Source organism: Anolis sagrei, chromosome 4 (assembly GCF_037176765.1).
Source record: "Anolis sagrei isolate rAnoSag1 chromosome 4, rAnoSag1.mat, whole genome shotgun sequence".
NCBI classification, from domain to species: domain Eukaryota; kingdom Metazoa; phylum Chordata; class Lepidosauria; order Squamata; family Dactyloidae; genus Anolis; species Anolis sagrei.
In genome coordinates, this window is record NC_090024.1 from 226,206,373 (window position 1) to 226,278,461 (window position 72,089).

The 72,089-nt window shown below is 42.6% G+C and overlaps 3 protein-coding genes across 6 annotated transcripts in view; 2 read left to right on the forward strand and 1 right to left on the reverse strand.

Moving 5' to 3' along the window:
* Positions 1 to 22,362: 22,362 nt before the first annotated feature.
* On the forward strand, positions 22,363 to 39,908 carry FAM210B (family with sequence similarity 210 member B). The gene is made up of 3 exons (XM_060772078.2): positions 22,363 to 22,683; positions 35,470 to 35,645; positions 39,507 to 39,908. The coding sequence occupies exons 1-3, from the start codon at positions 22,438 to 22,440 to the stop codon at positions 39,721 to 39,723; spliced, it is 639 nt and encodes a 212-aa protein (XP_060628061.2). The 5' UTR covers positions 22,363 to 22,437; the 3' UTR covers positions 39,724 to 39,908.
* Positions 39,909 to 43,100: 3,192 nt separating this feature from the next.
* On the reverse strand, positions 43,101 to 64,021 carry AURKA (aurora kinase A). 4 transcript variants are annotated; one of them, XM_067468202.1, is made up of 9 exons: positions 63,937 to 64,021; positions 59,846 to 59,904; positions 58,268 to 58,520; positions 57,601 to 57,676; positions 57,259 to 57,450; positions 48,000 to 48,138; positions 46,840 to 46,988; positions 44,988 to 45,162; positions 43,101 to 43,809 (listed from the first exon to the last, which is right to left on the reverse strand). In XM_067468202.1, the coding sequence occupies exons 2-9, from the start codon at positions 59,897 to 59,899 to the stop codon at positions 43,597 to 43,599; spliced, it is 1,251 nt and encodes a 416-aa protein (XP_067324303.1). In that variant the 5' UTR covers positions 59,900 to 59,904; positions 63,937 to 64,021; the 3' UTR covers positions 43,101 to 43,596. The 4 variants fall into 4 exon arrangements, with proteins under 4 accessions (XP_067324303.1, XP_060628057.2, XP_060628058.2 ...); XM_060772074.2 differs by having other exon boundaries at positions 63,932 to 64,021; XM_060772075.2 differs by having other exon boundaries at positions 63,859 to 63,942.
* Positions 64,022 to 70,162: 6,141 nt separating this feature from the next.
* The window catches only part of CSTF1 (cleavage stimulation factor subunit 1), an 8,364-nt gene continuing 6,437 nt past the window's right edge, over positions 70,163 to 72,089 (forward strand). The window contains exon 1 of the mRNA XM_060772073.2: positions 70,163 to 70,377. Within this exon, the coding sequence (XP_060628056.2) occupies positions 70,171 to 70,377 (207 nt within the window). The 5' untranslated portion in view covers positions 70,163 to 70,170. The remainder of the gene's footprint in view (positions 70,378 to 72,089) is intronic.

Consider the following 72,089-nt stretch of genomic DNA (forward strand, 5'->3'; position numbering starts at 1 on the left):
ACTGAACTAAAGGAAGGCACTTTGCAACTTAGTCAAGACTTTGATGGCCATGTTAAGACCATCTTTTCAGCATCAAAACCTTGGGACAATCACAGGAGGAAGGTCCTGAGAATGTTACAAGAATCAACCCTGAGTGATCTCATTTAGTCTAATATCTTAAGCATCGACCACAATTGTATGGAGTATGCTTTTCCTATTAAAAATACATACTCTAACAAATGAGGGAAAATGACATACATACAGTTTTCAAGGCAGCACTTTTGCCCAGAGATTCTTCCCCTTTACCCTTAGGATTGGAAGAGTGGCTTGAAGCCCCTAAGTTTTGGAAACTCATTCAGAACTGTTACAGCAATACTTCATTTCCACAATTCAGAAAGAAAACCAATGTATTGCATTAGGCTTAATAGCAGTGTTCTTCCCCACCCTCTCATCCAGAACCCCCACACATTTATATTTCTTCCTGAATTATATACACTATAGTTCTCAAATATGTGTGTTTCTACAATGCATTTGTGAACTTCAGCAATTTCTCTCCAATCAAATGCTGCCTAGGGGATATTAAACAAAGCTGTTTCCTAAATACGTTTCCTTTGCTTATCTGAAGTATCAGTTCTTTGATTTACAATAGGGGAGGCTTGCCTACTGTGTAGGAGGCAAAGATGTAGATTGTAAATAAAGGGTAAGATCGGTTATTTCAGATGTTTGCTTTTTGTTCTGCATCTGATTTTTAGTATTTGGCAGTTCACAAACAGATACTGACTGATATTTCAGGTTGAGTTATGGCTTATCCAAAGTGATTTTTCCTGGTTTGTGTCACATTATGTGATGTTGCTTCTTGGTCTTTCTTAATACTTTCCCATCAAAAAAACTTTCATGAATATTTTTGCAGGCAATTCATTTTTGACATGGGTTGTGATATCAGCTGTTCAATTCCCTCAAACCTCCAGATGCCCTTGGAGACTTCAACAATTTTCTCCTTCATCTTGCTCTTTTTTCCCATTGCATCCTTAATTTTGTTTTCATTTTTAGGGTATTTAGAGGTATCAGGCAAGCATGATAAACTGGTGGATTATTCATGAGAAGTGTTTGGAATTTTAGGGTTTTTTCCCCTGAATTTTGAAATACCTTATTTGTCTATATGAAGATAATGAGTTATCTTGGAGATGGGACTCAAGTTCTAAACACAAAGTTCATGTATGCATCATATACTCATATAGCCTGAACGTAATTTTAGACACTATTTTATATAATATTGTACATGACAGTATGTTTGTGTACACTGAACCATCAGAAAGCAAATGTGTCACTATGTCAGCCACCAATGAGGAGAATTGTGGATTTTGGAGGATTTTGGATTCTGGAATTCAAGATAAAACCCTTAATCAGGATTTTACTTTCATTTTTAAAAGCCTCTTTTTGGGGGTAGGAACAAAATATGTCAGAATACTATTGAAAAGATGGATATATTGCCAGGAAATGTCATGATTGGCAAATACATTTGAATTTTTTTAGACAGTTAATACTTTCAATTCCCCATATATTTGCTCCAATTGGAAGAGCCCTGGAAGCCACTGGGGTCACAAAATAGATTCATGGGCCAGTGGTTGCCTTCGGGATTTATATGGCTTGTCCTTAGGTTAGTTAGTAATCATCTGCATTGCCTCGTTCACAGCCTTATTACAAAGATCCCACTGTGAGTGTATCTGCTCTAGAGTTGTGCATTTGGGATAAACCTTGACCCATTTCATGTCCCGGCTTTCAGTGGGGGCCTCGATCTGAAATCAGGAGGGCAGATATCTGTTTTCCCTCTGAGGTGCCAAGAGATCGGATTTCTATCTACCCATTGGGGGGGGGGGGGTTCCCACCCAGGCTCCCCTTCTCAGCACATGCTTTAAGGAGGCTTCTTCTTACCTGCTATTTCTACTCTAGAGGAGGCACTGGTAGGCATGTGTGCTTTCTGGGCCTGCACCCCACTCGCACACTCTCTTTCCAAGGCAAGGAGGCAACAAGTTCTGTTTCTTACTCTAGAGGAGGTGCTCAGCAGCAGGCACTGGCAGGCGCACACACTTTCTGGGCTTGTACGCCACATACACACTCTCCTTGGAAAGGGAGTGCATGTGTGGCATGCAGGCTAAGAAAGTGTGCATACCTGCCAGTGTCTGCAGGTGAGTGCATGTGCTTTCTGGTCCTGCACACTGCACACACTCTCTCCTTGGAAAGAGGGTGTGTGTGTGGCGTGCAGGACCACAATGTGCACACACCTGCCAGTGCCTGCATCCAAATACCTCTTACTCTAGAGGAGGCACTCAGCTGCAGGCACTGGCAGGTGCACACTTTCTGGGCCTGCATGCCACACAAGCACTCTCTTTCCAAGGTAAGGAAGCAAGTTCTGGGAGGTGCTTGAAAGAGTGATGACCTCCTGGAAGGGGAGAGTAGTTTTCAGGGAAAGAGGGTTTACTTTTTGTTTACTACCACTTGCTTTCATGATGAGCTGATTTTCTTACCATGAGGGGCCTTCCCATTACATGCTCCCGAAGAACTGAAAGAAATGAAAGAAATAAAGGAAATGGGAGAAACTAATTCGGTACACAACTCTAATCTGCACTGTGGAATTAATACAGTTTGTCACCACTTTATCTGCCAAAGCTCACTAGTATGAAATCCTATGATTTGTAGTTTGGTGATAGACCAGCACTCTTTGGCAAAGGAGGCAAAAGACCTTGAAAAATTGCAATCCCCATGAGCTAATACCATTGAGCCACGGTAAAGTGGTAGTTAACTGTATTAATTCTACAGTGTATATATGCCTTCAGCCTACACTCGTCCTATACTATGCATCAATGAGACCTTGTGGCCTTGCCTGTTCAGCTTCCTGAAATTGGGAGCAGAATGAAAAAGAAATAATGAAGCCATTTATGATAATGTTTTTATAACACATACCTTCTCCTACCATTAGTCTAATGCATGTAAAAAAGTACAATTCAGAAGGAAATCGAGGAGGCCGCACAAAATATATAATGGTTGCTAGGCATTTGGGAAAGTACTAAGAAATGGAAAGAGAAAAATAAAATAATGGTTGCATTAAAAAACTATGCTAAATAAATAAAATAACTACATAAGAAGGGGGTACAAAGGTAACAACTAAAGCACACAAAGGAACAGAAATCTTTTATTATATGGTGAAATTGTATAACAAGCCTCAATAATAATGCCAAGCACTCTGAATACAATGTATTCCAGGCTAACCTCTGTATACTTAAATATGCAATCAAATGAGTTAAAAGTGAACTTAGTGGTCATCAAGTCCAATCCCTTGCGAACAACTTTATTTTGAGCAGACCAGAGCTTAGAATATTAGCCATCTTGCTTGGAGAATTCTACAAGCCACAATTTTCAAAAATACATTTTCCAAGAATTAGACATCTGTATTGTTTATCGCAGGAGCACTGAGAACCAAGAAGTGGTGCTAGTACATAATATATAGGGTGCACTTCTGCTATGGGATGATCTATGGACACCATTGTCCTATAGCAGTTTTGTAATATATGTGGCTGTTGTGGTTGGCTTCTTTTATACTCTCTGTTTCCCGTGCTGGTCTTCCTTGGTGTCTAATACTTCCCAGCCAGAGGGCACACAATGGAAGACCTCTTCCTTTATTGCCCATAACGTTGAAACATATTGGGCCAGGCTGCAGGCAAAATGAGTCACTGGAGTACTCACAATCACAAATCAAAGGCAAGACATGGTTGTCAGTGTGCAAATGATCCATGTCCTTTCCCTCTGGCATGTCTAGAAATTGCACGCTTTAAAGCAGCTGAGTCTCTCAAGTGAAAAACTGAGGAGAGAAAAATAGATCAAGAACAAGAGTACAAAAGAGAATATGATTTTCGGTTTCTACAAAATGTGAGTTAATTAATTAATACAACCCCTCTAACATTTTACAGATGACAAACAGGAAAAGTGACTAGGCAATGCCGAATTGCAGGCATGTAGCCGGGGGAGGGGGGGGCTTGAGGAGCTTCAGCGCCCCCCCCTCCCCGAAATTCTCATGGTGGTTCGTGAAAAGGCCTTACTAGTGCATTATTTAAACTGTTATGTTTATTCATATCATGATCTGATCACCATACTCAATATATCCCATATGCATGGGGGTATTGAGGTAATGATACAAAAGGTTTGCTAGGGTAGACCCTCTTTCACTCAGACTCAGCCCCCCCGAAACTCAGCCCCCCCCCCCGAACCCCCCCTGAAAAAAACTCAGCCCCTCCCCTCCCCCCCCCCCCCCCCGAATCGAAATCCTGGCTACGGGCCTGCCGAACTGAAGTCAAAATGACAAAGGTTCATATTTAGAAAGAATGCAAAATTTAGGTGAGGCCTCAGCAGTTTGATTCTGCACAGAGAGGAAGGACAAGATTTCTTCCTCATTTCTCCTTTCCTCCCTGCTGACTACAAGCTAGTTTTGCATTTTGCAGCAATTGACGTATCATATATACTCATCTATAAGCCCACCTCATGTATTAGTCAAGAGCAGGTTTTAGGAGAAAAATTATACATTTTGATATCACCTATTGATAGTTTGGAGAGGGGAAAGGAATAGTACTGCCTCAGTTGGACAGTTGTCCCAGACCGCTGCCATCATTTTCTCACCCAAGCATTCAAAAAGGCAAGAAGTGGCATGGGAGTGAAAAAAAGTAGAAGGGGCCAATGTCTCTTTTAGGTTCTTCGAGGAGGGACTAAGCCCTTGCCTTTTGTCACTCTACTCAGACAAGAGTATGGTTCTGTGTGTATGTGTAACAGTTGAGATAGGGTGCTTACACTGACCAGTGGATAAGTTCACCCAAGTTTCTAGGCTTATTCATGAGCATATGCAATGTGGACTACTCTTCTGTTTCTGAGGCGGAGGTACAACAGGAGGCTAAAGAGGTAGCACTTGGGGATTTGGGGCCAAGTGTTGAGGAGGAAGGAAAAAACAAGGAAAACATGCTACAAGTCCCTACATTTCAAGAATGGTGAAGGGCAAAAGAAGAAAGAAGAAGGTCAGCTAGAAGAATATGGTTATGGCAAAAACACTGAGCAGTCAGCCCTGGGAGCCCAGGGCTATAAATTAGCAGCGAAGCCAGTAGTCAGCACTGACAGCAACCGATCTACTTGGTGCATTTATGTTTCGGTCTCTGGGCTACAGCTACAGCTACAGCATCACCTTTGCAAAAGACTTCTTGCTAAAGACTCTCGTTCCTGAATACTGTGAGCCTTTCTTCTAACAGGGATTGTGGCGCAGCTGGCTGAGTGTCAGCTGCATTAAGATCACTCTGACCAAAAAGTCATGAGTTCGAAGCCAGCCCAGGTTGGAGTGGGCTTCCAACCAATTGTGTAGCCTGTTGTCGACCTTTGCACCCGAAAGACAGTTGTATCTGTCAAGTAGGAAAATTTGGTACCACCTTGTGTGGGGAGGCTAAATTAACTAATTTATGAGGCCATAAAAAAGACTCCAGCAAAGCACTCCAGCAAAGCATGAGGGGAATGCAGAAGTACTTCATCAGTATCGCAGATGTACGATGAAAGCGATAGCTCCCCGGCGGCCAGAAAAAGTTAAAATAGCCTCTGTGTAGGTCTGTATACGTTGTATGTCAAATTGGCATTGAATGTTTGCCATATATGTGTACACTGTAATCCGCCCTGAGTCTCCTGCGGGGTGAGAAAGGCAGAATATAAATACTGTAAATAAATAAATAAATAAATAAAAACAGCTCCTGACTGCTGTGAAGACTTGTTGCCAAAGACTTTTGTTTCATGTCTGTTGCATGACCTTGCATTGCTTTTGGGCTTTACCTTCTATTTTCTTTACTGCTGTTTTCATTATTATTATCATTATTATCCTCAGCTTTTTAGTTTTACTCGTGTTGTAAGGCTGTTTCTGGAGCAAAACAGGACATGCAGTAAGCTGAGGATAAAGGGGGAAAGTGAGAGGAGACAGAAATGAGGTGCTTTAAAAGCAGCTGGAAAACTGGGACAGAAGAGGATTAATCAGGACTGTCCCTGTTGACCCAGAACAGTTAGATAGTATATTAATAGACAGGCTGGCTGGCTCAATATAATCATTGATAGTAGTAGACTTCCTAACTTGACTACTCAGAATTCTTGGCAGAGAGAGGTTGCTTACTACTTTCCTTCTCTGGGAAGCCTGAACATAAGAGATCTGTTTGCTTTGCAGACTAAAGATATTTTAATTGCTTAGGACTTTATTAAATTATGCCAGTTTTCCATGCCATTTGCATGATCAGGGATAGCAAGAACTTCCCAACGTGGGAACCCTCGCTATTGGAATTCTTCAAGCATCATGCAAATGTGGCACTTTAGCCATCTGAGGTCCTGCAGTCATATTGCACTATTCTGGATTTATTTTTTTACTATTTCTGTTAAAGAAACTTCACAATCCCAAATAATTGTAGTAAAATAAACAAAAACCTTAAAAACTATTTAATGCAAGAGGAGAGAGAGAGAGAACAATCCCAACTCCGATGTCACTTCTGTGTCTGCATGCATGGAGCCTGGGATTTGTGGTGCAATCAGGAGATCATTAATGGGTTTTCCTGTCAATACCAGGGAGTAAGTTTGTTACGAGGAGGTGGCAGATCAACAACAGGTTGTGCTCAGTATCATACAATAGGAATTGTCGCCAAAGCTTATGACACTGCTTCCCCTGTCTGCTGCTTCTCCTGTACTGAAAGGGCATGCCGTTTGCACGTTCCCTTTTATTTTATTAGGTAAGCATAGACCAATCAAACAGACAATGTGTTAATGCCAATCAAAATGTGCTTTTTGGATTTCTGTAAAACAATAAAAGATTGCGACCCCATTTTGGGGGTGTGACAGTCTTTTAATGCCTAGAGCACAACTGCCATCATTGACATGGCGGCAAATAAAGCTACCTTCAGAGAGATTCAACTTGTTGGTATGTCCTTTTGTGCTGTCCTCCTAAATCAGAAGAGGACTCCTGGGAACATGCAAAGTGCATGCCCCTTCAGTACTGTAAAGACCGAAGACTACTCTGGTCCTGGAATACCTTTGTGATGGCATAGTAGGTGTTACCCAGGGCTAAGAGAGGTTGGATCTGTCACCGCTGAACTTTTCCTGCAATCCTCCTCCCTCTTTGGCTTTTCTGTCTGCTGTTGTCAGCCAGTAGAGAAGCTGTGCCAGCTCATTCCTGCAGAAGAGGATTGTGCAGGCATAAAGCCAACTCGGGCAGCAGAAAGCTAGCAGGATGACTCTTTCCAATGTGTGCTGAAGCCTTAAATGCAAAAGCAAGGAGCATAAAATGCATGGTAGATAAAGGAGAACCTGTTCTCCTGTAGCTACTATACATCCCACAGGGAGGACCATGGGTATTATATTCAATTTGGGGTTGGTGCTGATATTAGATTTGGTGAGGCAGTCACCACAGATGGCAGGGCAGTTCCAAACTGACAGATCCCTTGGTGCTTGTCATTCCCATCCACTACAGGTTAATAAAGATGCCATTGCACCCTATAGACCTGAAGAAGAGGAGAATTGCCTATCTAGGGATGCTAGATTGAAAACTGAATCAGTTAATGTGTGTGTGTGAACTGTAAAATAAGATATATGAAGCTGATTGGTCGGGCAATGCCCAGGGAGATGGCTAGGCCTGGGACTTTTGGATACTGTTACATTTCTGTTCAGGCTTGAGCTATTCAGGTGCAGAGAGAGAAGAGAAAAGCAGAGAGAGTCAGAGTTTGGAGTGTGCTCTTGCTTCATGAGCTGCTGAAGGAGTTTATCCACATGGACAAAAGAAAGACCATTTTAAATCTCTCATAAAAGGGCATTATGTGAGCTGATGCAACTGATCACATTGTACATATGTTGTTCTGGACCACGAAGAGTAAACTACTTGTTCTTTATTGTTAATCTGCGTGGCATATTTTCTTTCTCCAGCAAAGCAGTATGTGGGCTGATCAAATGTGAACTACACATGGTTTATTTTACATTACACCACAGATGATTCCTATACTTTTAAGCAATTTCAGCAGGCATTGCTTGGAACATGGTGGTATAAAGAGCAACACCTTCTGAAATTCCCTCTGCTACACAACCACTGAAGGAACAGGAGCTCTTTCCAGTTTTCAGTATTTTTCCTCCTCCTGTAGATAGAATCATAGAATCAAAGAGTTGGAAGAGACCTCATGGGCCATCCAGTCCAACCCCCTGCCAAGAAGCAGGAATATTGCATTCAAATCACCCCTGACAGATGGCCATCCAGCCTCTGTTTAAATGTCAGAAGTAACAATGCCCTTAAGATGGGATAGGTGTGAAGACAGCGTCTCTGTGCCTCCAACATGCCAGTGGCTAGCTCTGCACAGAGGTGGCTGTTTCTTGAAATTACAAGCCATGAGGACAGTCAACCTCAAATAAATGGAGATGCTGCATGCAGCTGCCAGATTGAAAACCTCGGCCACTTTCTGTATCCTTAATGATTGTGTAGGAGAGGAAAAAGAAAATGTTATGTTTGTTTATTATGTAACATATAAAAGAAAGCACTACACACTATAACCAAACACAAATAATGTACAATAAAGAAAAGAAACGCCTACACAAAAGTGCACACCTTGCCTAGTAACAACCCACTACAAACTATCAAACCACATCAAAAAGAATTTCCCACCCTTCAATCTGATGACACATTCGCCTCCTCTATTAACCTTAATAATGTTACATTTCTACCTTTTAATAATAAAAGGAAAAAACTCGTAGTATTCAAAACCCACAAGTGACATTTAATCTTCTCTCCTCTTTATAAATGTCAAAAAAGTTACCGGGCTTTAAAACAAATCCATAGCTTTCTTTCTAATTAAAACATTTCAAATCTCTTCAATATCAATTTTCTCATTACTGCCAAATCCCTATTTTTCATGTAGAAGAGGGAAAATGAGGTGGTGCATGTCACACAACCAAGTACCAAAAACACCTGCTGAAATTCCCCTTTTCCACACCGCCATGAAATGAATTAGCCTTGTCTCCAGTGTTTACTCTGGAATCACTGGGACTGTGGATGCATCTACAACATAGAATTAGAGTAGTTTGGTGCTGCATTAACTACTATGCCTCAATGTTATGAAATCCTAGGAGTTGTAATTTTTCAAGGTTTTTAGCCCTCTCTGCCAGAGTGCAAGTGCTTCAGTAAACTACAACTCCCAGAATTCCATAGCAATGAGCCATGGCAGTTAAAGTGATGTCAAGCTACTGCAACACACTCTTTGTGGGGTTGCTTCTGAAGACTGGAAGCTTCAATTAGTCCATCGGGCGGCAGCTAGATTGCTCACCAAAGTGGGGTACAGGGAACACACACGCCCCTGTTACGCCAGCTCCACTGGCTGCCAGTCTGTTACTGAGCACAATTCAAAGTGCTGGCTTTGGCCTATAAAGCCCTAAAGATTCCGGCCCAGTCTACCTGTCCAAATGTATCTCCCTCTATGAACCATCAAGGAGGTTAAGACCATCCAGGGATGCCCTGCTCTTGGTCCCTCCCTCCTATCCTTTTCGGGAAAAAACTCAAAATGTGTTTGTGGGACCAAGCCTTTGAGCTGCAGATGTCGCAACTAGACTGAGAGTGATTTTATGTGATTAGAAGTGGACTGACTTTGGATGGTGATTTTGAATTGACGGAACTTGTTTACACGTCATAAATGTTTTAATAATTGAATTAACTGTTGGGTTGTTGTAGGTTTTTCGGGCTATATGGCCATGTTCTAGAAGCATTCTCTCCTGCTGTTTCGCCTGCATCTGTGGCAAGCATCCTCAGAGGTGGCGAGGTTTTAACTGTTGTTTTAGCTGTAACTGTTTTATAATTTATGTATTGGCATTGAATTTCTGCCTGTTGTGAAGCTGCCCTGAGTCCCTTTCCAGGGGTGAGAAGGATGGGGTACAAATGTATGAAATAAATAAATTAACTCCATTAATTGTACAGTGTAGATTCAGTCAGTGGTTGTACCTGTCTTCTCCTTGGAGAGAGGAGATCCTTGCCTTATTCATTGTGAAGAAGTGGAAAAAGGCACCACCATTTCATGTTCCTTCTTCTCTTATTTCTGTATCATGGAGGAAGTTTCAGTAATGACAGCATTTACTTTCTTTTTTTGAAGCTTGAGGGGTGCCAAGGCTTCATCCTTGACAAGGCTGTTACAAGGACTGTTCTGCAATGAGTAGGGACGGCTCTTGGCTTCTTTTCTCAAGCAGTGGGAGGGTTTGAGCGGCCCCGCTTCTACAAAACATAGCAGTCTAACCTTCCCGTAGAACACACTGGTCCCCCAGGAACCAGAAGATCATGCTTGACTTCATGAATATTCAGCAGCCGGCTAGTACATTTACCATCACATCTGTACTCATGTTTCCCTCTGGGATCCATAGCATTAAGCCTGGTAATACTTTACAAGCTGAAGGAGAGACTCAGGTTGCAAGGGAGTATTGTGAAAGCTAAACAGAGATTAAATATGAATGGATTTAGCGGCTGCGTTTAGTAGCCGGAGGTCAAACACTGTGCTTGCTGGTGGCCTGGTTTTCCTTCTGGAGTCCTGGAAGAATGTTTCAGCACCAATTCACTTACAGATAGGGCATTAGGAAATGGTACAGCTTGTTGTTCCACTGTTTCAGGCACTCGGGTGGAAGGCACGGAGCTAATATAAGGTTACACTTGGCAGATTTTCAGCTGCAACTCAGTAACTTTAGGGGTACTACATCACACTGAAGTAATGGAGCTTGCTTTTGAATATCCATGTGTAGGATTATACTATAAGAAAGGTTGGAAAAGCTTGTGGTTCCTCTTTGGGTTGCCAGCGCAGGACTGCCCCAGGTCCTGATGTTTCAAGACCAAAATCTGAGAGTTAGGGATGGTCTCTAGTGAATTAATTAAATGCTATGCCTTAGATACCATCCCTAGCTGTTCCTGTCACTCAAAGCCATAGACAGATTTCCCTGTTTGAAAATTAAAACATAAATCTTAGCTGGGTTTTTCGGGCAGTATGGCCATGTTCCAGAAGCATTCTCTCCTGACGTTTTGCCTGTATCCATGGCAGGCATTCTCAGAGGTTGTGCAGTCTGTTAGAAACTAGGCAAGTGGGGTTTATATATCTGTGGAATGCCCAGGGTGGGAGAAAGAACAGAAAGTAGGAAGCCATGAAAATGAACAGAATCTTGCTTCCAGTATTTAAAAAAATTCTAAAATCCAAACTGTTAATAAAAAACAACATTCAAAAACAGGGAAATTCCAGACAAGAAACAGTCAGGGCCAGCTAACACCTCTCGACAAAGAATTCCCCCGGGAAGGAACCAACCAGGCTTTGAAGCTGCAAGGCTATTCAATGCTAATCAAGCTGGTCAATTGTGATATTCACACCTGCCTCAAACAGAGAAGAGTTCTTTCTCCAACCCTGGACATTCCACAGATATATAATCCCCATTTTCCTAGTTTCCAACAGACCTCACAACCTCCATAGACGCAGGAGAAATGTCAGGAGAGAATGCTTCTGGAACATGGCCATACAGCCAAAAAACAACCTCACAGCAGCCCAATGATCCCAGTCATGAAATCCTTCTACAATACAAAAATCTTAGCTATTTTAGGACTTAAGGAAGCAGGATAAGGAACATTTGATCTAGCCTATGTGCTTCTGGCCAGATGATGGATGCAGAGCAGAACAGAGGGTGAGCGCTAGCACCAGAAGGATTGAAAGAGGAAAAGACAGCAATTTATTTATTTATCCTACTTTTCTCCCATGTGTGAGATTCAAAGCAGCGTACAATGGTTCCCCCCTAGAGACACTTTGTAAATTGTGGCAACAGATCAATTAAGTCTTGCAAATTGTAACAAATTGTTCAACATTTACACAGTCCTTTCCTCTTTCCCAGAAATGAGCCCACCAAAATTATAGAAATTACACCTTTGTCTCCTAGCTGGACATAATTCAGAAGATCTGAGATTTGGCAACCCTAAGTCTGATGGGTGGGGAAACATTTCAACCTTGTAAATGGGAAAAATAGTTTTTATATTTCCTATGTTTCTAGTTTAACTATAAATTTCCCATATTCCAAAACAGAGTTTGGAATATACCATATTACTTTTTAAAAATCCACACTTCCCAGAATTTTCCCAACTATGATTGCACTGAAGATTCCAGAAGATCCCTGCTTTTGAAACGGTTCTCCGACACCTTCATTTAAGCTCAGTTTTTAAGAGTTGAAATGTAACAGAAATAGCAATACTGATAAACTAAAGATGATTCAAGGTATTTGGGAGGTGGGGGTGGATAGAAGAGGAAACAATTACTGACCTTTCAAGAAATACTGTTTTTCTTTGTTCGTTTAATGAAAACTAGGTCTATAATCTTGACAGCATTCATTATTGTTCCTTCAGTTTGATTTGCGATGTAAATTGTACTAATTAGGCCAAGTATGACTAACTGTATGGGTGAGAAACCCAAAACCTTAAGACTTTTTAAATTATTACAATTTTGTTTCTTCTGTCATGTTAAGTCTAGATAAGATAGCTGCTGCCAAGGCCATTGCTAACCGTCATCATTAGAGAACAAAGGGTGAAAACAATAGGGCAGGAACAGAGTTATTTTTGTAAGGGTTCAGGCTTAAGGTGGTGGGTTAAATCCCTGTCATTTTCAATACGGATTGAGATCTATTCCTTCCCAAAACTCTGCTCATATCAGTGTACACTAGTGACAGAGAACTTGGTTCCACTGAGGGGCACATTCAGGCCAGAAAAGTATAGCAGAGGGCATATGACAGCAACAGAGAGGCCCATAGTTATGTACTATTTTGCACACACATTCTCTCTTTTTCTCAAACACACCGTCCATGTTTATATATGAATACAGCCCATTCATACAATACATATTCATCAGAGAACAACTGCTAAGTAAACAGGATATGTTTTGGGATCTTTTTGGGACCTTAAAGTGTTTCTCAACCTGGGGGTCGGGACTCCTGGGGGAGTCATGAGGGGGTGTCAGAGGGGTCACCAAAAACCATAAAAAACACACTATTTTCTGTTGGTCGTGGGGGTTCTGTGTGGGAAGTTTGGCCCAATTTTATCATTGGTGGAGTTCAGAATGCTCTTTGATTGTAGGTGAATTATAAATCCCAACAACTACCACTGGTAAATGTCAAGTATATTTTCCTCAATCTCCATCAGTGTTAACATTTGGGCATACTGAGTATTCGTGCCAAGGTTGGTCCAGGTCCATAATTGTTTGAGTGCACAGTGCTCTCTGGATGTAGATGAACTACAAGTCCAAAACTCAAGGTCAATGCCTACCAAACCCTTCCAGTATTGTCTGTTGGTCATGGGAGTTTTTTGTGCCAAGTTTGATTCAGTTCCATTGTTGGTGGAATTCAGAATGCTCTTTGATTGTAGGTGAACTATAAATCCCACCAACTACAACTCCCAAATGACAAAATCAATAAACACCAATATTCAAATTTGGGTGTATCGGGTATTTGAGCCAAATTTTGTCCAGTGAATGAAAATACACCCTGCATATCAGATATTTACATTACAATTCATAACAGTAGCAAAATTAAAGTCATGAAGTAGCAACGAAAATAATTTTATGGTTGGGGGTCACCACAACATGAGAAACTGTATTAAAGGTCATGGCATTATGAAGGTTTGAGGCAAAATTAATTTTTGCAAACTTTTGCAGTTTCATCTGGTTTGGGTTAGGTTCAAGAAATTCCATATTTGGTAGAAATGCCCATAGATATATTTTCGGGCATTTTGGGGAGAAAAATTGAGGGAAACATGGTCATAGAAAGCATGGCCCAAATATTTCCAATAATGCAGAGCCAGATACAATTTAAAATAAATAGAAATAAAATCAGGGCAGTATGAATATAGATATTAACATTCTTCAGCCTCACAAGCTAAGGGAATCAACACCAAGTTCAAAACCATTTTGACTAGTTCAGAAATACAGACGACTGAGCAGTAGAGTGGGTGGTACACCGATGGAAACCCTACTGTGTCCCAACCAACCATCTTCAAATAAACCCGATCAAATCCTGATGACTATGGGATAAAGTACCTGCTTGGGGATGTGTATATGTGGAATCCCATTTAGACCATTGCAATTCCAGCATCCCATCCTCCAGGTCTCACCAAGAGCATACCCCACTCCCTGCCTCACCCAGCCCAGTTCTATGATACATGCCAGATCAGCAGTGCATCTCCATCCAGGATCAAGTCCTGAATAGGAGTCCTTTCGTGACCCTGCATTCACCCGCAGCACTTTCAGCCCAGCTGGGCTGTCAGTAAGGCTTACTGCCAAGTAGATGGCAGAGTACTGCAGCCTCAGTGAAACTACAGCTGTAGAGGAATTTGAACAGGGACCTTTTCTATCCAAGCTGAATCCAAAATTTTAACTGATAGGCAAAATAATAAATGGCAAATTCTGGATGTTCAGATTTGTCTTGGCAACAGGGATGAGTTCATCAGTGTAAACAGATCTGCCTCACATTTGGGACTCAAATTTATGTCTGTTCAGTTTAGGATTCTGTATATAGAGTCCTATTATTGATGTGCATCTATAATTCTGACTAATGGAGACCCTAAGGCAGTAGTTCCCAACCTGTGGTCTGTGGACCACCAGTGGTCCACAAGAACCAAAATATGTTCCACAGCTTCACCATTACTACACTGTTGCAACGAGAGTGACTGGACTCACGAAACATTCTTATAGTACCGAGGCTTATTAAATATGGTTTTCTGTGGGCAAGCAGATGGTGACTACTGGATGGCATATGTTCTATGTCAGAAAATAGAGCTGATGTGATCTATCCAATGCAATTTTCTGAATCAGCACCCCAAATAACCAAACCAAATCTAAAGTTGGCCAAAAATTGATTCGTAACCCTTTTGGTACTAATGTTTGAGAGTGGTCCCTGGTCAAAGTGGTCCTTGGTCAAGCTGTCCCTAGTCAAAAAAAGGTTGGGAACCACTGCCTAAGGTTGGTGACCCCTACCATGGGTTTTTTTTTTTTAGAAGAGGTTTGCCTTTTCCTTCCTCTGAGGTTGAGAGAGTGTAACTTGCCCAAGGTCACTCATCGGGTATCCATGGCCAAGCAGGGGATCCAAATCCCAGTCTCCAGAATCATAGCTCAACATTCAAACTCCTTCACCACGCTTTCTCTCTGCTGTACAATGCAATTTTTTTCCTCCTTCCTTTGTTTACAGAATTTGTTTACACATTTGATCTTTCATTCCGGCTTTACATTTTCAAAGGCATTCTTCCACTCAAAAGTCTTTATAAAAGAACAATGGCAGAATTTGTTCTTATGTTTTGAATAAGGATTGGTGGTGGAAATACATACACACAAAATTTGCTGTGGTTATAAAAGCAGAATATTCTTTTCATTTTAAATGTACAGTCTTTAAATGTACAGTCTCATAAATTTTGGAGGTAACTATGCCGCCTATATCAAAACAAACAGGTTCATCCGTTCCAACGTGAAAGGTTGAGATAGCATTTAGTGAGACACACCCTACTGATGTTGTTGTCAACTGACACAGATGCAACAAAGTGAAGGATACTGTTAAGCAACAACTTCTTTCTCCTCTTTCAAATACTGCCTTAAAGTATGTTACATCAAAATCTAAAATGTACCCAAAACCTACACATGTTTATATCTCCCATTCATGGATTGATCTTGAAAAATCCACATTTGATCTTTCATTCTGGCTTTACATTTTCAAGGGCATTCTTCCACTCAATCGTCTTTATAAAAGAACAATGGCAGAAGTTGTTCTTATGTTTTGAATGAGGATTGGTGGTGGAAATACATACACACAAAACTTGCTGTGGTTATAAAAGCAGAATATTCCTTTCATTTATTTGTAAGAATGGTCAATGATAGGGGGGACTTGAAGGTCTTGCATTCATTTGTTGTTGTGTGCCTTCAAGCCGTTTTCAACTTATAGTCCCATAAGCTGATATTGACTTCACAGCAATTAATAACTACCAATGTGCAAACTAGATATTTATGAGTTGTGTGGTTGCTTTATACTTGCAGAAGTTTGAAATTCTATTATTAAAATTAGTAGTGTTGCTAACATTTATTCATTTATTTATAACATTTGTATCCCACCCTTCTCTACCCTAAAGGGGACTCAGAGCGGCCTCACATATCGGCAACAATTCAATGATATAAAAACATACAATTAAATAAACATTTACATTAAAAACACAGAATTGAAACACTAAACAATTACATCAATTGTTACCATCACATCATCCAAGATTGTAGTCCAAAGCCATTCCTGATTGTCATTGCACCAATTCTACATTCATCTATTGCACTGCAGTTACCCTCCGAAAGCTTGGTCCCATAGCCAAGTTTTAACTTTCTTTCTGAAGCCTAGGAGGTAAGGTGGTGATGAAGTATTACTGGGGAGGGGGTTCCACGGCCAAGGGGCCTCCACTGAGAAGTCCCTGTCTCTCATCCCCACCAATCGTGCCTGTGAAGGAGGTGGGACCTAGAGCAGGGCCTGCCCAAATGATCTTAACCTCTAAGATTGTCCACAAAAGGAGATATGTTCAGACAGGTATTGTTTAGGGCATTGTTTCTCAACCTAGGGGACAGGAACTCTGGGGAAGTTGCGAGGGGGTGTGAGCAAGGCCACCAAAGACCATAAGAAAATACAGTATACAGTGTAGAAAGTTTGGTCCAATTCTATCGTTGGTGAGGTTCAGAATGCTCTTTGATCGTAGGTGAACTATAAATCCCAGCAACTACAACTCCCAAATGTCAAGGTCTATTTTCCCCAAACTCAACCAATGTTCACATTTGGACATACTGCGTATTCATGCCACGTTTGATCCAGATCCATCATTGTTTGAGTCCACAGTGCTCTCTGGATGTAGGTGAACTACAACTCCAAAACTCAAGGTCAATGCCCACCAAACCCTTCCAGTATTTTCTGTTGGTCATGGGAGTTCTGTGTGTCATGGGAGTTCTGTGTGCAATTCTATCGTTGGTGGAGTTCAGAATGCTCTTTGATTGTAGGTTAACTCTAAATCCCAGCATCTGCAACTCCCAAATGACAAAATCAATCTCCCCGCCCCTCCAACCCCACCAGTATTCACATTTGGACATATCGAGTCTTTGTGCCAAATTTTGTCCAGTGAATGAAAATACATCCTGCATATCAGATATTTACATTACGATTCATAACAGTAACAGCATTTTGTTCAGTGAATAAAAATACATCCTGCATATCAGATATTTACATTACAATTCATAACAGTAGCAAAATTAAAGTCATGAAGTAGCAACAAAAAATGTTATGTTTGGGGGTCACCACAATATAAGGAAGTGTATTAAGGGGTAGTGGCATTAGGAAGGTTGAGAACCACTGGTTTAGGGCATTATAGGCTAAAGCCAGTACTTTGAATTGTGTTCAGAAGCAGACTGGCAGCCAGTGAAGCTGACGTAAAAGGGGAGTTGTGTGCTTCCTGTGCGCTGCTCCAGTGAGCAATCTGGCTGTCACCATTGGACCAATTGAAGCTTCCAAACAGTCTTCAAAGGCAGCCCCACGTAGAGCATGTTGCAGTAGTCTATTTGGGATGTAAGAAGAGTGTGGACCACCATGGCCAAGTCTGACTTCCCAAGGTGCACAAGTCCACCACTGTCCACCGCTGAAACTTGAGGTTCCAGGCTCAAAGATGAGTCCAGGATCACTCCCAAGCTGCAAACCTGCGTCTTCAGGGGGAGTGTAACCCAATCCAGCACAGGCTGTGCATATCCAAGAACAAAACCAATACATTTATAATTTCTAGGGAAGATAAGCATATTTCTCTATCATAGATGTCTTAAAAGACCAGTGCATTTCTGGATACTACTATTTTATGAGCAGGAATCAAGCACTGAGTAGAGAGCAGGTATATTCTTATTATGGTGGGGAATTTATTTATATAGAAGGATCTGCACAAATGAACACTGTGTATTATTTCCTAATGAATGGCACACATTAGAGCCTGAACAGTCAAAGAAGGGGACAAGCAGGCAAGGACATTCTTGGACAAATTCCATTTACTGATCCCTTTTAGAAAGTGCCTGGGTGTTGGGTGCCAGGCCTACTGCGCACAATGCATAAAGCCCCGATTCATTGTCACCAGCTTACACAATCTGCAAGAACAGCCCTTCTGTTAACACATGCAAATCTCCCTTGAAGTTACTTCTTCAAGATCCATCTGCTCTGCAGCGCATTCTTACTCTGCATGTGCATACATCCGGCCCCACACTGTTTGGATGTTGTTTCCATCTTGTGTTGAACCCTGCAGTTCTTTTGTGGTTCAAAGCGGGAAAGCTTCCCAGACAGGAAAATTACTGTTTAGGTTTCCACCTCTTCCTATATAAACCTTGCCTGAGCTCTGTGATCTTCAGGGGGATGGTTTTGACTTCCTGACAAGTATGTTTCACTAAGGCCCTTCTACACTGTCATATAATCCAGATTATCAAAGCAAATAATACAAATTATGTGATGTGAACTAGATTATATGAGTCTACACTGCCATATAATCCAGTTTAAAGTAAATAATCTGGATTTTATATGGCAGCGTAGAAGGGACCTTTTTGGTGTATGTTTCACAAGGTCTTTAGCCTTCTGAGCCAAAGAGTGCTGGTGCCTCACCAAAGTATGACTCCCAGGATTCCATTGCATTCAGCCATAGCAGTTTAAAGTGTTGTCAAACTGCATTAATTTTAGAGTGTAGATGCGCTTTTAGGAATTGTGCCCCAAATTAAAACTGGGCAATTTAAATGTACTTAAGTAAAATGGTAACCACTGTGTTTAGGCCTTTGCTCAGTGAACATATGGGGGGAAATGATCATGAAGAAAAAAAACCTTGTGAAGCATATACCATGAAGGCGGATCTGGCCAGGGTGGTCCATGCCTTAGTCACCTCCAGATTGGACTACTGCAATGCACTCTACGTGGGGCTACCCTTGAAAACGGCCCAGAAACGGATTGGGACCCGCCTACCTGCGTGACCGCATCTCTGTGTACGAACCCACTCGATCTTTTTGATCATCTGGAGAGGCCCTGCTCGCGCTCCCACCTCCATCACAAGCGCGATTGGTGGAGACGAGGGAGAGGGCCTTCTCGGTGGTGGCCCCTCAACTCTGGAACTCACTCCCCAAGGACATCAGGCATGCCCCAACTCTGGCAGTCTTTAGGAGGAGCCTGAAAACGTGGTTGTTTCAGTGTGCCTTCCCAGAATAAGGAACTCCCAGCAATATGTCCCTAAACGCACTATTGGTGATCTAGGATTGTCTGCACATTTCATCCCTCTCTAAAATTTCTATCCTAGTTATACATCACCTGGTCATGCCCAGCATTATTTTTAAATTTTTAATTATTACATTTGGCCCAGCCATAGGTTTTAAACGTTGTTGTTTATTGTTAATGTTTATTGCTTATTTTCTGCTTATGAGTTCATTTATTGTTTTGTATTACTGTTGCTATTATTTTTATTGTTGTATTGTGGGCTCAGCCTCATGTAAGCCGCACCGAGTCCCTTGGGGATATGGTAGCGGGGTACTCTTGTCTGCTTGAGGCAAGTGTGAATGTTGCGACTGGCCAGCTTGATTAGCACTGAATGGCAGTTTCAAAGCCCAGCTGCTTCCTGCCTAGGGGAATCTTTTGTTGAATTTTGAAAAGTGCACCCATGCAATTAAATAGGGTAAAGCACAATTAAAAAACGGGTTGTACCTGAAGAGCCACTTAAAACAAAAATCAAAGGGAAAGATGCAGCCTGGCTTCCCTTGGCAAGGCCTTCCACATCCTATGAATCGAGACCAGTGAAAGTTCTCTTGCCGGGCTTTTATGACAAAGAAGCTCGCCCAAATACTAGTATACTAGTAATGTTGCTTTTAATAATAATAAATAAAACTAATAAAACTTTTTTTATATACCGCTCTATCTCCCCGAGGCGGACTCAGGGCGGTTTCCAAGCAACATTACCAAAACATACAGAGTAAACAGCATAACATAAAATTAACAAAACAACATAAACATAAAATTATCACAATAACACATATATATTAAAAAAATAATCCTGCCTGTTCAGAGCAATTAAAAGGCCAGGCTGAGGCTAGTGCAAACTTAAAATATGAGGGGAACAGGAATTAAGTACAGTACTATAACAGGCTAACAGTAATAGTAGGTACGGGTATGTGGCTGCTCATTACCAGGGCCTATTAGAGGGATGACTGGAGTGATAGGTGGGAAGGATAAGGCCCTATTCAACAATGTTTGGGGCTGGGCTAGAACTGGTCATTCTCAAAAGCTTGTTGAAACTACCAGGTCTTGAATGTTGCTGCAAATTGTGCTTTATTGATTTGTTATTATGTTTAGTTATGATAAAGTGTTTGTATTAATTATTTGTATTGCGTCTGTCGGGGGTGCTTGGAATGTGCATTTTCTGCACGGCAAGGGGTTGGACTGGATGGCCCGTGCGGTCTCTTATTATATAGCTATAATAGAGCTAGGCCAGATCAAGGGCAATGAGATAGCAGAAGGCCAGGGCAGTGGGTAGAGTGCAGAGCGGGGACCCAACACATCTGAGTGTCCCCTAGGCAATGTCTTTGTAGACGGCTGATTCTCTCAGACAAGGAGCGACTTGCAACTACTCATTGAGGACTAGAAACTTGATAACACAAATACTTATGGAGTCCAGGGATAAAACCCAGCAAGCGGAAAGTTTGGCTGTCATCTATCTGTAAGAGCTGTTCATCAGTGGAACTCTTTGCACCTTCCTTGGAGGCTTTTATGCAGAGGCTGGATGGCTATATGTCGGGGGTGCTTGGATTGTGCATTTTCTGCATGCCAACGGGTTGGACTAGATGGCCAGTGCAGTCTCTTATTATATAGCTAATAATAGAGCTAGGCCAGGTCAAGGGCAATGAGGTAGCAGAGGGTCAGGGAAGTGGCTGTCGTCTATCTGTAAGAGCTGTTCATCAGTGGGACTCTCTGCCTCAGGGTGTGGTGGAAGGCTTTTATACAGAGGCTGGATAGCTATCTGTCAGGGGTGCTTGAATTGTACGTTTCCTGTATGCCAAGGGGTTGGACTGGATGGCCCGTGCGGTCTCTTATTATATAGTTATAATAGCTCTATAGCTCTATAGCTAGGCCAGAAGCTGTTGATCAGCGGAACTCTCTGCCTCGGGGTGTGGTGGAGGCTTTTATACAGAGGCTGGATGGCTATCTGTCAGAGGTGCCTGGATTGTGCGTTTCCTATATGCCAAAGGGTTGGACTAGATGGCCCGTGCGGTCTCTTATTATATAGCTATAACAGAGCTAGGCCAGGAGCTGTTGATCAGTGGAACTCTCTGCCTCAGGGTGTGGTGGAAGCTCCTTCCTTGGAGGCTTTTATGCAGAGGCTGGATGGCTATCTGTCAGAGGTGCTTGGATTGTGCGTTCTCTGTATGGCAAGGGGTTGGACTGGATGGGCAGTGCGGTCTCTTATTATATAGCTATAATAGAGCTAGGTCAGGAGCTGTTGATCAGTGGAACTCTCTGCCTCAGGATGTGGTGGAAGCCCTTGGATGCTTTTATGCAGAGGCTGGATGGCTATCTGTCGGGGGTGCTTGGATTGTGCGGTCTCTTATTATATAGCTATAATAGAGCTAGGCCAGGAGCTGTTCATCAGTGGAACTCTCTGCCTCGAGGTGTGGTGGAAGCTCCTTCCTTGGAGGCTTTTATGCAGAGTCTGAATAGCCATCGGTCGGGGTACTTGGATAGTGCTCTTCCTGCATGGCAGGGGGTTGGACTGGATGGCCCGTGCGGTCTCTTATTATATAGCTATAATAGAGCTAGTCCGGGAGATATTCATCAGTGGAACTCTCTGCCTCGGGGTGTGGTGGAAGCTCCTTCCTTGGGAGGCTTTTATGCAGAGGCTGGATGGCTATCTTTATTATATCTCACCTCATTTCATCTTTAATTACTTATTAATCGCCCTCCATCCGAGATGCTCTAGGCGATTTACATTGCAGAAATTATATAGCTATAATACAGCCAGGCAAGGAGCTGTTGATCAGTGGAACTCTCTGCCTCATGATGTGGTGGAAGCCCTTGGAGGCTTTTATGCAGAGGCTGGATGGCTATCTGTGGGGAGTGCTTGGATTGTGCATTTCCTGTATGGCAAGGGGTTGGACTGGATGGCCTCTTTGGACTCGAGGATTCCGATTCCCCCGCACAGAGCCGTGGCAGTAGTTCTGCCCCCTGGGGTGAATAATGCGGGCGGCGGGCCCTTTAAGGAGGAGGGCGCGGGTGCCTCTTTCCCGCCTCCCTCTCGGGGCCTGAGCCGCCGCCTCTTTGCACCGGGAGGCAGGCAAGCAGGCAAGCGAGGAGCGGGACCAGCCAGCCATGCTTCGGCTAGGCCGGCCCTGCATTCTGCGGGCGCTGCTCCGGCTCCCGGGCTCCAGCTGCAGCGCCGCCTCGACGGAGGGAAACCTCCAGGTGGAGCCCGGCAACAGAGGCGCCACCTTCGGGGTTCGCCGCCACCACCTTCCGCCAAAGGGCGACAGGCTGCTCCTGCTGCTCCTGCTCCCTAAACAAGCAGAGGCCGAGATCAGCAGAGGGATTCGCTCCTACTCCACCGGGGCCCGGAAGGTGGGTTCAGAAAGGGTGCTGCCCACACTGTGGAATGAGCGCGGTTTGACACCGCTTTAGTCCTGGCCCAGCTGGAGCTAGGGAATCCTGGGAGTTGTCGTTTTAGCCAGGCCTAAGAGTGGACCAACACCCCAGCTTGGACACCCCTTGAGCTGGCCATGTGTTCAGTGCTGTGGAATCCTGGGAGTTGTAGTTTGAGGAGGCACCAGGGAAGACATAGCTTGGCCATTCAAGAGCTGTCAAACTGCATTTTTCTATACTGTTGAAGCAAAATCAGGCATGGGCAAACTTGGGCCCTCCGGGTGTTTTGGACTTCAACTCCCACCATTCCGAACAGCCTACCGGCTGTTCGGAATGGTGGGAGTTGAAGTCCAAAACACCCGGAGGGCCCAAGTTTGCCCATGCCTGATAAAGTGATGTGGTTCAATATTATGGAAAGATAGGAGGTGTAGTTGGTGAGGCGCCAGCCCTCTTTGGCAGGGAAGGCCGAAGACCTTGCGAAACTACAACTCCCACGATTCCATAGCATTCCGCAAGGCATTAATCCTGCAGTGAAGACAGTCCACCTTTGCTCTCTGATGCATCCATATACACAAACTTCGTGGTATGCAGAAATGATCAAAATATATTATATTTCAGCGTGTTTAGTGTTGGGGGATATATGTGTTGTTGAAGGCTTTCGTGGCCAGAATCACTGGGTTGCTGTGAGTTTTCCAGGCTGCATGGCCATGTCCCAGAAGCATTCTCTCCTGACATTTCACCCACGTCTATGGCAGGGATCCTCAGAGGGGAAAGAGGAAGGATGAAGGAACATTGAGATATGTGTTGTTGAAGGCTTTCATGGCCAGAATCACTGGATGGTTGTGAGTTTTCCAGGCTACATGGTCATGTCCCAGAAGCATTCTCTCCTGACATTTCACCCACATCTATGGCAGGCATCCTCAGAGGTTGTGAGGTCTGTTGGAAACTAGGCTAGTGGGGTTTATATACCTGCATTGTCCAGTGTGAGTTCCAGACAGGAAACAATCAGAGCCAGCTAACACTTCCCAACAAAGAACTCCCCCAGGAAGGAAGCAGCCAGGCTTTGAAGTTGCAGGGCTCTTCAATGCAAATAAAGCTGGCCAGTTGTGACATTCACACTTGCCTCCAATAGACATGGCCATGTTCCAGAAGTATTCTCTCCTGACATTTCACCCACATCCATGGCAGGCATCCTCAGAGGTTGTGAGGTCTGTTGGAAACTAGGCAAGTGGGGTTTATATACCTGGATTGTACAGGGCAAATTCCAGACAGGAAACAATCAGGGCCAGCTAACACCTCCCCACAAAGAACTCCGCCAGGCAGGAAGCAGCCAGGCTTTGAAGTTGCAGGGATCTTCAATGCGAATCAAGCTGGCCAGTTGCGACATTCACACTTGGCTGCAATAGACATGGCCATGTTCCAGAAGCATTCTCTCCTGACATTTCACCCACATCCATGGCAGGCATCCTCGGAGGTTGTGAGGTCTGTTGGAAATGAGGCAAGTGGGGTTTATATACCTGGATTGTCCAGACGGGAAACAATCAGGGCCAGGTAACACCTCCGAACAAAGAACTCCCCCAGGCAGGAAGCAGCCAGGCTTTGAAGTTGCAGGGCTCTTAAATGCGAATAAAGCTGGCCAGTTGCGACATTCACACTTGCCTCCAATAGACAAGAGTTCTTTCTCCCATCCTGGACATTATCCCAGAGATATATAAACCCCACTTGCCTAGTTTCCAACAGACTTCATAACCTCTGAGGATGCCTGCCATAGATGTGGGTGAAACATCAGGAGAGAATGCTTTTGGAACATGGCCATACAACCCGGAAAACTCACAGCAACCCACTGTATCATTCTTATTGTTATATTTATTTATATCCTGCTTTATCTGTCCTGCAGGAGACTCAAAGGTGCTTAACATAAAAGCATTAGTATATAATTTGAAATACACCAATATGCAAACATTAAATATAAACAGTATTTTCAAAAAAATACGAGTTAAAAACCATTAAAAGATATTCAGAGGCATATATATATGTCTTCAGGTTGCCTGCCAATTTATAGTGTCCCCATGAATTTCATAGTGTTTTCTTAGATAAGTAATAGTCTGAGATTATTTTGCCTTCCTCTGAAAATAGCCTAAAGTGGCTGGTGTTTGTTGGTGGCATTCCATCCAAGTACTAACCAATGTTGACCCTTCTTAACTTCCAAAATCAAACAGAATCTGGTGCCTTCGGGATATTTAGTAAAGGTAAAGGTTTTCCCTGACATTAAGTCGGACTCTGGGGTGGTGGTGCTCATCTCCATTTCTAAGCCGAAGAGCCGGCGTTATCCGTAGACACCTCCAAGGTTATGTGGCCAGCATGACTGCGTGGAGCATTGTTACCTTCCCACAGAAGCGGTACCTATTGATCTACTCATATTTGCATGGTTCGAACTGTTAGGCTGGTAGAAACTGGGGCTAACAGTGGGAGCTCTCCCCACTCCCCGGATCAGAACCACCAACCTTTTGGTCAGCAAGTTCAGCAGCTCAGCAGTTTAACCTGCTGCGCCACCATATTTGCACCACTCTAAAATACAGCCCAAGGTGCCTGGTATTCCTTGGCAGCTCCCATCCAATTACTAACCAAGCCTGACTTTGCTTAGCTTCCAAGATTAGTTGTGATACGGTAACTTTGGGGTAGTTACGCTCTAATCAGTGACTATATTATTGTTGTTGGGGAGGGTGGCCTATCAAGTACTTTATTCCGGAGAAAAAAGACTGAAGTGGAATACAGGATCACACTGGAAAGAGGCTCTCTGAGCATGCATGGAGTGCTCCCCTCTAACTATAGGCAGTGATCCAATGTTTTGTTGTGTTCCTTCAAGTAATTTCAGATGTACAGTAACCCTAAACCCCTCATAGGGTGTTCTTGGCAAGATTTGTTCAGAGAAGGTTTGTCCTTGCCGTCCTTTGAGGCTGAGAGAATGTGACTTACCCAAAGTCACCCAGTAGCCTCCATTGTTGATTGGGGATTCGAACCCTGGTTTGTTTGGGGGTTTTGTGTGTGTGTGTCAGGAGTGACTTGAGAAACTGCAAGTTGCTTCTGGTGTGAGAGAATTGGCTGTCTGCAAGAACGTAGCGCAGGGGATGCTTGGATTTTTCACCATCCTGTTGGAGGCTTCTCTCATGTCCCCTCATGGGAAGCTGGAGTTGCTCATCCCACTCCCTGGATTCGAACCACCTACCTTTCGGTCAGCAGTCCTGCTGGCACAAGGGTTTAACCCATTTGTGTGTGTGTGTGTGTCAGGAGTGACTTGAGAAACTGCAAGTTGCTTCTGGTGTGAGAGAATTGGCCATCTGCAAGAACATTGCGCAGGGGATGCTTGGATGTTTCACCATCCTGTTGGAGGCTTCTCTCATGTCCCGTCATGGGAAGCTGGAGTTGCTCACCCGCTCTCTGGATTTGAACCATCTACCTTTCAGTCAGCAGTCCTGCTGGCACAAGGGTTTAACCCATTGCACAACCAAACACTAGTCTCCTGGTGTCTTAGGTCAACATTCAGTCTACGGGCTGTGGTGGCACAGTGGGTGCCGCTGAACTGCTAACTTGAAGGTTGGCAGTTCGAGTCCGCGGGACAGGGTGAGCTTCTGCTGTTAGCCCAGCTCCTGCCAACCTACCAGTTCGAAAACATGAAATGTGAGTAGATAAATAGGTACCACTTTGTCGAGAAAGGCATAAGATTCTCCAAGCAGTCATGCCGGTCACACGACCAGGCTCCTCAGCTTGAAAGTGGAGAACAGCATCACTCCCAGATCGGGAGATGAGCACCAGCTCCAAAACCAGAAATGAAAGGAGAAGCCTCTGCCTTTGTTTGTGTGTCTCATTGTATTGATACTACACTTGATCTTAGCCAAAAGGCCGAACAAGACATTGAATGTTTGCTGGTATCTATTTACACTGTGATCTGCTCTGAGTCCCTATGGGGAGAAGGTTGGAATATAAATAAATTGTTATTACAACAACAACAACAACAACAACAACAACAACAACAACAATACATTGACTGCAAGCTATCTTTGAAAGTATTGTCGAAGGCTTTCATGGCCGGAATCACTGGGTTGTTGTAGGTTTTTTCGGGCTATATGGCCATGGTCTAGAGGCATTCTCTCCTGATGTTTTGCCTGCATCTATGGCAAGTATCCTCAGAGGTAGTGAGGTCTGTTGGAGGTCCAACAGACCTCACTACCTCTGAGGATGCTTGCCATAGATGCAGGCGAAACGTCAGGAGAGAATGCCTCTAGACCATGGCCATATAGCCCAAAAAAACTTACAACAACCCACTATCTTTGAAAGTTTGAGATATATGCACAAAGCCCTCAACTACAACTCCCAGCATTCTTCACCATAAGCTATACTAAGGCAGGTGGGAGTTGTAGTTCACCAACACCCAAAAGGCCACATGACTCCCAGGCCTCCTGTCAAGGCTATTTTTGCCTGAATTTGGGAGCATAAGAATAATATCTTTGCTTAGTCCCTTTTTTATTATAGTAACAGAATATTTCGTATTTGCCCAAGTGATGACTATCTTAATTTCTTCCATAGCAGCATAAAGTTTAACACATTCATTACTCCATGAGCATTCGACTTGCCTAGAGATTTGGAGCATAGAAGTTTGTTATGTGTTATTATCTCCATGATCTGTCCAACAATCCTTTGGTCTGTATTAACTCCAGCTTGTTGTAATTCAAGAACAGTGGACTTTTGGACCTTTTGATGTTTTGATCTGCAGTTTTGTTTTCTAGTTCGAAACTTAGTTTATGGAAAGGAAATAAAGTAGCAGAACTACTCTTGGATTATACAATTTAACAGTGCATATGTCTTGGCTTCAAGCAGAAAATGACTATATAGAGCAACACGTCTCAACCTGGGGGTTGGGACCCCGGGGGGGGGGGGTTGAGGGGGCTTCAGAGGGGTCACCAAAGACCATCAAAAAACACATATTTCTGATGGTCTTAGGAACCACTTTGGCAGAGAAGGCTGAAGATCTCTCTGCCTGCCCTTCTCTTCCTATTTGGAAACAGACTGCGAATCCTCCCACAAAAATCCCTCCTCCGCTGTGATTGGCTGGCCTCTCAGCCAAGAGAAGGACTATTTCTGAAACTCCAAGCAAGGGAGGAGAGAGTAGGCATGCTTGGTGCATGGCAGTGTAGTGTGCATGTGTTTGGCAAGGGAGAGCATGTGAGGCTGGAGGGAGGCTCATTCCAGCTAGTCTCTTCAAGGCATGGGGGTTCTGTGTGGGAAGTGTGGCTCAGTTCTATCATTGGTGGGGTTCAGAATGCTCTTTGATTGTAGGTGAACTATATGTTCAGACAGGTATTGTTTAGGGCAGTGTTTCTCAACCTTGGGGATGGGAACCCTGGAGAGGTTGCGAGGGGGTGTCAGAGGGGTCGCCAAAGACCATCAGAAAATACAGTATTTTCTGTTGGGCATGGGGGTTCTGGGTGGGAAGTTTGGCCCAATTCTGTCGTTGGTGGAGTTCAGAATGTTCTTTGATCGTAGGTGAACTATAAATCCCAGCAATGTCAAGGTCTATTTCCCCCAAACTCCACTAATGTTCACATTTGAGCACAATGAGTATTTATGCCAAGTTTGGTCCTGATCCATCATTGGTCCAGATCCATCTGAATGTAGGTGAACTACAACTCCAAAACTCAAGGTCAATGCCCACCAAACCCTTAACTTATTTTCTGTTTGTCGTGGGAGTTCTGTGTGCCAAGTTTGGTTCAATTCCATCATTGGTGGAGTTCAGGATGCTCTTTGATTGTAGGTGAACTACAAATCCCAGCAACTACAACTCCCAAATGACAAAATCAACTCCCAACCCGACCAGTATTCAAATTTGGATGTATCAGGTATTTGTGTCAACTTTGGTCCAGTGAATCCTGCATATCAGATATTTACATTACAATTCATAACAGTAGCCAAATTATAGTTATGAAGTAGCAATGAAAATAATTTTATAGTTGGGGGTCACCACAACATGAGGAATTGTATTAAGGGGTCTCAGCATTAGGAAGGTTGAGAAACACTGATAACAGAGTCATGCTGGAGATCTAGGCCGGATGTACATTGTAGAATTAATGCAGTTTGACAACACTTTTAACTGCCATGGCTGATTGCTATGCAATGAAGGGGGTTGTTTTAACATTTTAAATTGCCTTGAACAGGGAGGATTACTTTTAATATATGTGTGTTATGGCGACAATATTTATGCTTATATTTTGTTTTGTTAATCTTATGGTTATGTTGTTTTTTACTTTGTATGTTTTGTGATGTTACCAGGGAACTGCTCTGAGTCCCCTCGGGGAGATGGAGCGGTATATAAAGTTTTATTATATTACTAGCCGTCCCCTGCCACGCGTTGTTGTGGCCCAGGTTAGTGATCTGGAAAATAAAGTAATGGTTTCTAATATATGTAATTCCTTTATGCTTGTGGGTAAACAGTATTCTCTGTTGTTTCTATGTCAGTGTTGATGTGGAGATTGTCTGGTTTGCCTACTCTGGAACATGCAACATATAATTGTCCTTCTTTAGGGGTCCCTTTCAAATCGATTATACTATATATATCTCTGTGTGTGTGTGACTCATATATATCTATCTATATCTATGGCTGGATGGCTCTTTGTCAGGAGGGCTTTGATTACATTATCTTGCCCTGGTGAAGGGAGTTAGACTGGATGGCCTTAAGTATGGTGGTTCTGTGTGAGAAGTTTGTCCCAATTCTGTTGTTGGTGGGGTTCAGCATGCTCTTTGATTGTAGGTGAACTATACATCCCAGAAACTACAACTCTTCCCCAAACTCCACCAGTATTCATATTTGGGCATATGGAATATTCGTGCCAAGTTTGGTCCAGATCCATCATTGTTTGAGTCCACAATGCTCTCTGAATGTAGGTGAACTACAACTCCCAAACTCAAGGTCAATGCCCACCAAACCCTTGTAGTATTTTCTGTTGGTCATGGGAGTTCTGTGCCCCAAGATTAGTTCAATGCCATAATTGGTGGAGTTCAGAATGCTCTTTGATTGTAGGTGAACTATAAATCCCAGCAACTACAACTCCCAAATGACAAAATCAATTTTTTGAGTGAAGGACATACATTGGGTTGTTAGGTGTATGCTGTCCAAATTTGGTGTCAATTGGTCCACTGGTTTTTGAGTTCTGTTAATCCCACATTACATTTTTATTTATATAGATTATTATAAGGTCTTTGGCCTCCTCTGCTAAAGTGTGCTGATGCCTCACCAAAATATAGGATTCCCTTGCTTGGCAGTTGGAGTGATGTCATACCGCATTAATTCTACAGTGTAGATGCACAGCTACAGACAACATTTCTCTGGGGATCCCTATGTCCTCCAATGCAATTATATGGTATTCACTATTCAAAGCTCTTCTCATATACCGAAACCCCATTCAACAAGGTCACGTAATAAGCAGCCCTATGATACACCGCCTTGATCACCTTGGAGGAAAGCTGGGAGATAAAATAAGTACAAATATCTATTGTGTGCTAGACTTCCTAAATCTCTAAATCTAACTCTTCTTTTTGAAGAACCGCTGTCAACCTTCATCCCGCCTCCCCCGCGTGACTATTTATTTTAGAGAGCTGACATAATTTTGTTTTTCTGACAAAGGTTGCTGATGTCCCAGCCCTGAACTTCCCGCATGTTCACGCTTGACAGAAAGCAATAGAGGTTCTTGGCTCATTGTCCCTGTTACATTGCCATCCTGTGTTTTTCAGCTGGAAGCACTCGATGCTATTTTCAGCAGAAGTGTTGGCGTAGAGCGGCATAATGATGAGCTGCTGAATGGCTGCCAGTTCCCATCACTTAAAGCCTTTTGACATCCGTTCCTTTCTTCCCTTGTTCGCTAGACCACCAATAAACTAGACGGCTTTTATCTGTTTGCCCCTTCCTTGGTCGGGCCAAACCTCTTGCATCTTAGCCCCTGGGATGACCTTTGCCTCTGACATTTTCAAATTTCCTGCTCGGGAAATGTTGATTTAAGGGGCAAAATGAGATAGTTAAAGTTGGCAAACAACAACAACAAAAAAGGCACCCAATAGCAAGCTCTGAAGCAGAATGAATCTCTCTTTGCGAGCCATGGGTTGTTCCTGCTATTAGTATTTTCTAAAAGCTACAACTTGAACCCTTTCCAAAAGACAGAATGCCCAATCCCAACAGCTGTTGGCTTTGCCAGCATTTTTGGTTATCCAAATTTCCTGCCTTTTAATAGAATTTTAACGGGGGAGTGTATATCCAATCAAGTCTCAGAACTGTTTGAGATAAATATGCAGTTAAAACTACTGCTGCTGCTTAGTGCTTACTGTTAAAAGGGAAAGCCATTTTTAATACTGCACTTCCTTTTTCATGTTATGTTATGGTATCACACTCAGATAATCGCCTAAATACCCTAAAGCCATCTGATTTTGGTAACTAAGCAGGGTCAGCCCTGGTTAATACTTGGATAAGCGACCACCAACAAATACCAGGTTCTGGGGACTATATTTCAGAGGAACGAAGTAGGAAATTCACCTCCACATATTCCTTACCTAAGAAAACTATGAAATTGACAGGTTTGCTAACAACAACAACAACAACAACAACAATACTTTATTTGTATTCCGCCCTATCTCCCTGAGGGGTTTCCAACATAACAATGGCAAACATTCAGTGCCTACATAAAACACACAATACTAACATAAAATCCCAGAAAAACCCCACATATAAAACTAACATTAAAGCCTAACATCAAACTAAGACCCAACATTAGTAAATTAAACCTGACAGTGATCTCTTGATCATCTAATTCCCCTCCTCTCCATATGTTAGTGAACAAAAGTAGGTCTTCAGTTGTTTTTTTAAAGGAGAGGAGTGAGGGGGCCAGCTTTATTTATTTAGGGAGGGAATTCCAGAGGAGGGGGCAACCACAGAGAAGGCCCTCTCTCATTCCCACTAGCCGAGCTTGGGATGGGAGTGGGACCTAGAGCAGGGCCTCCTCCGATGACCGCAGTGCCCAGGCTGCTTTGTAAGAGGAGATGTGATCAGTCAGATAGCCTGGACCCAAGCCGTTATGAATTGACAGTATTGGAAATTCCATAACCTATTGGAAATAAGTGCACCATAATCTTATTGAAATGGTAAAAATGATGTCACGTCTGTTTGGCAAATGTGAATCTCTATGACCATGTGAAGGCCACCTTTTGAAAACCACTAGTCAAGAAAAGCATGACCTTGTTAGAAGTCAACCTTTTGAACAAGTGATATTCACAAGCATTAATGTAATGGCACACAGGTAACTCAGCTGTTAAACTGAAGAACAATGTCTTTAAGCTGCCAAGGATAAAGATATGCCACTGCAAAAATATATTTGGTTAGCAGAGGATGGTTGCTTATTTAAAGATGGAATTTGCTGTCGCAGTTGCCCAAAAGATATACACTCCTTTGAAGCCTCTTAGTTCAAATATGCACTCAAGAGACAAAAACAAAGTAGTCTTCTTTAAAAATAACATCTCAGGTTTACTAACAAATTTCTTGTATATATTCAGCATACTAGTCCATAGTCCAATGTCTTTAAGCATATAGACATAATCCAAACTATATAACTGTACTTACTGAAGTCTGAAAGGAGACAAACCGCATCCACCACCATTGAGATCTAAAAACATACTATATAAACAAAAATGGAGTCGTATTCTGAAGCCCCCCCCCCCCAGACACACACACACCAAAGAGGTACAGTCAAATCAAATCAAAATGTACATACAATATAGGTTAACAATTATACACATTTACAACCAGTTACTAGAGGTTTGGAAGGTTGCTATTTCCAACAGACAAGTAACTTGAAGGCATATAAACATCCAATTTCTTGACTTTCTTCCAAGGAATCAACCAAAACTTTAGTTGGTCTGTTAAAATTGTAGCTTTATAAACTATATAAAATATTATAGAACCCCCGTAATTTAACTTGGACAGGCCAGCATATTTTGTACAAAGTATGCCTTCCGGTTCTTGTCAACTTGTATGAACTAGCAGCTGTTTCCAAGTGGCAGCTGTGCCAAGTCTGTTGCAGCAAAACAAAGATTTAATAGCACCTGCAAGCCTAACATACTTAGTATAAGATGAGGGAGTTTTTAAAATCCACTTTGTCACATACAAGCAGAAGAATCTTAGAGTTTGAAGAATATATGTAGTGTACATTGTGCATTAACAAATTACAGCCCTGGGACTCATAAATAGTTCCCAAGTCCTCCAATTTTGTAATCTTTCCAGTCCGGCCTTTCTCTAGCTAAAAAGAAACTGGTGAATTACTTCTCCCAGAAGAGCAGCAGCCCACCTTTTAAATGGTAGTAGGACTCACTAGCACATAAAAAATACTCATACTTCAAAATTGGAAATGTGTTTACAGCTACATATTATTGTTGCTTTTGTTGTTGTTTCTTCAGCCCCCAGAGGCTTCCAAGTGCAGCATATTACATCGAAAGAATAGAATTAAGTTTCTATAGCAGAGAAAAAGAGGACCAGTAAAGTATATTTCAAGGTTTTTTTATTGCAAGGCAACAGTATACATATATGTCAAACAAACAACCAGGTTAGGTAAACTTTGCAAATTAATTTCCAAACTCCAGAAGCAAACGTGCCTCTGTTTTTATGTCTGTAAGGGTTTGTCCCTGATGATGCAGTGGATTTAACTGCTGGGCTGCTGAATTTGTTGACTGAAAGGTTGGCATTTCGAATCTGGGGTGCAAGGTGAGCTCCTGCTGTTACTCCCCACTTCTGCCCACCTAGCAGTTTGAAAACATGCAAATGTGAGTAGATCATTAGGTACTGCTTCTGCGGGAAGGTAACCGCGCGCCATGCAGTCAAGCTGGCCACATGACCTTGGAGGTGTCTACAGACAAAGCTGGCTCTTCAGCTTAGAAATGGAGATGAACACTACCCAGAGTTGGACACAACTGGACTTAATGTCAGGGGAAACTTTTACCTTTTTTATGGACATTATACAATCAATAATACAATAACATTACTAGATTTGAAAACAGGATATAAGAAATGTTTTAAAAATTACAAAGCCAGCATACTTAGGCCAAGAACTTGCTTGCTTCTGTAACTATATTAGTAGAGGAGGTAGGAGCAGTGATAACGGAAAGGGTGCCCATTGGAATTGATATTTTGTTCTCGACTTCTGTTAAATTTATAAAGGCAAAATCTGCTTCTGTATGTGATGTATAGTCAGTGCACAGACTCATTCTCTCCACATTTGCAAGCTAATCATTTATATTCCGAGTGTTACGATTTAATTGAGGAGTATTACTGTCATTAAAAATCAAGAAAACCAAAGTGCTCTTCCAGCAGTCACCAGCCAATCCCTCTCCAATGCCAGAAATACAACTTAATGGTGTAACATTAGAAAATGTTGACCATTTCCGCTACCTTGGCAGCCACCTCTCCACAAAAGTCAACATTGACACTGAAATTTAACACCGCCTAAGCTCTGTGACTGCAGCATTTTTCCGAATGAAGCAGAGAGTTTTGAGGACTGGGACATCTGTAGGGATACCAAGGTGCTTGTTTATAAAGCTATTGTCCTCCCAACCCTGCTATACACCTGTGAGACGTGGAGAGTCTACAGACTTCACATGCAACTCCTAGAATGATTCCATCAACGCTGCCTCCAAAAAATCCTGCAAATCTCTTGGGAAGACAAGCAGACAAATGCTGGAAGAAGCAAAGACCACCAGCATTGAAGCGATGGTCCTCCGCCATCAACTCTGCTGGACCGGCCATGTTGTCCAGATGCCCGACCACGGTCTCCCAAAGTAGTTGCTCTATTCTGAACTCAAGAACAGAAAACAGAATGTTGGAGGACAGGAAAAAAGATTTAAAGATGGGCTCAAAGCCATCCTTAAACAACTCTGGCATAGACACTGAGAACTGGGAAGCCCTGGCCCTTGAGCACTCCTGGCCCTTGAGTGCCTTTCCAGAATAGGAAAACTCCAGCAATATGTCCCAGAAGCACTTTATCAGAGTTTTAAGATTGCCTGCACACTGCACTTACCCTAAAATCCGACATACCACCTGTCACACCCAGCACTTTTAAATCTGTACCCATTACATTTGGCCCGGCCCTAGTTTTATTGTGTTATGGTGTATCGTTTTTGTTGTTTCTGTTATTGCTTTAATGTTTTCATTTGCTTTAAGTTGTGTATTTGTTATGATATGGTACGCGACCTCACCGTTACTACACTGTTGCAACAAGAGGAACTGGTCTCGTGAAACCCTCTTATAGTGCTGAGGCTTATTAAATATGGTTTTCTGTGGGCAAGCACTACTGGATAGCATATGTTCTGTATCGGAAACTAGAGCTGATGTGGTCTATCCAATGCAGTTTTCTGAATCAGCACCTCAAATAACCAAATCGAATCTGAAGTTGACCCAAAACTGATTCATAACCCTTTTGGTACTAATGTTGGAGAGGGGTCCCTGGTCAAAGTAGTCCCTAGTCAAGTGGTCCCTGGTCAAAAAAAGATTAGGAACCACTGTACTAAATCCTTGACATCTTCCATCGCAGACATGTAAGAAAAGGTTGCTCTGTTTCCATAGGTAGCATGAGCTGAGGTCATTTTGGCAAAGGTTTTCCATTGATATGGGTAGCATAGGTTGAAGCAGATGTAATGGCATATACATTTTCATGACAGCATTATTTCTTCCTCCAAATATAGGATACTAGCACATCCCTGGGAAATGACCATGCAGATCCCAGCCAAGAGGATGGGAAGAAACCCAACAAATCCCAGCAATTGAAGAAGGTTTTTAAGGAATACGGAGCTGTAGCAGTGGCATTCCATGTTGGGATTTCATTGATGTCTCTGGGAATGTTTTATTTGGCTGTGTCAAGGTATGCTTTCTGTACTATTTGGCACAGAGGGCATGGAGAGGGGTAGGGGGTTTGGTATAATGTTGCACGTAACATAAGAGAATAGTTGTTGAAAACAAGAACTGACTTAAACTAAATGCAACCTTTCAGATATTATCAAACTGCTGGGAAGCACAGTTCAATGTATGATGCGTATTCCTGAGCTAAAGAGTCAGCTGGAGCATTTTGAGCTGCTGCTTCCTTTCTCCAAGCAGGGAAATGGGAAGTGAGTGAAGCCAGTAGTTCTTAGCTGGTATTTTGGGGACAACAGCTGTGCTCTGCTTTCATTTTTGCCTCCTCTATGCCAAAAAAATGAGAGGTGATCAAAGCCATCTTCCACTTCAAGAGCAAGCTGAATCCTGAGATTAGGGCTCAGCCAACGTTTGAAGTGTCAGGTGGGTGTGATTTGCATTCCCCACAGAGAAAAGGAGAGGAGAGCCAAGCTGGCCGATTCTATCTCCCTTGCCCCACTTGGTATCTTCTCATACAGATCTCTTTCATGCCTCCCTCACCCACATTCATTACTCTGTATGCTTATATAATTGCACTATTTACAATAACAAGGTTTCCACAACACAAATAAAGTCTTTCATACTTCCTTCTTTGCTTCCACACTGGGCTTCCTTCTCATGCAGATAAACAGCTTTGCTCTCACAGCGCCTCCTCTCACAGCAAAATTGTACTGGAGCTTTATACACAGCTGTACACACGAGGCCTTCAACCTGGGGCTTCTATCATCTAAGTTTCTCACACTCGGCCTTCTTATAGACTAAGGCCTACCTCACACAGAGGCTTCTCTTACAAACTGAAACCTTTCTCCCACTAAGGTTTACCTCAGACTAAGCTCCAGGCACACCTTTTGCTGAGTCATAGCATCCATTTAACCCTTTCAGTTCTTGACTCACATTTTTGTAATTAAAAATACCAAGATAATTTTTAATATTTCTGACAAGTTGAGTATAGAGCCATGTTGCAGGCCTAGAGAAAACATTTTCTGTAGAGAAAACACTTCTCTAGATATTGCTAGGTTCTCCTCTGGTTTTATGGTCTTTAAAGCTCTTCACATGGGCCTGATACTATGTTCAACAGGCTTTTGCAACAAGTGGGCCTACTATATACTGTTTGCATCCTGTCCATGACTTACACAGAAGCAAGTCCAACTTAGTTTATTGTACAGACTGCAATGCCCAGCTTCCTTCAATGACAACCCCTTTGTGAAGCTTCCTCGTTCTTGCAGCTTGCCCATGACACAACCATGAAGTGACTGGTAGAAAGCAGGGAAATCTGAGAAACATCTGGCTATCCTGTATAGTTTTCTCTTCTGGTTATATTTCTGCATATAAGAATATAGCCAAATGCTTCTTAGGTGTCCACCGTTCTTCACAGGCCACCACATGGTTGTCCCCTAGGAGTGCAGAATGTATAAAGGATTAAAATTGGTGGAAAAAAAACAGGTATGTAATTGTTCTGCCTACCAAATTTTTACATGATGTTTCCATGCTGCAGAGTCTCAGCCTTTGTTCTTAACTGTCACAATTGAGAGAAAAGAGTAATTGAGGTAAGAGAGAGAGAGAAAAAGTGGCTGTTAGGCCCTAGCATCTAAGTTTTGTGTAAATATCTCTGGTTTTTTCATCTGCTGGGGTTTGGTTCCTGGACCTCCTGTGGATATTCAAGTCCCAGTATATACCATGGCATAATAAAATTTTAATCCTGTATATAAAACTTGGTGGTTCAGTGGGTTAAACCACTGAGCTTCTGAACTTGCTGAAGCTGAACTTGCTGAATCTTTTATCAGCTAAAAGATTAGCAGTTTGAATCCAGGGAGCGGGGTGAGCTTCCACTGTTCGCCCCAGCTTCTGCCAACCTAGCAGTTTGAAAATATGCAAATGTGGGTAGATCAATAGGTACCGCCGGCCACATGACCTTGGAGCTGTCTATGGACAACGTCGGCTCTTCGGCTTAGAAATAGAGATGAGTACCCCCCCCCCCCAAGTTGGACACAACTAGACTATATATTATATAAGCTTTACTTATATAATATATAGAACTACAAAATGAAACCTTGTTCTTTGAGTTTGGAGTGGGGAGGGAGTCATTTTAAGCCATGTATGGTTGAATACATGGATGCAGAATTCCTGATCTGGAGGACCAACTATACCTTGGATGCAGATAGATTTGTGGGAGATGTATGGCATGGAGTAAAACCCAGAACTTGGAGGAGGTTACTTTGAGGACCAAAGCCATGCTGGTGATTAATGACTATGGGCAGCTGCCTTTACAGTGTGATGTAGGATCCTGTATTCTTTAGAATTGCGTAACTTACAGGAAACTTACAAAAGTAATATTATCACTGTGGAAAATAGGCATTCCCACTTATGAAGGACAACAGAAATGGTGATAAGAGATTTGAATAGGGACATCCCAAATAGATTACTGCAACACACTTTATGTGAGGCTGCCTTTGAAGACTGTTCGGAAACTGCAACTAGTCCAACGGGCTGCAGCCAGATTACTAACTGGAGCGACATACAGGGAGCACTCCACCCCCTTGTTGTGTCAGCTCCACTGGCTTCCGATCTACTTCCAAGCTCAATTCAAAGTGCTTGTTTTGACCTATAAAGCTATATATGGTTCTGGTTCAGCTTATTTGTCCAAACGCATCTCCCACTACGCCCTGCCTTACAGTTTAAGATCATCCGGGGAGACCCTGCTCTCACTCCCGCCAGCGTCACAAATACGTCTGGCAGGGACGAGAGACAGGGCTTTCTCGGCTGTTTTAATTAATGTTCTATTTATTGTTTTATTGCTTTGTTATATTTAATGGCATCAAATTGTGCCAAATGTAAGCCGTCCTGAGTCCCCCTTCGGGATTTGAGAACGACAGGGTAGAAATGCTGGAAATAAATAAATAAATAAATAAATAAATAAATGTTTTATGGGTTTCAGCCATGCCCAAGCTCAAACCACCTAATACAGTGGTTCTCAACCTGTGGGTCCCCAGGTGTTTTCGCCTACAACTCCCAGAAATTCCAGCCAATTTACCAGCTGTTAGGATTTCTGGGAGTTGAAGGCTAAAACATCTGGGGACCCACAGGTTGAGAACCACTGACCTAATATTGAGGAACCTTTGGCCTCCAAGATGTTTTGGTCCAACCACTAGAAACCCAGCCAATGGTACTGTGTTTGTTGAACCAAATATTTGGTAGACCAAAACTACAGGCAGTTCTCAAGTTACAAACAAGATAGGTTCTGTAGGTTTGTTCTTAATTTGAACTTGTATGTAAACACACACACACACACATATCAGTTTTGGATAGCATAGGGAAGAGTTAACACCCATGTAAGGTTTCTTTCACTGTCTGCCCTTGGTCCGAAGATTTCACCTCACTTTCTGTCTCTATAATTGTATTCTTAAAAAATTGGCTTGTTATGGAAACAAGGATTGGTGATATAAGACACCTTTCTCCCATGATAACTCTTTCAGGAGTGAATTTTCCTTCTGGAGGGCTACATTTCTTTCACTTCCTGTTGTCTCACCCCTATTCTTCACTATGAGTCATTTGTAAGTCAGATGTTTATAACATGGGGGACTGTCTGTACTCCACTCCTGATCTAAGGCTACGTATAAAACAAATGTGAAGAGGCAGAAGAATTTTACTGTTCTATTTCCAATTGACTTGAATAGCACTAAAATCACAATTCATGTTTCACGTTGGCTGCAAACAGGAGCACTTCCCTTTGTGTGGGTATTTTGTTGCTTTGCTAAAACCAAATTCTAAAATCTTTAAGTATTCTGTTCAATGTTATTGAGTTAAGATGTGGTATGCTTTCTCCCCCTTTTAGTGGAGTGGACATGACTGCCATTCTCTTCAAGCTGGGATTTGATGAAGCTCTGGTGCAATCCAAATTAGCTGCCGGGACAAGCACTTTTTTATTGGCCTATGCCGTTCACAAACTGTTTGCTCCAGTCCGCATCAGCATCACCTTAGTCTCAGTGCCATTCCTTGTCCGCTATTTCCGGAAGATAGGTTTCTTCAAACCACCAGCTGCAAACCCATGATTTTAATTCTTGGGGAGGAAAAAATGGAATGCCTCCTACTTTCTTAATATAGACGTTTTCAAATTGCTGCGCCCTGGTGGTCCCCTTGTATGGATTTCCAATACTTCTGCTTTTTTTTTTTTGGTGTGTTTTAAAAGGTGGGAAAGTGGTTTCTTCATGATCAAAAATATATATTAAAATACTGATGGCTTGTGCTTTTTCTATACATCCATTGCTACATAGTGGCAGATAAGAACTGTTATTTGCATATTCCTGTAAACCCAAGAAACTACCTTATACACGTGTTGGAGGAAACCAAAACTGTAGTAACATCTGCAAAAGGAACTAAAAATACAGCTCAAAAGGATCTTAAATAACCCCTGAAGAAGGCCTTAAAGAGAGCATATGCATTATATCATGGATTTTATTTATTTATTTATCATGTCAGGAGCAACCAGACATTTATATTACATATTTAACAAAACAAACAGACTGACAGACAAAATGCAAGCTTGGCAGTTGATTAAATGTCCTTTGACTAGTGTCCGGCCACTTGGAGTGCCTCTGGTGTTGCCGCAAGGAGGTCCTCCATCCCCCCCGAAATTTTCAGGGTGGTCCGTGAGAAGACCTTACTGGCACATTATTTAAACTGTTACGTTTATTCATATCATGATCTGATCACCATGCTCAATATATCCCATATGCGTGGGGATATTGGGGTAACGATACAAAAGGTTTGCTATGGTAGACCCTTTTTCACTCAGACTCAGCCCCCCCCCCCCCCCGAATCAAACTGAGCCCTCCTCGAATCAAAATCTTGGCTACGGGCCTGACAGGTGGTCAGTGATTTGCTCTTCTCCACACTTGCATGTCATGGATTCCACTTTGTAGCCCCATTTCTTAAGGTTGGCTCTGCATCTCATGGTGCCAGAGTGCAGTCTGTTCAGTGCCTTCCAAGTTGCCCAGTCTTCTGTGTGCCCAGGAGGGAGTCTCTCATTTGGTATCAGCCATTGATTGAGGTTCTGGGTTTGACCCTGCCACTTTTGGACTCTTGCTTGCTGGGGTGTTCCAGCGAGTGTCTCTGTAGATCTTAAAAAACTATTTCTTGATTTAAGTCGTTGACTGATATCCAAACAGGGGATGAATTGGAGATGTCACTGCCTTGGTCCTTTCACTATTGGCTGCTACTTCCTGGCGAATGTCAGGTGATGCAATACTGGCTAAACAGTGTAATTTTGCCAGTGGTGTAGGGCGCAGACACCCCGTGATGATGCGGCATGTCTCATTAAGAGCCACATCCACTGTTTTAGCGTGGTGAGATGTGTTCCACACTGGGCATGCATACTCAGCAGCAGAGTAGCATAGCGCAAGGGCAGATGTCTTCACTGTGTCTGGTTCTGATCCCCAGGTTGTGCCAGTCAGCTTTCGTATATTGTTTCTAGCACCCACTTTTTGCTTGATATTCAGGCAGTGCTTCTTGTAGGTCAGAGAACGGTCCACATTGACTCCCAGGTATTTGAGTGTGCTGCAATGCTCCAGTGGGATTCCTTCCCAGGTAATCCTCAGAGCTCGGGATGCTTGTATCATGGAAATGCATTATATCGTGTTGCCAACAGGTTCCTAATCAGAATTTGGAATTATTATTTTGGATTCCTAGTAGCTCTCAGCCAATGTGACTGTGCTGGCTAGAGGATTTTGGAAATAGTTGTACAAAAAGTAACTTTTCCCAGCTGTGGTTCCTTAATACTGTCTATTTCAACAGGCACTCAAGACACTCATTCATAGGTATCTTTCATCACCTGCATCTGATCTTTTAAACTACAGGTGCTTGAATTCAAACGTGTGTTTTCTGCATATTTTCTAAGTGCCAATACCAATGATTTCTACAGATGTTGAAATGGCAAACCATCTCTAGGTATTCCTCATCCTTATGACATCTATGGAGTTGCCATAAATAGACAAGCAGCTTGGATGCACATACCAAAGTAGTTTGGTATCCGTTCAGATTTAGTTTCAGAATTCCCCATGGATACCAAAATCCATGAATATGGTGGGCTAACTACATACAACTAAAGAGATAATAAGAAAAGGTTAACACATTGAACTTCATTATTAGTTTACACTGAACATATAATGCATCTTCAAACTGCATTATATGGTAATGTAGATAGGGCCTCTGCCACTGTTTTTGCATTTTTACTGTATGGTAAACTATACCAGGACTACTGGTTAGAAATATTCTGCATTGCCCAATAATCAGATAGTTCTGAGACAGAAGTGTGGAGCCCTTTGGGTTGGAAAAAGCAAAAACATTAGAAATTGAGATAGCAAACATTGAGATTTAACAGGACATCATAAATGAGGGAAAGGATCTAAAGCCAATGACATTAACATGTTATTTGTATCCATTGAAGCATTTAAAGTTCTTCAATAAAATTTAATTATGAAATATGGGGCTTTTGTAAATAAATGGGGAGAAAAGTAATTCAGCTTGTTTCTTTATATTTATGTTACACAGAATTGTATTTTAACTAAAGCAGAAGAACAAAGGTAAGCGTGGTTATTAAACATGGCATCAGCTTTAGGAATCTGTAACAGATTGTAGCTCTAAATCTCCACAGTACACTAAAGGTAAAGGTTTCCCCTGACATTAATTCTAGTCGTGTCCGACACTGTGGGCTGGTGCTCATCTCCATTTCTAAGCCAAAGAGCCGGTGTTCTCCATAGACACCTCCAAGGTCATGTGGCTGGCATGACTGCATGGAGCGCCATTACCTTTCCGCAGAAGCAGTACCTATTTGATCTAATCACATTTGCATGTTTTCAAACTGATTGCTTGGCAGAAGCTGGGCCTAACAGCAGGAGCTCTCTGGATTCAAACCGCCAACCTTTCGGGCAGCAAATTCAGCAGCTTAATACCACAGTATTAACAGGAGAGAAGCCTAATCAGTTTACATTTCCAAATAATACTAAGTAATCTGTCTGCCACTTGAGTTCTAAGGTTTAAATAATTGTGCCCTCCATGTCATTTTAGTAGGTAAAGAACAGATATAATTCTGTTTTTATATGAAAGACTAGTTTCAAGTTCTACCTTATTCCATAGTTATTCCATATAAAACAGATAATAAAGGCTAAAAATGTGTTGCTTAGAGGTGAGGCTAAGGAAGTGGTTCAAATACAGTAAGACTAGAAGGAAAACCACAATAGAAGAGGATTTCGTCATCAAATATTTTGCAGCAGGAGAGCCTTGCTAGCATTATATGAGAATTATCCTCAAGGAGGCACTATTTTTATCAAATGAAATTCAAGACAGTCCAAGCAGAAAACATAATTCATTTGGCCAGTAGTCAAGACTTCACAACAGCAGATAGCAAAGAAGATGCCTTTGGACAGTTGGATATTGTTCAAAAATTTTATTTAGAATACTATAATTGAAGACAGACAGTTATAAACATTTAGCACTTATATTTACAGAGGCAGGTTCTGTTTCACATATGCACATGCATTTGACTTCAACCTGCGAGGGCACTGAAGACACTATTGCACTGTTCCAGCAACCTATGACTAATTTTGTATTGCTGTCAAGCAGTAGAGGATGAAACAGGAACAGCAGCAATGCAGAATTGAGACACACCTCAACTATCTGTGCCTCAAAGTGTTTGGGTCATGTGCAAGAGGACTTCAAGTACATACAAATTTTCCATAAACTGTTAAGACCTGAAGCTCCATGGAAATGCATTAAAACCACAGCCTACATTCCACAGTTTTCACAAAACAGTTTATAATACAAGGTATTTGCACCATCTTTTCTGTTCCCAGTTCTATGCTTCGTATATTGACTGCATTACAATGGTTGCATGTCACAAATATTTCATTGCAGTGATGCTCACCATGCTACGACTGCATTTTGGTGCTGCTGCTAGTAGTACTAGTAGTAGCTCCAGTGTCTTCAGCTATCCTATGCCTGGGGGATTTTGAGTTTGTAGTAACCCATGGATGTTTTAACACCTCTTCTAGTGGCAATCTGTGGTTTGGATTATGTTTCAGAAGCTTCGAAATCAGGTCCCTGGCGCCTTCTGTCACAAAAGGAGGAAACTTGTAGTCGACCTTTAAACCAAATAAAAGTACTATTAGATTGAAGTCACTATAGAATGTGTTTCCCTTTTGCATGGAGTATTCAAAAATTCATTCTTTAGCTCTATAGAAAATTATTTTTTCATTGCTTTTTATCTTCTACCTCAGGAGGGTATTGTGGTTGATCCAGGTCCAAACTTTCTGCGACTTTGCAGGGGCCACACACAACACAAAAATCTCCCAAACGGAAAAGTGAAGAGCTTGAAAGCCAATTTATGGGTTTTGAGAGTGGGCATTTTTAAACACTGAATAGGTTGCAAGAGCCCTATACACTATTTGGCCAATTCAAGAAAGTCTAGATAGGCAAAGGCTGCAAAATCATGGGGAAGGCCCCCCTCTCTCATTCCCACCAACTGAGCTTGTGATGGATAGGACCGAAAAGAGGACCTCCTCGGTTGACCGCAATACATGGGATGGTCTGTATAGGAAGATGCGATTAGACAAATAGCCTGGACCCAAACCATTTGGACTTTATAGGTAATGACCAGCACTTTGTATTTTGCCCAGAAGCGGACCGGCAATCAGTGGAGCTTCCGCAATATGGAAATCGTCCTCTCATGATACAGTGCTCCAGTTAGCAATCTGGCCGCCAATCTCTGCACTTACTGCAGCTTCCCAGCTATCCTCAAAGGCAGCCCCACACAGAGAGCATTGCAGTAGCCCAAATGGGATGTGAACATGGCATGGACTACTATGGCCAAAGTCTGGTGTCCCAAGATATGGGTGGGGCTGGCGCAAAAGCTTTGTGCAAAGGCACTCCTGGCCACTGCCGACACTTGGGGTTCCAGGTCAGTGATGAGTCCAGGATCACCCCCAGACTGCGAACCTGTGTCTTCAGGGGTAGTGTGACCCCATCCAACAAAGGTTGAAATCCCACACCCTGATCCACCTTATGACTGACCAGGAGTACCTCTTGTCAATGTAGCACCACATTTTGCTACAGTGAACGAAGAGAAATTGAATTGGGGTTACTATCTTACAAAAAGGTAATAAGACAACACAGTAAGCAAAGAGAAATTCTATTCTGATAGGATAAGGAAACCCTAGCCCTCAAAAAGCCAGATATACGAATTCTGTAACACTCCAGCTTAAAAATTATAAACAAAGCAAACATCAATAAAACAAGTATTAGATCACATAATTTGTCTCACCTTTGAAATAGCTCGGTATGTTTCCTGGTATGTCTTAGCCTCAAAAGGAGGCTTTCCTACCAGAAACTCATAGCACAGGACCCCAAGGCTCCACAGGTCTACCTTTTCATCATGTCTTTTCCCCTCAATCATTTCTGGTGGCAAGTAGTCAAGTGTACCACACAAAGTTGACCTCCTAAAATGTGGAAGAACGTATGTTAACAAACTGACATTTGATAACCCATGGAGAATGTTTAGAATAGATGCAAGTTTACTTATTGATTTCTTTTATATACCGCCTTTATCTATTCCAAGGGAGACTCAAAGCGGTTCACAACAAAGTAAATGGCAAAATTCAGTGCCTCACAAAGTTTAAAACGCAGCGCATAACTAAAATAGCATATGATAATAGATTAAAATCAGTCAACTATAAAACATCAATCATAAACAACATAACATAAAATACTTAAAAGTTCAAGGAGGCATCTGTCCATTTCTTTACAACCTTAAAGCACCCCCCAAAAGTAAGCCTTTAGATATCCGCATCATGAAAGTGACGGCAAAAAAGAATGATTGACCGAAATGGTGCCACACAAACTCCCTTAGGCCTTTTTTTAATTTACCAAAAAAATTACAATTAAATAATTTACAGGTTTCATTCCTGAACCCCCGAAACACATACACACATATATCAAGAAGCAGTAAAGACACACACACACACACACACACACACAAGAATAATGTCAAGAAATAAAATTCCAAAGGACAGCTGCAGCAGAAAAATGCTAGGACAAAGCCAACGGTTGTATGTAGTGTTTTCAGGCCAGGAAACTTTACTGGAGTTTATGAAAGAGAAAATAGAACAAATCTGTGCTCATTTCCACTCTTTTGGTCCAGCTTTAATGGTGAAACATCAGCATACCCTTGTCATCAAAACCTAAGCCATGTATTGCAGCTGAATATATCAGGTAAAGTGATTGTACAAAGTATTTCCCATGAAACTATTTACACCTGTATTCTTCATCCTGACTAACATTTCTAAAGCTTTGTGCCCTAAACAGATTGCAATGGTAATGGAGATTTGGTTTAATAACCACTGTTAAGTGCTCAAAATAGTACCTTCTTATGCTATAAGTAAACTGAGTATCTACACTGGGCCTTTGTTATTGAATTTCACTGATGTTAATCATCTCATCAGCAACAGCTCAAGATTGAATGTAAAACAGGACTACTGAAAAATGAAAAGATAAAACTGGCGCGCTTGGAAGAATCCAGAGGTTTATAGCAGGGGAGTCTCAGAACATTCTAAAAGAGAAAATGAGCTTTTCTCAATTGTAAAACTATTGCCAGTGCAATTTAATGATGGAACTGGACAGATGGAGACGCTGCATAGCAGGGAAAATAACAATGTGCGTTGTAACTCTGCATTTGGTTGTGTTAATGCCGAATTAGAACTGATGCCTCTTTTTTTCTGGCAGGCACCACAGCAGTATGACAAAATAGATGAAAAATGATCCTCTTCATACATGCCCACTTGCGCACACACTCACAATTTTGTGAGCCCAAGAAGGATCAAACCATGAAATATTGAATGTAGAGGGAGAAGATCCCTTGCTCTAGTATTGCTAAATATCCTAGTGAAAAATTTGCCTTGTATTCTGAATAAAAAGGGTCCTAACTGGTGAACCTTTTACTGGTTAGCCTTCTTCCACCCAATTCTTAAGAGACTTAGTAAATACAAAGAAAATGCTTTTTTCAGAGCTGACTACATTCAAAATCATCATCACCCCAATTCTTGAGGTCACCCAAATTTTGATTTTGTTTATTGTCACAATATTAAACTCTCAAACCTGAATATTTAATGTACTCTTACCTAGAATCTGGAGCATGCACAGACCATCCAAAGTCAGCAATTTTTAGCTCTCCATTTGATCCCAGAAGTAGGTTCTCAGGCTTTATGTCCCTATGAATTACGCTTTTTGAGTGACAATATAATAGAGCATCAGCCAGTTCAGTCATATACTGGAGGAAGAAACAAAAATCTGCAATGAAGCCTTATAGGTGGAAATCGTTAGATTTAATAATCTGTGAGTAGTGACTAAGTATTGAACTAGTATGTTACACTGTGCACAAATACTAAAAAGGCATGAGAGAGTAAGTACAAAACACTTAGCAAGCAATATATACTATAAGACAAAAATGTTTACATAATTATAACATTTTTTTATCCTCCCAACAAATAGTCCAAAACAATATAGGCAAGACATCTATGGCTACCAATAAAATTCTAATGATAAAGCACCATGTTAATGACATACAATAAAAAGGGGAAATTACAGGCTACAGACCACATATAACTCTCTGCCGTGGCCCTTTTGTCTGCTTATGCATTTTAGGGGGTGTGGAGGATATGTCCACCATATTTGGCGTCTAAGAAGGCCAAAACTGCGTGGACAAAAATGTATTATTATTTATTTAGGTTATTTCTATCCCGCCCATATCAGCCCAAAGGCTGATATCTTTTTGACCTGAAATACTCCAAAATCTCAATTGGGAGGATTTCTAACGATTTTACGGACCAACAGGAACAATTAGGCTCAGGAGGGGTCTTTTTGAAACCCCAAACATGGTGACCCAATCCACTCCAGAGGCATGGGAGTGGAGTAACGCTTAATTATTGTTCTGTCCCACAACACACTCTAGGAAGCTCATTTCTGTCAAAGAAAAGTTTAAGACCTAGGCAGGCAATTATAGGATAAATTAGGTTACACATGCTAAGAATGATATAGCATTGGATTATGACACTGGAGACAAAGATTCAAATCCTTCTTTGGACTTGAAAATCCACTGGTTGACCAGAGGGAAGTCATGTTCTCTCAGTGTCCAAGAATGGCAAAAGCAATCCCTCTCCGAACAAATGTTGCCATCAAAACTCTGCAATAGGTTTGCCTTAGGATCACCATGAGTCAGAAACAACTTGAAGGCTGACAACAACACTAATAATATTCACCAAATATTCACATAAGAACATACAGTAGCTGTTCGCTGCTCATCAAATTTGGAAAGCTTTTGGAGTTCTTTGTATACTTCTCCTCGAGGTGCATGCTCAAGAATCAGGTAAACTCTTGTTGCATCGTGGAAATAGCCATATAACCTAATGATATTGGGATGCCTATGGAAAAAAATATGTGAAATGTATAAATAAAATAGTTAATAATAATAAATCATCTTTATTTATATCCCGCTGTTCTCACTCCTGGAACCCAAAGTGGCTTACAACGTGGTATCAACATTATATTGCACTTTGTTCCAGTTCATAACATGGTGCTTCTTATCATGCAATGGAACACTGCTGCATATTTTCCCCTTGCTCCTTTATATACACCTTTATTGAGGAGATATAACTAGCAGCTATTCTCCCACAATTACCATCAAGCCTGCTGCATTTTCAGTCCAGTTCCCTTTTGTATAATATCAGTGACTACTATCAAAGGCTATCAACAATTTCAAGGTGAACATTAGTAGTTTAAATTACTGTTTGAGACTGTCTGAATAGCATTCCTCAAATAGTAACTAAGTGACATTTTGGGAACAGGTACTAAGGCAGAAAGGTAAACAGAAAGGTACAGCTGTAGGTATGCAGAAAGGTTTGCATGTAGAAAAGAGAACGGATGGACTTGACCATATATGGGAGACAAAAGACAGGCCCAAGATGAGTTTTTTATAAAAGGGTGAAACATCGGTCATGAGACTTGCCAACTTTGCAAAAAGGAAATGGCCAAGGCCGAAGTTAGAACTCGCCAAAATCAGCAGATGTTTTCAGCTGTATTTTGCATGTCAGCGTTCCAAAAAGGGGCTTGCTCATTGCGAAGCGAAACTTAAAAATATATGAGCTAATTGCTTAATATAATTAATATTGACAGCTTTCTTAACCAATGATTTAATCTTCGGGGCGGCTCTTAAAGCCGAACCCCTTTTGATGTATAAAAGAACACTACCTATGATGCTCAGGGGCTTTTCCCCGAGACGCCATTGTTGTGTCGGAGAAGCCACTAGCAGCTGCTAAAAATAAACTTTGATATTCTTGCTGAACCCAGTTGGCCGTCTTTCCTGACTCATCTGCGTCCGCAATTTGAACTGAGACGGAGCATTTGGCTGAGCCTTTGAGCAATTGCTCAGAGAAAGAAAAAGCCTGCTTCATTTTTGGAGGTTCCACCGAGATTTCATTCAGACGGGCCAGAGTCGGGGGAGACGGATCTTGTTGGCAAGACGATTTTTGATCAGCATCAGGGGCGCGAGAGGCGATTGCCGTGAGCCGAGAACAAAGGGGGCCCCCGACTAATAGCCGGCTGCGACACTCCCCTCTTCTGTCGGTGCTGCTTGATCAAGGTAAATCGCAACTCTTCGGGTTCTCAAGAAATCAACTGGGAGTGGAGGAGTGATAAGAAGGATCCAGAAGGAGGAAAGTCCGGGGGACGAAGGTTGTTCCAACGTCTACAGAGACCCGGCAAGTATAAGTGGTCAAGTAAGACACTAGGTAACACACACACCAGCGCTGGGGGAAAGGGGGACCACTAAGTATCCCGTGGGGTAGTGGGAGGACGGGGCAAACCTTGCAGTTCCTAAAACGTGCCGTCGAGTGTCCGGGCGTCTAGGTCAAGGTTTGCTCCCCACTAGAGGCCATGGGTGGGAGGAACTCAAAGACAGTGTCTCCGCTTCAGTGTATGCTAGACAACTTTGACAAGTTTGTAGCTGCATCGAGTCAGGGAGATCCAGGAGATTTTAAGGACTACAGATTAAGGAATCTGTGCACAGGAGAATGGCCCACCTTTCCTTTTGGGTGGCCTGCAGAGGGGTCGTGGGACCTAAAGAAGATTAGGCAGGTAGAAAAATTTTGCGCTAACCATCATCCGGATCAATATATTTATATTGATGCCTGGGACAACGTGGTGACCCAAAATCCTGATTGGGTCCGAAAGTGTAAAGAAGTACAGTGTATGATGATAAGAAAAAAGGAAAAGAAAGTCAAGGTTAAAGTCCTTGCCCAGGAAGAAGAGCCGACGGAGGGATGTAGTTACCGGGGGCCGAGATATGCAACTCCCAACGGGCCCCCGCTAGCAGCGGCTCAAGGCGCCCAGGGGCCCATGGATCAGGGACGGACATTACCATTACCAGTAATTCCCAATGCGCCCCCACTAGCAGCAGTTCAAGGCGCCCAGAGACCAGTTGACCAGGAACGGGCGATAACACCGCCTCCATCATATGACAGCCCAGTGTCCATAGTTCTACAGCCTCCATACAGTGAAACCAATCCCTTCCGAAACCTCCGGGATGAATTAAGGGTTGCGGACACCACCACACAAACGGTGCGACGTCCCGCCCGAGAACCTAGTGATGCAAGCCCAGCCGTTACTAGAAGCAGGCAAGCTGAGCTCTCCCCTGTGGAAGGTTCGGCAGATAGCACAACGGCGAGGGAATTTCCAATAAGGGAAGTTAGTGTATTGGATCAAAATGACCAGCCTTATCAATTATATCAGGTGGTCCCATTTACCAGCAGTGACTTGCTAAATTGGAAGAGCTCTACACCTCCCTACTCCGAGCAACCCCAAGCAATGGCGACTTTACTAGAAACTATTATAGCTACCCATAATCCAACGTGGCGAGATTGCCAACAGCTCCTCCAGGTCTTGTTTACCACAGAGGAGAGAAGGCAAGTGATCAATCAAGCTACGTTACTGGCCCAAAATCAGCCGCCAGCGGGTCAGGATGCGGTTGCTTGGGGGGCAGAGCGCTTCCCCGTTGGAAAGGATCCGGGTTGGAAGGCCAACGTTGCCAACGATAGGGCGACCCTAACGACCTATCAGGGGATCCTGATAGATGCTGTTAAAAGGGGACCACAAAGGCCAGCTAACATCCAAAAGATCCAAGGGGTGAGACAGGAGAAGAGTGAATCTCCCTCAGCATTTTTGGAGAGACTAGAAGAGGCATATAGGAAATACAGCCCATATAATTTAGAAGATGACAATGGGAGAAGGGCACTGCAGCAGTCTTTCATCAGCCAGGCAGCAGATGACATCCGAAGAAAAATTCAAAAACAACCGGGATTCATAGGAAAAAGTATGAATGAACTCCTAGCCATAGCAGAACAGGTGTATATGGCCAGAGATCAGAAAGAGGAAGAGAAGAAGAAGAGAGATCGTAAAGAAGGATATAAAGTATTGTTGACCATGATGGATGGAGAGACAGGAGAATCGAGAGGAAAAGGAAGGGGAAAAGGAGGAGAGCGAAAGAAGTTAGGATGGAATCAGTGTGCCAGATGCAAGAAGTATGGTCACTGGAAGGGGGAATGTACAGAGAAGGTGTCTGGAGAGGAAGGAGGCGAAGGACGAGGCAGAGGAAGAGGTAGAGGACGTGGAAGAGGCCGTGGAGGTTATACTCCGCACCAGAAGAGGGAAGCAGTAGTGGCCGCAATAGCAGAAGAAGAATGGGAGGATGTAGAGGAAGAGGAATGAACCGACCAGGCTCTCGTTTTGCTGGACCCCGGGGAGCCGATGGTCACTATGGAAGTAGGGGACCAGCAAGTTGACTTTTTAGTAGACACTGGGGCAGAACGATCAGTGGTGAACAAACTTATTGGTCCTACCAGCACAGAAGTCACCAAAGTGGTGGGGCTGTCAGGAAAAATTCAGAAATGCCCTTTTCTACAGGAACGGACATGTAATCTGGCAGGCCATAATGTGAGTCATAAATTACTATATCACCCTGATTGCCCAGTGTCATTATTAGGAAGAGACATTTTGTCAAAATTAAGAGCACAAATCCAATTTTTAGACAATGGCCAAATGGAATTGACAATACCCATGGAAGAGGAATGGAGGATCGGGCTCCCAGACCTGGAGAAACCGTTTGACTTGTTCGTGTCTGAAAAGGAAGGAGTGGCAATAGGGGTGCTTACCCAGACATTAGGATCATGGCAAAGACCAGTGGCTTATCTGTCAAAACAGTTAGACACGGTAGCACAGGGAATGCCGCCCTGTCTTCGTGCAGTGGCAGCAGCAGTAGATTTGATAAAAAAAGCAAGTAAATTGACCATAGGACAGCCACTGGCCGTCAAAGTACCACACCATGTAAAGGCGCTGTTAGACACCAAGGGACCGCGCTGGCTCACAAATGAGAGACTGACAAAATATGAGGGGGTGTTGTGTGATAACCCGATGGTGACCCTAGAAACTTGTGCCACCTTAAATCCGGCCACCTTGTTGCCTGCCCCAGGAGAGGAAACAGTCCACCAGTGCATTCAGGTGATGGAACAGGTATATTCCAGCCGACCTGACTTAAAGGACGTACCAATGTCCAAGGCAGACATGACCCTGTTCACGGATGGCAGTAGCTTCATGGAGAACGGTGAGAGGCGTGCAGGATATGCGGTGGTACAGGGGGGGGGGAGAGATTCTGGAAGCAGAGTCGCTCCCTCCGGGAACCTCCGCTCAACGGGCTGAATTGATAGCCCTCACCAGAGCACTGCAGTTGGCAAAGGGAAAACGGGTCAATGTCTACACGGACTCAAAGTACGCCTTTACTACGCTCCATGCCCATGGAGCTTTGTACAAGGAGCGGGGACTCCTTACGTCGGCTGGAAAGGGCGTTAAAAATGCAGCTGAGATTGTGGCCCTCCTGGAGGCGGTCTGGGACCCGGATAAAGTGGCTGTAATGCATTGCAAAGGACACCAAAGGGGAGAAGACCCAGTGACACAGGGTAATAGACTAGCTGATTTGGCCGCAAGAGAGGCAGCTAAGCACCCCCACAATAAGCAGCACCTGTTGGCTGTGACGGTAGTAAGAGATCCCCCATTAGAAAAGTTTACATACACAAAAGAAGAGGAGAATTGGGCTTTGGGGGAAAAAGGAGAATGGAAGGGAGAGGTCATTGTGATGCCAGATAACCGCGTTTATGTCCCTAAGGATATGGCGTGGCACATAGTCCGACATATGCACTCCAACACACACCTGGGTAAGACAGCCTTAGCTAAGCTGCTAGAACGGCAAATGTACATTGATGGACTCCATAGCCTGACAGCAGCAGCAGCACACAGATGCTGGACATGCGCCAAGAATAATCCTCGAGAAGGACCCTTAAAGCCACCAGGAATTCAACACGTAGGCAACGTCCCATTCGAGGCAATTTTGACTGATTTTACTGAGATGCCCCCGCAAAAGGGCTACAAATATTTGCTTGTTTTTGTGGACACCTACACCGGGTGGGTAGAGGCATACCCAACCCGAACTGAAAAGGCAGTAGAAGTTTCAAGAGCACTTTTAAGGGACATAATCCCCAGATTTGGAATACCATTAGAAATAGGGTCTGACAACGGTCCAGCTTATGTACACAAGGTGATTCAAGGACTGTGTCAAATATTGGGCACAAAATGGAAATTGCATTGCGCTTATAGGCCCCAGTCCTCAGCTAAAGTTGAGAGAATGAATCGGACTTTAAAGACTGCTATGTCAAAAATCTGTCAAGAGACAGGGTTGGGTTGGACTGTAATACTGCCCATGGTACTATTGAGAGTAAGGTGTACCCCTCACAAAAGAACAGGTCTGACCCCCTATGAGAGACTATATGGCAGACCACCATTAAATTTGAGGTCGATACTGGACAAAGGGGGAGACCAACATGTGATTGGAGATAAACAAACCATTCAACAAGTGCAAGCCCTGGCTGGACAGATAAAACAAATTGCACAATATACTTCAGAGTTAAATCCACCTTATCCTACCACACCTTTGCATTGTTTCTCGCCAGGTGACGAGGTGCTTGTGAAAGAGTGGAAGATTGACCCACTAGGACCTAAGTGGAGAGGGCCCTATACTGTGCTGATATCAACCCCTACTGCCATTAAAGTGAAGGAAGTTAAACCTTGGATACATTACACCCGTGCCAAGCTGGCACCCCCCATGTGGGAGATAAAAAAGGCAGATCAGAGTGACCTGAGACTCAGGATCGTCCGGCAACTCCCTGAGGGGTCAACAAGGCCATGAAGCTGACCTCTTCGGGAACAACAGATCGTCGCAGGTCAAGTATGACGCAGTGTGGCCCAACGAAAGCCCTATCTTGGAAGTGGTGGATAGAGATTATAATGGGGAGGAGGGAAAGATGCCCTAGAAAACCAATAGGAGTTCGAACGTTTTTTGGATATGTGTTGCTTATAAACATGATCACTGTGATACAGGGAAATTGGCTAAAAGAGCATGCTAGATTCATGTTTGATCAGCATGGAAAAGATGTGACACTCCTATATGAACATCCAGAGAAAGTAGGTGACTTCTCTTTCCTCCCTTCCCTAATAGCTGACCCCCAGGTGGTGCTCGGGGGGTTACAAGGAACTATTCAAAATCCCACCATATTTTCTCAAGTCCCCGATGGATTAAAACACATTAAATTTAGGCGAATAAGATATACTGCCACCACGAGGGGAATGTGTTTTTGTTGTGCAAACAAGGGTACATGGAATCAAAAATGGAAAGGCTGGGAGCACAGAAAAGCCTTCCTAACAAGGTTGACAAATTACACTCACTGTCAGGACAAGTTTTATTTGTATGGAACCTATAACTCCACATATGTTAACAAACAAAATCTGGCCGACACGGACTGGAAAGAACTGTACCCTGAATACCCACTGTTTGAGTCAAATTACACATCCCTGAGAAATGGAGGCAGTATTTGTTCAGGATGGCATATTAGAGATCCCAATATGTGGTTTTTCTTTGATAAATGGGCAACCAATTTTCATCCAGGAAAAAACCAGTGTGTTGGGGTAGGATACCTGACATTCCCTGTACGAGTCCTTAAACACCCTAGGAGGCTTCAGAGATCTTTAGAAGCCATAACACCCCTAGGACCTGAGTGCTCAGACGAAGTGATTATGGACTCACAACTGTCCGAAACTGAAGGCTCAAGGATAGGAGGAGGATTAATAACAGGGCTCCTAACTCTCGGGTCCTATCCTGGAATAATGGCCCAAGAAAACAGAAAGAGTATTATGGGACTCACATGTAGATTAGAGAAAAGCATAAATGCCACAGGAAAAATAGTTAGACAATTACAATCAGAAATTGAAGAACTAAGCCAAATGGCAATGCAACACAAGCTAGCCCTAGATTATTTGTTGGCAACAAAAGGAGGATTCTGTTCTATAATAAAGGGCCAGTGCGTAGTCCAATTTCATAATCTGAACCAAACAATTGAAGATGATTTGGAAAAATTGCAAGAGTTAATAAATCATAACGTAAAGGAAGATGGATGGCAACCTTTCTCATGGTTGACGTCTCTGCTTCCTTCAGCATCATGGCTTAGAGAAATAATATTTGTGATTATGCTATGCGGTTTTGTCTTTTTGTTGCTAATGTGCTGTTTTCCAATTTTGCTTCAAGTTTGCCAGAGATATATACATCAGGCAGCTTCGGTAGAAAAGATAGCTCTCATTAAAGGGCATAATTGGAGAGATCCGTAATATTTAACCCTTGCTGATTTGCTCTCGCTTTTGTAAATCGCTTCGCAAAACAAAAACATGTGGGAATAAGGCAGAAAGGTAAACAGAAAGGTACAGCTGTAGGTATGCAGAAAGGTTTGCATGTAGAAAAGAGAACGGATGGACTTGACCATATATGGGAGACAAAAGACAGGCCCAAGATGAGTTTTTTATAAAAGGGTGAAACATCGGTCATGAGACTTGCCAACTTTGCAAAAAGGAAATGGCCAAGGCCGAAGTTAGAACTCGCCAAAATCAGCAGATGTTTTCAGCTGTATTTTGCATGTCAGCGTTCCAAAAAGGGGCTTGCTCATTGCGAAGCGAAACTTAAAAATATATGAGCTAATTGCTTAATATAATTAATATTGACAGCTTTCTTAACCAATGATTTAATCTTCGGGGCGGCTCTTAAAGCCGAACCCCTTTTGATGTATAAAAGAACACTACCTATGATGCTCAGGGGCTTTTCCCCGAGACGCCATTGTTGTGTCGGAGAAGCCACTAGCAGCTGCTAAAAATAAACTTTGATATTCTTGCTGAACCCAGTTGGCCGTCTTTCCTGACTCATCTGCGTCCGCAATTTGAACTGAGACGGAGCATTTGGCTGAGCCTTTGAGCAATTGCTCAGAGAAAGAAAAAGCCTGCTTCAGTACAATGATACTCATGATTCCATTGAGTCAAATTACTCATGAGGCAGATCATTATTATTGTTGTTTTACAATGTTCTTGGAACAAGTTCTCCAGGTCTTGGTTCTGTAAGCAACAAATAGTTCTAGCCAACCCCTGTACAGGCAAACCACTGCTAGAAGAGGTGACAAACACCTGCCATAAAATCTTTGTAGAAGACCACTTCTACAAAGAGCTAGATATTTCTTTAGTGTGCAATTCTGAAATATACCTGTAACAAACACATTGGAAAAATATAATTGTCCATGCCACCCCTTCCATAGTGCCTTCACTCAGAGGATCAACTCAGAACCAGGTACTTAGGACATACCCAGTGCTGCAGAGGCACAAAAGGATCCAGTGTAACAGCAGTCACAAAGTGTTTTCCTTCACCAGGTGTGAAAAAAATTGACCCAAATGCTTTCCAGCCTCCCAAGGGTAAAGCCTTTTGTGCTCTTTTCTTACTTTACTGCTCACAAAATACTGTTCTGGACAATTGACTTGCAAGATTTTAGACATTCACTTTTTGAAGGAGTCTCTAGGTTCCTACTAAATATTTCCCTTCTTTAAAAGGGAATAGCTTTTTTGTTGCTAGGGTGGCAAGTGGTAAGCAATCCAACATGTTTTCATGTATTAGAATCAGGCAAACGTCTTGCAGTTAACAATGATGAAACCTTTGCCTTCAGGAGAGAAGAAAATGTTGGTAAAAGATCTTGATGACTTTTTTTTGGGGGGGGGGGGTGGTTGAACAAGATGATATGAGATTGAATATACTTGCAAAGTGCCTCTCATAGTCTTGGGATTTGAGCACTGAAATCTATAGTTAGAAAATTTGGATAGCAGTCCAAAAGCACAATTTGAGATGCACAGCCTAAAAAATAATACTATAAAAAAAGAAGTGTTTCACTCCCTGAAACACTTCACTTTTATAGCAGTCAAACATCATTCTGTGTGCAGCATGGTAGGCATTCCCTTTGAAACAGTTCTCCATACTTGAAAGCTTTCTGTAGTTATATCTCTGCAGTTAGCCTCATCCTAAAATCAGATGAAGACAGTCATCCTATAAAAATATTCAAGATAGCCATTGTCAACCTTACCGAAGATGGGACTGTATTTCCACCTCTCGGCGAATCTGATGCTCAACTCCTGCTTTTTCCAACTGTGATTTAAACAAGACTTTTAGTGCCAGGATGAACTTGCTCTCCTTTTCACGAGCAAGGTACACATTCCCAAATTTCCCTTTTCCCAAGGGACGTCCAATTTCAAAGTCATCCATCGACCACTGTCTCCTAAAAAAACAAAAAACAAACAAATGTGGAATTAATGTTTTTACAATCTAAAATGCATTGCAAATAACTACATTGTACTTGAACATATAACTGTTAGAGAGAAGCCTCTCAGGTTCCCACCAACATAAACAAATTAAATATACAACTCACTTTCTTGCTTCTCCTTTATTCTCATTCTTGTTTTCAGTCTTTGGACCCGACAAAACTTCTGTTTCAGGTTTTTTTCCTAGAGACAGGTGAGTTTAACATTTATTACATTCCAAGACCTCCTTGGATATCTAAAACTGGTTAACAGTGAATCCTATATTTTGGCTATGCTAGAAGCTCCCCATAGAATTGCACTGCAGGACCTAGGGAAACCCACAAAAACATTTTGGGGAGAGACGTACTTTTGGAACTGTAAATGTAGGGGGGCATACTGTACATGAAAAGACATATTCCTTACCAGACTAGTTTTGTGTCTCTGTAGTGGGCTACAACCACCACTCAGCAAGCAATTTTATTGAAGTGTGCTACATTTTTTTCAGACTTGTTTCTTTGTTGTTTGCCTTCAAGTCATCTCCGGCTAATGGCAACCCTAGGTTGCACCTATCAGGGATTTCTCATAGTAGTATTTGTTCAGAGGAAGTTTTCCATTATCACCATATTAGGCTGAAAATATATGACTTGCCCAAGGTCAACCTATGGGTTTCCATGGCTAAGGAGCTACTGAACCCTGGCCTTCAGAATCCTAGTCCAACACTCAAACCACTATATTACAGGGAAGCTATCAAAATAACTGCTATGAAATCAGAGACAATTAAATAACAGTACATACCAGACACTGAAGGTGGTTGAGAAATTTCTGTGGCTTTGTTGGTGTTTAGACTTTTTGAGGTTGGTTGAACATGAGATGTTGGATGATTTAACTGGCTGGAGTGTTTTGAACTTGGGATAGCAGGTTTTTGTGGCTGGATAGGAATTCGCTGAGGAACATTTGTAGGTGTTAGAACACAATGTGCTTGAACCTTATTTCCATGTATCCTGTTCTGGGCCACTGGAACACGCTTTGGACCACCCATAGCAGCTGCCTGTTTTAGAAAAGCATACCTGTAAATATTACGTAAAATTTTACTGCCCCCCTATCTTCCAAAGGAAACGGTCAGTTTGATTTTCTGTGTTCTGCTTATAGATAGGCTACCTGCTGCTGGAGTAGGGAAAATAGGATGGGACATGTCATTCAAACATCTCTTGGCTATTGAAAAGAACAGCATCAGCCATCTCCATAACAGATAAGGTAATCTGTCAAGCCAAGCTTGTTTGACAATTTTAGCAATTTTCTCTTTACAATCATGCAAAACAAAGCTAGAACGAGCTTCAAAACATCATCCAGCACTGGCCCACATCTGCATAGCAATGTGAAGTACAAGAGACCAAGAGGTCTCAGATCATGTTTTGTCCAAACAAGCCAAAGTAAGAATATCCTCACATTAAACTGAAACTAGAAAACTCTAGTCAGTACACAACTTTTTTACAAACTTATAACCATCACCCTGTAATCTACCAATGAACTGGAGCAAAGGGACTTTCAGATATGTGGCCCATTGCTGGAAAGGGAGAAAATCAGGCTTCCCAATCTTTACTGCAATTTGTTGCAATATGGAGAGTGTGAAGATACTTGCTGGGTTGAGCAAGATCTACACTGAAAATTTTTTACAATAGATATTTAAACTAGATATTACAATCACTTTCATTAAGGAAAAAAATAAAATTGCATTGTCTTCCAAATAATTCATTATATTCAGCCCTAAAGGAATTCCAAACTCTTAGAAACCATGATGTTCACACTGATTGTTCATCAGAGGACAACAGAAAGTTAAATGAGGAATAGATTCCATTATAGAATTGTAATAATTATCCTGAAAACTACTAGAGTACATAGAACTCACGATAAGCTGAATGATATTTTTTAATTTCTGAGAGCATCCCTGGGCCACCAACACTTCCTCCACAAATGAAGAAAAAGATTTGAATGGAAATACTGTAATCTCAATTTACGTTGAGTAGAAAAAAAAAATACCAGATATATAGTTTATACATCTGAGGACTTGCAGGAATAGCTACCTTGAAATGGAGATTAGTTTAGCATTTAAAAAACAAACAAACAGCACTCCCTTCCTTCCATCATACATGGAGAAGTGAGAATGCATAAGCCCAAGGCTGTCTCAAACCAGTGTTACAAAGGGCATTGTGTGTTATTCTACAAACTACTGTGAAAACAGCTCTGTGGATACTATATCCTGCAATCATCAATTGAAAGCATATTACGGATGAAATTTCAGTTGAAAATATTTGCTCTTATAAGCTTGCAAAACTAATACTGACACTATCTAACATCTGGAATGAAACATTTTACCTTGCTATGATGACATGGATGTCCATTCAAGTTCTCTTTACCTATTTTTTCCATTATTGCTTGAGGAAAAAGGAAGAAGTTTAGTCATTTAACATGTGTAGGATAAAATTCCCAGGTTTTTTAAATTCCAACATGACTAAAAATCTGAGATTATTTTTTAAATAATGTGAGCAAATGATTCTTAAAAAGCATGCCTTGAAAACTTAGACCATTACATTGATTACTTTCACCAGTTCATTCTGATGCCCAAACCTTCACATCAATGAAATTATTTGGACAATAAATTAGAGGTACTGTGACCTATATTTCTGAGAAGGAAACTGGAAAAAAAACACATATATGTATTCCTTGCCAAAGAAAAAATATATGAAATTCCTAATATCACCCTAAATAATAACTCTCCCCGAAAGGATGCAGGGGGCTTACATGGGGACAAGCCCAGTCAACATAATTAAACTAAAAATAACACACTAAAATACATAAACAGCATAAAACAGCAACATTATAACAAAATTGTATGAGCAAACCATCGAACCAACAACCAATGAACCTAATAATCAGTTTCTGGGCACAGGTGGGCAGAGTGGTGTAAGTCCATTTTTGAGGATAGGGCTAGTGGATAAAGTGCATAAATAGACTGGAAACTTGAAGGCACACACATATCCCACACCAGATCAGAGCAAAAAGGAGACACCAGGACATTCCAGTTCAGGTACTAATTAATAGACTTAACAGATATGTGGCAATGCCCAATAACAGTAATCCAGGAAGGAATTTTATTATGACCTAAGGGGCAGGTAGGATTTGCAGTTTAGGCCCCCATCTACAGTAATCATTTAAGGCAGGTTGAAGCCAGCAATGAAGCCTGGAGGGTAATTACACAAACCAGAGCTCTAGTGTGCATTTAAGTTTTCTTTCGAACATGTTTTTGAGTGATTTGCTGCCTGGCTGCAAAGCTAGTTTTGGATTGCAATAAATGGTCCATGGAGACAGGATCTCAGTTTTAAAGGTTATAGAAAAGCAGCTTTTTTCATGTCTGAAGTGACTTGAGAAACTGCTAGTCGCTTCCAATATGAGAGAATTGGCTGTCTGTAAAGGCGTTGCCCAGAGGATGCCCAGATGTGTTACCATCCTGTGGAAGTGTTCTCTCATTTCCCCACATGGGAAGCTGGAGCTGAAAGACAGGAGCTCATCCCGTCTCATGGATTTGAACCACCAACCTTCCCAAAGCAGCTTATCAATCAAGTATACACATATAGGTGGTTCCCAAGTTACAAACATACAACTTACAAACAACTCATAGTTAAGGACAGGAGAAAGACAACAGGAAGTTGGCCTGCATCAATAGGAACATAGTGTCTAGATCTAGGGAAGTAATGCTACCCCTCTATCCTGCTTTGGTTAGATCACACCTGGAATATTGTATCCAATTCTGGGCACCACAACTGAAGAGATATTGACAAGCTGAAATGTGTCCAGAGGAGGGCGACTAAAATGATCAAGGGTTTGGAGAACAAGCCCTATGAAGAGCAGCTTAAGGAGCTGGGCATGTTTAGCCTGAAGAAGAGAATGCTGAGAGGAGATAGGATAGCCATGTATAAATATGTGAGAGGAAGCCACAGGGAGGAGGGAGCAAGCTTGTTTTCTGCTTCCCTGGAGACTAGGATGTGAAACAATGGCTTCAAACTACAAGAAAGGAGATTCCATCTGAACATGGGGAAGAACTTCCTGACTGTGAGAGCCGTTCAGCAATGGAACTCTCTGCCCTGGAGTGTGGTGGAGGCTCCTTCTTTAGAAGCTTTTAAACAGAGGCTGAATGGCCATCTGTCAGGGGTGGTTTGAATGCAATATTCCTGCGTCTTGGCAGGGGGTTGGACTGGATGGCCCATGAGGTCTCTTCCAACTCTTTGATTCTATAATTCTAAGTGAGTAATGTATCCCTCAGAAGAGAAATTCATCCTGGAAGAGTGATTGTGGGGGAAAGATTTCTCCACTGAAGTTTTCTCACCAAGCCTTGCTTCCAGAACAAGCTTTTTTTTTTTTCAAAATCCACAGGGACAGGAAGTGAGGTGAAATCTTCTGAACAGGAGCACAAACAGCATACCAAACATCACAGGGGTATTAACCCTTCCTTATGCTATCTGAAACATCTATCTATCTAGAATTACACTTTTAAATGTACCTGTTCCAATTTACATACAAATTCAACTTAAGAATGTTGTTTGTAACTTGGTGGCTGCCTGTACCACGCACCTGAAGAATTTGCAGGTTCAGGTGTGGGGAACAATACAATGGTGCCAGATTCTCAAAAACCTAAAAAGGACTGCCTTCGTCATATATGCCTTAAACTGCCTGCTATAGAAGATTCTGCTGACCAGAAGATTCAAACCCGGCATGGGGTGAGCTCCCGGCCATCAGTCCAGCTTCTGATCACCTAGCAGTTTGAAAACAATGTAAGTAGATAAATAGGTGCTGCTTTGGCGGAGAGGTAAAAGGCGACCTGAAAAAACATGCCAGCAAAAAACTGACCAAGAAAGGCATCTATGGAAAATGAAACAACAGCACCTCTCCATGACCGAGTCAAGCACAGAGAGGAAAAGAGAGATGCCTTGCCTCTGTTTATGTATTGTCTGTCTCTGCCAATTTTACAATGGCATTGAATGTTTGCAATAGGAGTCCCCTCAGGAAGATAGAGCAGAATATGGAGTACGAGTATATCTATATATAAATGCTCTGTGCATAATGAGTACCTTAAAAACAAAAGAACCAATGAATGATATAACACCAAATTTGGCAACAAAACGTCTCACAACACAAGGAGTGACCATCACTCAAAAATTTATGATTTTGTCATTTGGGAGTTGCAGTTGCTGGGATTTATAGTTCACCTACAATCAAAGAGCATTCTGAACTCCATCAATGATGGAATTGAACCAAACTTAGTACACAGTTCTTCCATGACCAACAGAAAATACTAGAAGGGTTTGGTGGGCTGTGTCCTTTGGTTTTGGAGTTGTAGTTCACCTACATCCAGAGATCACTGTGGACTCAAACAATGATGGATCTGGACCAAACTTTACACAAATACTCAGTATGTCCAAATGTGAACGCTGGTGGATTTTGGGGAAAATAGAATCTTGACATTTGGGAGTTGTACTTGCTGGGAGTTATAGTTCACCTACAACCAAAGAGCATTCTGAACCCCACCAACAATGGAATTGAAGCAAACTTGGCACGCAGCTCTCCCATGACCAACAGAAAATACTGGAAGGGTTTGGTGGGCTGTGTCCTTTGGTTTTGGAGTTGTAGTTCACCTACATCCAGAGATCACTGTGGACTCAAACAATGATGGATCTGGACCAAACTCTACACAAATACTCAGTATGTCCAAATGTGAACGCTGGTGGAGTTTGGGGAAAATAGAATCTTGACATTTGGGAGTTGTACTTGCTGGGATTTATAGTTCGCCTACAATCAGAGCATTCTGAACCCCACCAACGATAGAATTGGGCGAAACCTCCCACACAGAACCCCCATGTGGGCCACAGCAACGCGTGGCAGGGGACGGCTAGTTATTATTATTATTATTCACATTGGCCTATGATGATGAACCATTGACACATACTGGCTGTTAGGAATTGTGGGAGTTGCAATCCCAAACACCTGAAGGGCCAAAGTTTGTACATGCCTGCTCTATAATGTAGAATCCTGGGATTTGTAGGCTTTATTCTTCTCTTTGGCAGAAGATAATGACCTTTTCAAACTACAACTCCCAGGACTCTCCAGCATAGTTGAAACAGTCTCAAACTGCATTATCCATGCAGTGTGTTGCTTCTCCAGTCTCTATCCAGGGCATGGGAAAGGCAAATTTAGACTAGAACTCCCACCCTCCCCGCTCACTGTATGCTCACCAACTTCCTGCGGTGGTTGCTCCTAAAGGCTTGTTCTTTATGCTTCAAACCCTCTCCCCACAAAAAAAAATGTTCCCAAAAAAGCTTAGAGAAGATAGATACCACGCAAGAGAGCCCCTGAGTAGAAGCTTCCAGGTTAAAACGCTGTGGAAGACTCCCGAGAAGGCCCACTCACCTCCACTCCACACCACTCTGCACTTCCGACGAGCGTTTGAATTCAAACCTCCGCCCGCCTCCTTCAACGCCCTTTAAACCATTCCCGCGCTACGATTGGTCAATCATCTCCCTTTCCTGCTCCGGCGTCCGCTCGCTGATTGGCTGCCTCCGCGTCAGGGCCCGCCCCCTTCCTCCGGTTCCAACTGTCTCAGCTGAAAAGAAACGGGGCCAGCTTCTTTTCTTCCAAGGGTCAGCTCTACTACGCATGCGTCCAACACGACAAGCAAAAAAAAAAAAAAGATAAAGGGGGATTTGAATTGGAAGGGGGCGTGGTCTGTGGAACCTTCCCCAACGCTTCACTTCCTGGTTGTTAAGCTTAACGCTTGAGTTTTTTCTGGCGCGTGCGCTCCTTACGCCGTTTGCGCAACGCTGCCCCCACTGGTTACCGTTTACTCTTCCGCCAGTTGCGCTTCGCTTCGCCTCGCCACGCCCCCTTCGCTCAGTGTTGGGAAGGAGAGAGTTGCTCTTCTCCGTTTGAAATGAGATCTTGGTGGTATCATCAATCCAAACCCATCGCCTGCCTCAAATGTTTAAATACTAAGTTTGTAGCCCAAACTTATATGGAATGGATGTTGTGCTGTGTTATAGAAGGATAATGGAAGGCCACAAGCAACTGTTTTGTACTCTTCAGCTTTGAAGCCACTTGTGGAAGGAAGAGGCCTAATCAGGACTTTGAAAGACTTGACACATTTAGATTGATCAGAAAGTCACAAAAAGGGTCACACTTGCCAGGATTTGTGACTTAACACTTTTTCCAAAGCGACTACTGACAATCAGGAAGTTTCAGCATTTATGGGAAGACGATATAGTGCTCTTGTATGGTTTTTTTAATTCAAAAAATGCCGTATTCTCGCTCACAACTGCATATCTTAAGAGTCAACCCTTCTTTTCTTACCCATTGAGTACAAGACCTGTCAAGAAGAGGATTTCACTCACATTTTGTGAGAGTCATGTCTCGTGTGGTTGTTTTGGCAATTATGGGGTAAGAAGCACTTGAGAGACTCTTCCATTAACAACAACTGATACAAAAGCCGGTTAGGATTTTCCACAAAGAGCAGTTATATCGTACCATTTCAGGCTAGAAGCCAGTCAATTGCATCACAACACAACCAGTGAAAGAAGCACTGTGAACTTCAGAAGAAGCCCATTTCCCTGCCTGTGGGTTTTGTAGGCTGTTCTTATGGGGTAAGAAACACCTGAGGGACTCTTCCATTAACAACAACTGATGAAAATATACAAAAGCCGGTTAGGATTTTCCACAAAGAGCAGTTATATCGTACCATTTCAGGCTAGAAGCCAGTCAATTGCATCTCAACACAAACAACCACTGAAAGAAGCACCGTGAACTTCAGAAGAAGCCCATTTCCCTGCCTGTGTGTTTTGTAATCTGTATGAGACTGACTTTGGAGAAATAGACGTAAAATCGATATGTGCTTTTAAAGAAGATGGTTTCCATTTGACTGGGTTCCTGCAGTCCCCGAGGAAAGGTTTAAACATGGATAATGTGAAGAAGGTATAATAAGGACGGTAGTTTGCTCAATCTATGAGGAAGGATGTCAAATCGGCGTATCACTCCCGCATGTGACAGGCACCAGCTTCCATGGGGCATGAGCAGCAATGAACAGTGGCCAATGCGGCTACCATTTCTTGAGGCCGATGTGAGTATAAAGCTATGCCTTTGGATTCAGCATGAGAAGTAATGGAGGTGTCAGGGGAAAAAAAGCTTGATGCCAGAACTATGATCAGGTGAAAAGCTTTTCTAGTTTAGCCGTTTCCACAGTGATGAACTAGCTACCTCTGAAAAGGCCCCACAGGATAATATGGCTCCACCTGCACTGATCATTTAATACAGTTCAAAACTAGTTTCAAATGGTGGCAACCAGGTAATAGGCTTCCACAAAAGCACTCCAAAAAAGTCCTGTAATGCATACCAGTGCTATGTGGTCTATGTAATTACCATCCAGGCCACAAACCGGATTTCCTGTGTGTCTGCACAGTGAAACCACATTCTTCAATAACGGTTTTAGACTGCATTAAATGGTCAGTTGAGACGTGCTCTATATCTCCCTTTTCTCTCTTGTCTATGGAAAGCCCACAAACAGAAGGGAGAGGCGGATGAGCTCCTTCTATCAGCTCCAGCTCCTCATGCGGGGACATGAGAGAAGCCTCCCACAAGGATGATAAAAACATCAAATCATCCAGGCGTCCTCTGGGCAACGTTCTTGCAGACAGCCAATTCTCTCACACCAGAAGTGACTTGCAGTTCCTCAAGTCGCTCCTGACACAACAACAACAAAGAAGAAGAATAGCACTCCTACAACTGGTTTTGAAAACCATCCTGGAAGCAATGCATGCTATAGTCATCATAACAAGATGCCATTAGTACTCTTAATAGTCTGCTTTAAGCACCTTTTTCATTATTTTTCAAATAATGCTGATTTGTTGCTTTTTTTTTTAACAGAACAAACACACTCACTCTCCTGCAACTGGTGTTGAAATCCAGTTATCATAACAAGAAGCCACTGTATAATCCAATACAGGTAGTCCCTAAGTTATGAACAAGACAGGTTTTATAGGTTCTGATAATTGGATTTTGAAATATTTGGTTTGTGGAAACAAGGATTGGTAATAAAGCTTTCAATAGGGTAAAACAGTCCCCTCCCTGCCATCTTTCAAAAAGCAGCTAAAGGCCTTTCTGTTCGCACAAGCTTTTAATGAAAACTTACTTGGAATGGCAGGAAGGCTAACTCTTAGTAAGTCATGCTAAGTTTACTGTCTCTTGTTGAGTTTCACACAATAATTGCATTTGATGTTTTAAAGTATATTTATTCCCTATTGTAAATTTGGTTTTATAGGTTATTGTTTTACATATGTATGTTGATTTGTATTGTTTTTATAATGTTGTCAGCCGCTTTGGGTTCCGTTCAGGGAGAAAAGTGGGATATAAATAAAGAGTTATTATTATTATTATTATTATAAAAATCTTTCTGGACCGAATTTCCCTTCCAAGAAGTAGATTTCTCTCACTTCCTGTTGTCTCACCCCTGTTCTTAGCTATGAATAATTTGTAAGTTGAGTGCTTATAAACCAGGGACTGTGTGTTTTAAGTGTTGGCCTTGTATTTTGTAATATGTATTTTAAGTGTTACGTCTGTTTTAATGATGTTGTATCCTTGTCTTGTCAAAGGCTTTCATGGCCAGAATAACTGGATTTCTATGAGTTTATTGGTCTGTATGGTCATGTTCCAGCAGCATTCTCTCCTAACGTTTCACCTGAATCTGTGGCTGGCATCTTCAGAGGTTCTGTTGGCAATGAAGTGAGTGGAGTGTACCTGTGTATATACACTCCATTTGCTTCTCTGCCAACAGAACCACTGAAGATGCCAGCCACAGATTCTAGCTAGGAGAGAATGCTGTTGGAACATGCCCCCAAAGCCCAAAACAAACCTCACAGCAATGTTTTATCTTGCCCCATTCTGCAAGGAGAGGTTGGTAACAAATATGATTATGATGCACCGTATCCACCACATAGTAATTGAATTTTTTCCATTATATAGGCAGCAGTCCTTTCCATATTTATTTAGGACTAACCATCCCCTGCAACACATTGCTGTGGCCCACATGGGGGTTCTGTGTGGGAGGTTGGGCCCAATTCTATTGTTGGTGGGGTTGAGAATGCTCTGTGATTGTAGGTGAACTATAAATCCCAGCAACTGCAATTCCCAAATGTCAAGATTCTATTTTCCCCAAACTCCACCTGTGTTCACATTTGGGCATTTGGTGTCAATTCGTCAAGTGGTTTTTGAGTTCTGTTAATCCCACAAACGAACATTACATTTTTATTTAATAGATTGGAGGCCCCATGGGAATGGCAGACTCTGAATATAATTTATTTTATATTCTACTCTCTTGAGCTCCAGAGCACGTTATGGGGAGCCAGTGTAGTGCACTGCTAAGAAATATTGTATTGGGACTTGGGAGTTTCAGTTCCACTAAATTCTAAAACAAGCACTGTCACCTTCGGCCACTCAGTCCTTTTCTCCCAACCAGATCTATCTCACAGTGTTGCTGTTAGTATAAAGTGGGAAGAAGAGCAGCTATGTATGTTGCCTTTAACTTATTGGAGGAAAAGCAGGATATAAACAACTATAGACTTTCATAAAGCACAAGCTTGGCCATGTACTTCTTGTTGTTTAGAAGGACTAAATATATTCATGTGTGGGAAACTGTTTCAGGACTTTTGTTTTTAGCCCTAAAGCTGAAAAACTGTACCCTACCCAGAAGACCTTATTTTCAGGCTCAGGATTCTCTGCATCCATGTTCCTACAGTCTGTTTATTGATGAGTAAAGCAGCAGCCTTTACAACAGTGGTTCTCAGCCTGTGAGTCCTCAGATATTTTGGCCTTCAACACCCAGAAATCCTACCAGCTGGTAAAGTGATTTCTGAGAGTTGTAGGCCAAAACACCTGGGACCCACAGGTTGAAAACCACTGCTTTACAAGATCTTGATGTTTGAGTGACAGTAAAATTGTGGGTTGGGATTAGTGATACTTCTAGTACTTCCTTTCATTGTGTGTTTGTGCATTGCACAAATATAGGTTGAGAATCCCATATCCCAAGATGCATTGGACTCTTAAGTGTCTTGGATTTTTCTGGATTTAACATATATGTTCATAATGAGGTATTTTGGAAGTGGGACCCAACTGGAAACGTGAAATTTGTGTGTGTGTCATATACTTGCCTTGTTTCCCACAAAACTCACGACCTCTGGGGATGCCTGCTATAGATGTGAGTGAAATGTCAGGAGAGAATGTTTCTGGAACATGGTCAGACAGCCCGGAAAATTCACAGCAACCCAATGCTGGAAATCTATGTGTAACATGACAGACCCACATGCCTATTATACAGCTTTTAAAGGAGTGGTGGTGGCATGCACTCAGCATGTTCTCTGGAGTCCCCTTCTGACGTAGAAAGGTGAGGAAGGGGACTCCAGAGAATGTGCAGAGTGCATGCCCCTTCAGTTGCAATGCCACACACTACATGTGCTATTGGTCCACCTTAAATTCCATGGCAACGTTATAAAGCAGGGGTCCTCAAACTAAGGCCCGGGGGCCAGATACGGCCCTCCAAGGTCATTTACCTGGCCCTTGCTTGTTCGACCTAAGTTTGAAACAACTTGAAAGCACACAACAACAATCCTATTTCATCAGCCAAAAGCAGGCCCACATTTCCCATTGACATACTAATAAGTTTATATTTGTTTAAATTGTTATTCATTTTAATTATTGTATTGTTTTAATGTGTTTTTTGCACTACAAATTCATGTTTTCTTCAAATTATAATCCGGCCCTCCAACCGTTTGAGGGACTGCGATCTGGCCCTCTGTTTAAAATGTTTGAGGACCCCTGTTATAAAGTATTCTGGGATTTACAGTTGGGAGTGCATTTAGAATCCTCCACCATAGAGCTCTGGGACCCCACTAAACTACAAACCACAAAACCCCACAGGATTATTATTTTTTTGTCGTGTCAGGAGCGACCTGAGAAACTGCAAGTCGCTTCTGGTGTGAGAGAATTGGCCGTCTGCAAGGACGTTACACAGGGGACGCCTGGATGATTTGATGTTTTATCATCCTTGTGGGAGGCTTCTCTCATGTCCCCGCATTAGGAGCTGGAGCTGATAGAGGGAGCTCATCCGCCTCTCCCTGGATTCGAACCAGTCCTGCCGGCACAGGGGTTTAACCCACTGTGCCACCAGGGACACCCCACAGGATGTCACCATGGCATTTAAAGTGGAACGTGATTCCTAAGCTGAGGTGCTTTTGGACTTCAACTCCCAGAACCCCTAGCTGTTGGGTCATACTGACCGAGGCTTCTGGGAGCTGAAGTCCGAAACTGCAGGAGAGCCCAAGTTTGTAATTGGATGCATCAGGGTACATCTACAGTACACTGTACAACGAATGGGGCTTTGACACCATTTCAGGTGCAATGTCTCAGTGGTATGGAATCCTGGGAGTTGTAGTTTGTCTGCCAAAGAGTGCGACTGCCTCTCCAAAGAACAACTCCCAGGCATTGAGTTACGGCAATTAAAAGTAGTGCCAAACTGCATTCATCCTGCCTTCGCCACTTCCATGCGAGTCGGCGCATGCTCCGTGTGACCCTTGCTTGGTTTCCCCGCCCTCCAGCTGCGGCTCCAATCGATGTGCTCGGTGCAGCAGCCTGTTCGACGGAGCGGCCCTCGATCCCGGCTGCTCCTGCCTCCTCCTCCGCCGCTTCCTGCTCCTCCTCCTCCGCCAGGCCTCCCTCCAGCCCCGCTCCCGCTGCCTTTGCCGCCGCCCCCTCCCGACGCTCTCGGGCCTCCAGGAGCCGTTTCCAGCGCAGATCGACCGAGACCAAAAGACGGGCCGGTAGGAACCGCGCCTCGCTTTCTGGATCCCCCTCTCCGTGCCTTTTCCCGCTCTAAAGCCTTGTTACTGCCCCGGAAGTCCCGCCCCCTCCTTCCCCTGATCCTCTGCCTTTCACGTGCTGCTCAATTTGCTTTTTATTCTATCGCATCTTTGCATTTTGTCTAGATAACATGTTTTGCAAGCACCTGGTTTTATATTTTAGTGCTCCCCGCCTGTGTGTGTACAGAAAGATATGCACAAAGGATATAGGATGCCCAGTAACTCCACTGGACACCTGGGTGTTCTTGCAAGCATATTTCCTGCAGAGAAATAAGATTTTGAGTTATACAGGCCGAGCAATTTCATATTAAGATTTTAGTCCAATGACATATATGCAACTACAGCAGGCATGGTCAAACTTGGGCCCTCCAGGTGTTTGAGCTTCAACTCCCACAATTCCTAGCAGCCTCAGGCCCCTTTCATTTCCCACTCTGCAAGTGAGGGCCTGAGGCTGTTAAGAATTGTGGGAGTTGAAGTCCAAAACACCTGGAGGGCCCAAGTTTGCCCAGGCCTGAACAACAGGCACCCAACATCCGGGGGCGGGGGAATGGGATCCAAAACACTACTTGTCCCAAATATTTGGATCCCATCCCCGGATGTTGGATGCCTATTTGGGGGGGGGGGGGCGCTCAGGGTGGCTTACATCCTTTTGATTGAGTTTTACTAAAACACACTATTTATTTATTTATTTCACACATTTCTACCCTGCCCTTCTCAACCCCCGAGGGGGGACTCAGGGTGGCTTACAAAAGGCACAATTCGATGCCAACAAAACAGATAATAAGATAAAACATGTATCAACAGCAATTATAAAACAATTAAATAATCCAGTTATACATCACAATTAATAAAAACCGCTTCATTCCAAATAAAAGGAGTTTGGTCTAAATAATTTCACCTGGCTACTCTGGCATAAGAGATCCAGCATAAGAGGCCAAGGTTTCAACTCCAATTTTGCCATGGAAACCCAGTGGATGACCATAGCAAGTCACACTCCCATCCTCAGAAGAAGCCCCCTCAGAAAAAAAAATGCCAGAATCCTTCATTTGCATTAGGAGCACTTTTCATATTTTTAGACCTGGGTGTCATATTCATTGAGGGTCACATCAACCATGTGGTTGCCTACAAAGGGCCATTGAATCAAAGCACAGAGGATCTATAGATGTTATTGAACAACAACTCCCATTATTTGCCATGTGAACTGGGGATAATGGTAATTGCAGCCCAACACCACTTGTGGCTCTGAGGTGGGGAACATATTAAAGTCAGGCATCTTATCTACAATCCTTGTATCTAAACTCAAACCCCAATCTCCTGACTAAACAGAACAAACAGCAGCCTTCCAGGTGCTACAGTATCACAGCTCCCATCAGCTCCAGTCATGATGTCTAATTATGAGGACTTGTGGTCCAGCATTTGGAGGTCCACATAAAATGACATAGTGGGCTGGATTCAGCTTGCAGGCCTTGAGTCTGATGTACATGCTTTTAGATACACATTCATTCTGAACTATTGTCCTACTCCTTGAATCTTATTATTTCCTTGTGTGTCTCTGATTGCTTGTATTTTTCAAATATTTAAAAATACTTTGTTGCTACTTAAAGGGGGTAAATATTTAAAGAAATAAATGCAAAGTACATAATAAGTGTCTTCTTACCATCCTATGCCATTAT

Bases quoted from the DNA above. Each gene is read 5' to 3' on its own strand.
- AURKA (XM_067468202.1), bottom strand. From the start codon at position 59,899: ATGGAAAAAATAGGTAAAGAGAACTTGAATGGACATCCATGTCATCAT. The intron at 58,521-59,845 runs GTAAAATGTTTC...TTTCTAAAACAG, and splicing joins ATCCATGTCATCATAGCAAG to GCAGCTGCTATGGGTGGTCC. The intron at 43,810-44,987 runs GTGAGACAAATT...TTTGGTTTAAAG, and splicing joins CATACCGAGCTATTTCAAAG to GTCGACTACAAGTTTCCTCC.
- FAM210B (XM_060772078.2), top strand. From the start codon at position 22,438: ATGCTTCGGCTAGGCCGGCCCTGCATTCTGCGGGCGCTGCTCCGGCTC. The intron at 22,684-35,469 runs GTGGGTTCAGAA...CTCCAAATATAG, and splicing joins ACTCCACCGGGGCCCGGAAG to GATACTAGCACATCCCTGGG. The intron at 35,646-39,506 runs GTATGCTTTCTG...TCCCCCTTTTAG, and splicing joins TTTTATTTGGCTGTGTCAAG to TGGAGTGGACATGACTGCCA.